Below are 72,089 nucleotides of genomic sequence, written 5' to 3' on the forward strand. Positions count from 1 at the left end.
GAGACCAATAATGCTGCATAATTTTTTGTTGACATTCACAGAATTTGGGAATCAAGGTCTAGCACATTATATTTTACATTTCTCATCAGATTAACAAGCAGTAACGAAGCCTTGCAGAAGACAGAATTCCCTATAATTTGGATGCCTTCCTCTCCCCCCCTTCCCCCCCCCCCCCCAGTTATTTAGGCATAATATCTCCTAGAAATCCCAGTTTAAGACAATATTGTGTTTTCCTTTCGTTAAAGGGTACATATCAACAGCTGTTTAAAGCAGTCTGATTCTCTTCTCACATTAGAAAAAACATTCTGGAAAACTCTGACCCAACAGGGGCCAAATTTTACTCTCAACCCACATTTTAGATCTCATACTATGGGGTGAGCTGGACTGATCCAGCACTGTTGGAAATAATGAAGTTATGCTGATTTATACTAAGAATCTGGATGACTATACTTATTTTATTGCTCTTAGTGCATTTTATAACATATATGTTCTTGAATATCCTTGTATTTTACATTCACAGTTAAAATTGTCTACTTCTAATTACTGCTGACATTTAGAATTATGATTATAATTACAGATTTTGCTGTTTAAATGTAAAAACTATGGAAATCAACCATGCTTCTCCATTTCCAAGACTGGAAGAAAAGACATCAGGAATTTACTTTATAGTATGAAAAAGGCAACCCTAAATTATTAAAAAGAAACTTACAAAACACCTCCAAAAACACCAACCAAATGGAAGAGATTTACAAGGCAACATCAGTGCTGTTTTTTGCAGCAGACTTAATTCTGCCCTAGCTTCAAGTTTATTTAAAACAGGGGGATATTTTATGCTGAATTATTTTAATTAATTTGCATATTTATCACTTTAAAGTTTGTTGGGTTATATATTTTGAAACTATACTCTGCATCCTTTATGTAAGCACTCAGATTTCTATCTATCTCAGCAATGCCAGAGGAAGTTACAAACAAATACAGAGAAAGCAGACAGGTTAAAACCAAACATTCCAGGAAAAGTATATGCCAGCCAAGGCTTCCAGAAAATGAAAGAAATAAAAGCTTCATGCTAAGCACTGAAGAAATCATAATGGTGGGAGAATGAGAGATCCAATTTCAGGAGTTTCGAAGAAGGATTTATCCCCTCTGGGAAGGAAAGATGTATCAAACTATCAGTTTCTGTTCCAAGGGAAGGCTCATTTCTTTGATCTGCTTCTTCAACATACTCACACTATACTAGAGCAGGACTAATCGGAGAGGAGGTGGCTAACAGGGTTTCAGCTATTCTGTGGTCCCTCCTTTCCACACCCCTGCCCTTTAACCACTAGATTACACTTTCTTGACTTCTACACTGCAAAGCCACTCACAAGGAGGAAAGATGTGTTTGCCCAACTGTTGCATGACTAAACGAAGGATGTCACCAAAATAAAAAAAGAGGGACAGAAAGATGGTAAAGGAAAACCTTACCCTCCCAAAAAAACCCAAACCACCAACAACAAACCCCACCAAACCAAATACCCCAAACCAGAACTCCTAAGCACAAAACACTAAATTGCATGTTTTTCTTCCCTCAGAGGAGGAGATGTGTAAGTAGTCACGATAGACATTAAGAATATTTTTAAATGCACTTCAGGGAGACACGGAAATGCTAAAAAGACCCACTCGGCAGAGGAACCTATGCGGATTGGAATACACCCTAAGACATACACAAGCTTGGGTTTCGTTTTCACTCTTATCCTCTACTACAGTGGTGCCGATATTCTCTCCTCTGTGACAACAAACAGCGGCATCCATATTCTCTTGAAGCAGAAGGGACTAACTCAACGGTGTCAGAAGAAAGATTTAAAATAATACATTCGTTAGTTAATTAACCCTCTACATACTTTTGCTAGGTAAACACTGGGTTGGTTTTGTTTTTTTTTTACTTTCATGATTTCATGTCTTCTGTATTTTCTCAGACAAATCCTAAATAACTGCCTTCTCTAGCCCTGAGAATAGGAAAGCAATCAATAGTCTAGCTCTGCAGCAAAAATAAGACTTGTGTTAAGTTGCTCATCTCTTGAAACAGATGTCTTCGTTGGTATCGCACAAAGGACGAAGAGAAGACCAAAGGATTTAATACTCTTCCAGAGTCTAACACATTTTTATCCTACTTTATAGATGGTTTTTTGGCAACAAGGAAGATACCTTTTCTGTGGAAATGATCTTGTAAAACGTTTGACATCACTTGTAATTCAAAAGTGGTGCAAATAGCGCTGGATCAGTTCCAGCATTAGATAAGACACAGGACCCAGCAGCTTAGCTCAGATGTGGATCTGCTTCATTTATTTATCTGGCAAGTTAAATTATATTTCTTGAAACCAAGAAAGTATTTTCTTGTCTTACATTAATGGTTAGATATCAATTAAAGACTGTTCTCCCTGAATAGTGGTTCCATTTAGCATAAGTTATGACAAAAATGTGAAACTATGCTTTGGTCAATACCTATATGACCTGAATGATCCTTCTTTGGATCTTTAGCCTAGTAAGCATTTCTCTGATGTACTAAACTGCTGATTAAGAATTTATTTTCTCATTACATATGCTATTTTTAAATTTGCATCTTTCTTATTTCCCTTATGGAAGGCCAGAACTTGCATACTAGCAATGTTTACCTAGAAACTCATCTAAAGCATATGTAATTGGACTACAAAGTGCTTCTCAAAGGTGTTCCATAATGTAGTGGAAAGCTTGTAGGTAAAGGTAAACAAAAGCACATGTGAAAAAGAACTGACAAAATTTGCTCAGTTATCTGTTGCAGTATTCATACTGTATGGATCATTAAACTAACTAGTAGAAATTTAACTGGAGTTCCAGACCTCTATTTTATTGCATGGCGTTGTGGGTTTTTCCCACTCTTTTCCATAGTAATTGAGCATCTGGAAACCTGAAAAAAGCCTTGAAAAGTTTGAAAGAAACATGTGCTAGTTCTACCTGGGAGAGGTGAAGAATAACTTCACACAGCTCAAGGAGTTGTAGAAGACCTGAACTAGAATAAATTAGACTAAAATTATGATCAAAGTCAGGGTCAACAAGAGTACTGGGCAAAGTCTGACTCAGTTTTTCACATTATATTAGTTAGCTATGCATCTTTATTGGCCACTGAAATATGTTGAGTTAAAGGTGTATTTTGACTAAGTTGAAATCTGTCAAAATGACCCAATTCTTCCACTACTGAAAGCATGGTAGTTTCACTGCTGCCTACAGGAAAAAGCAAGATCTATCCATATCACCGAGACCTCCAGTAGACCTCCAAGTTTCTACAAGTACTTTAGAATACCCATTGGACACTGGGAAGAGTAAACTTCTGATTTATTTCTGTGCCAAAGCTGAGCATAAAATTCTAGGAGCAGAAAAAATCTCAATGATTCTTTCTCTTTTTTTTCTTGCAGGAAGAGAGACCTTTTTACTAACCGCACTACGATGAGAGCATACTGTTGGATGATGTTAAGGATAGCACACCCTTCATCTAGAGACAACCTAGCACAGAGGAGGAACATGCCTCAAGTAGTATTTTGTTAGAAATTGAATATTTATTACACTTATCTTGAAAAAGGGCAAGGCAGCCTTTTGAGAAACACTTGTATAAAGCCAATGGTCTGGAGTACATCCTTGAAAGTTTGAAGTACTCTCTCTTGTGTATACATCTAGTAGGAGCAATCTGAATCACTTGAGACTGATTAGAAAGGCTGCGATCAGTGATTAAGAAAAGTTCTCATATTTAATATGCCCTGAGCAATGCAGAATTCTTAAATAATGACACCTGTATGTACAGCTTTACAAAGGCAGATACTAATACAAATTATTTACTTTGTCCACTTCCTTTATCTATAGAGAATCATAGAGCAAGTGTGCATTGTATTGCCTGTGGAACTAAACTCTTATGTCAGGATTTGGTGGGGAGGGAATGAGGCTGTACACTTTGTATTTGCTAATCTTAATGAAAGTCTGTATTAAAACATTTGGCATCAGAAAGAGGAGGTATATAAATAGCTCTGCAAGACAGCAGGATGTTATCAGATTGCTTTCGTCTAAGAACTCTTACATTCATATTAACATTTGTTGTGATCTAGGAATGCAAAAAGTATAGTATAAAAAAGTTTGCTGCTTTTATTTGGATAGTACTACTATAGTCTTCTGTCTGAAGTGTTATCAAGCGTTTAGAAAGGATAAAAAGGACTTATTGATGTCAGATTTTATATACATGTATAAATATATAGGTAAAAATATTGCCTTAAATGTATAGATTCCAGAATCAATATCTGACATTGACCTATAATCTCCTTATAGCATAGCAACAGCTTAGTCCAAACCAATATTCCAGCCAGTTCGCACGGATGGAAGTGGGAGTGTTTTTCCTCTTATTCATTCAAAATATGGTCTTAGAGTAATAGCTGTTGGCTGGAATGGTAACTTGGTTTTTAAGTACCACGGAGGGCTGAGATCTGAACAGCCCTCTTGAGGATCAGTTCTCATATTCCTGGGCTTTCATCCAAAGAGGGGATGCTTTGAAGGATTCTTCTGTACCATATTTGTCTTGGTAACGAGCAGAACAGAATGCACCTTCATTCTCTATAAACAATATAAACTTGTTTACTCATTTGATAACAGGAGGAGGACCAGAATGAAAATGCTTTTGCAAAGGAAATAGTTGACTGATTGTCTGGCTGGCTAACACTGACGTTGTTGAAAAATAGACCTGTGTGCTAGAACTAAACAATGGAAGAGAAAGCCTGTGGTTACCCTCACAGCCAATGTTTACACGCTGGCTGTGTTGGTACCGGTATTTCTATTGTAACTGTTTAAAAACCTTGAGAGATGTTTCACTCCAACTGCTAAGTCTTGGTTGTTTTTATGTAGTTTAATAGACATAAATCCAATACACGGGTGAGAATAAGTGGTTTTATAAATATGCAAATATAACTTTCAAATTTTCATGTTTGTTCAACATTTTCTTTAGTTACTATCAATTTTATGCAGAACTTCTAATGTTTTACTTGTCACCTTTCATTTTGGCAAGACTGTATAGCTGAAACTAAGTGGTCTCTCAGATTGAACACAGCAATTAGCTGTTTTCTAAGTTATCCTGTATTGCACTACAGCAACTAAAGACATTCATAAAAACTGTCTGAACACTGTACAGTGTTGATCTCTTCTCTTACAAGTATCTTTTCTAGGCCAAAACCATCCTTTTATCCTGAATCAAACAAAACTTAGTAGCAACTAGTTATTTCCTTCAGTTGAGCCTAACTTCAGTACTATCAAGCATTTCCTGAACACAGCCACACAGTGCTAGAACAGCTTCCAGCTGAGGTCTGTGGGATGCTACTGTAAGGTTAATAAATATACAGTTAAAATGCACAAGAAAAATTTAACGTCCAACTCCTAGAAAAAAAATTCTTATGTGACCCCCGTGAGTTGCCAAAGTGGGTCACGTTGGCTTTCGAAGTCATACTTATCTGCTCTAGATGCATCCAGCTTTTGATTTGTAAACAAAAATGCCCATTTACCCTGTAAAAATAAAAAGAGCAGATCATAAAACTAAGGTCTAATTCTGCAAGATTTTTAACACCTCTGTGCTTTGCAGACTTAACGGCTCCCACTTACAGAGGATTTTATTGCTGCAGTAAAAATTCCTGTGTAGCTTTAGAGATTACCTTCTCAGAGTCAACTTTAAACTGTTCTTTCCACACTGATCCTGCCTGGGTTCCCTCTAGATCCTAGAGATTTGATTCTTGTGCCACAAGAAGATTCAGATACAAAAAGTTCAATTACACCTGATCGAGTGTAGGATAGTGCTCCGATAGGAGCGAAGGAAGACTTGGGTGCTTTGGAAAGCTGAACATTTTCACAGAAGAGATTTTCAAGCAATCATAGAGAACAGTATTTATCAAGCAGGTTAAATTCCTTCCAAGAAGGAATGCTACCAAGTGACCAAACTATGTGATCGTCCAAATTGATATCTAATTAAATTATACCATTATCTTGTCAAGTTCATATTTGCTTCTCTGGGGACAGCACCAGATATTTTAGAACAAGGGGGAAGAAATCTTTCCATAAGCAGTTAAATAACCCACTTCCAAAAGAGTTTCCAAGTAATGTCCAAGATTTATGTATACGATCCTGTGCATCTGCTCAAATTATTTGATAATTTGATCTCAGTATTCACAAAAAGCTGTTAGTTTTTAAAATCCAGATTTTCTAGCACTTATGCCTGAAAATACATGATTAGACAGAAGGCAAAGAAATGAAATGAAGGCTCTATATTAAAAAAAAAATTGTGACAACTAACACATCGGTTATGCCTGTTAGCTGTCATATAGGATTAGTCTTCCCTGATTCTTTAAAATTGTGAAAGAGCATTCTGCAAAAAAATTATGTTGCATGAGAAGTATATCTCTTTATATAAGCAGCACAAACTGAAACCTTTTTGATGACTTCTGTTTAATTCATCCTTCTCAAAGACTGTCCTCTTTGAGTCAGGTTTGTCTTCCATTATATCTGTCTGAGGATAGTCCCTTTAAATTCAGCAGAATCATGAGCTTCAAGATTTAGAGTGGCTTTATAATTAATAATTACTAGCTGAATTCTGTTTTGCTAAAAGGTAAGGGGTTTTTTTGTTTGTTTTAACCTTTCTCTTTTTTTTTAAGGAAACATCATACCTATGTAATAGTACTTCCTTTTCCAACTTAAGTAGCTTTAATACTAAAATAATTCTCAGTTTTTACCCTGAAAGATCCGATTTCTTCTTGAAGCAATGGTAGGAAGTCAATAATGGCATTCAGTACTTTTTTGTTTATTGTAGGTGTGCATCAGAGAATTTCCAGGTTCGTTACGATATGTATGTAAAATATAGAAGGTTCCTAGAATTTTAGACATGATATTACAACTGAAATACCTCAGTCTTCCAACTAGCAAAAGGAATAGTACAATATAACCTAAATCATTAACATTATCTTCTAAATAATCCCTACCAATCATCAGATGCCTTGTGAAATCTCCAAGAGCTGAAACTAAACAACCTGTTTTAATGGATATTTGTGAATAACAGCCTTCTTAAGTACAGCATTAGTCTGTAAAGAAAGTCTTGAGGGGGAAGAAGCCTTGTGTTTGTCAGGTGCCTTATTTATAACTAATAGCCTAATGGGCTGTACAGGTGGATGAGAATCTAATAACTCTTTTCCAGTTGGCAATGGAGAGAGTTCATTTCTCTCATATGTTAAAGGAACAGCTGTGTTAAGAAATGGTCAATTTAAATAATTTTGTGGCTCTCAGAATGAGCGCATCTTCCACCACCAATGTCATACATTTGTAGTACAATGCTTATTAAAGGAACACTTGCACATAGAAACATTCTGAAATAGACTATATTTGTACAAAGAAAATATGCTTAGCTCTTGCTTTACTTTGCTCATGAGGCTTTTTCTCATTCATAGTCTCTTGCAGTGATTGTAATTCAAAAGCAATTACATCATAATATGTTGCTATGGAAAGTGTTATGAGCTTATTTCAGTAAAATATGGAGTAGTTGAAAGCTGACTTTTTATAAAGGACGTCATCAAGCTGAAAATCAAAAATTCCTGTTATTTAGTTAAAAGTGTCAGAGAAAATTGCTACACTTAAAAAAAGATGGTAAAGGGAAAGAAAGTACTTTGTAACTGACTTTTTAAAACAGACACATGCTTTTTAACAGTTGCTCTAGCCAAACCCAGAGTTTAGAAATTGGTTCTTTTAAAAATAATAAACTGATAGTATCTCTTTAAAATAGTAGAAAGATCATAAGAGGCAACAAAAGAGCAAGCATTAGTAGAAATGTCCCTGTTTAAAGCAAATGAATTAAGTAAATGGATATATTGGTAATGGACATCAAATTGAACGTACTTTGCTAAAGTGAATTGAATAGAGATATCTAACTTAAGAGTTTTCAAAGTTCCCTGAAAAATTTTCTGTGCAAATTTTCCAAAAACTTCTAAGTTATTAGCTCTGAAAGAGAAAATGTGTCATAGGGAAAGGCGGCACACATTGTCCTGCCTATGTGTCTCGCCCCTCTGCTGTTAGTTTAATCTTTGGCCTGTGGACTGAATTGCCCGAGTAAATTGCAGATTTGTGGCACTCAGTGGTAATTACTATGTAAAGACTTGCCAGCTCGACATGAACTGTGACCAGTAACTCATTCACATCAGATACAGAGCAGCTGTCAAGTAATGATAACGTTCAGCCATGCTGATCTGTAATGAAGCCAGTCATCTGGGGGTTCAGCCTTGCAGATCCCAAATGATATGCTTTTAATGTACTTTTGATTAAAATTCATACTTTTCAAATCTTATATGTTGTTCATTTCACCTTTTACTGAAAAGTAATGACTACTCAATGCTTGAGCTGTGCTGAAATACATAGGATGTGTGATTAAATACGCATTTGAAGATTAATTAACTTGCTTTGAGTAATCAGATTGTGACTTAACAGTCTGCAACATTATCTTTAGTAGAGTGATAAGATTTTTTCAAAGCCGACTTTATTTCAAAGCACGAAGAAAAAGCAGCTAACCCTTCTGTTAATAAAACCTCTTTGACAGAAATCTCCTTTAGAGAAACAAATCTGCCTTTAAAATACGACTATGCATATAAATAACAACAATAACAACAGCAATAATAATGTTAGTAGGGAACTACCACAAATAAAAATTCTGTAAACTAAGCCGAGGATAACAAAATAGAAAGAAGAAATGGGGAAACATGCCTCTTGCTTAAGTTGCTCAGAATGGAGCGTATTGTTCTGTCCAAATAGGGTTTTTTAGGGTTGAGATATAGTATGCGTTTGGATTCTTAAATGTTTTCAATTTTAGTAGTGCTTTACCACGCCAGCAAAGTTGGGTATTGTAGTAGCAAAACACTGTTGGTAAAAATGAAGGTGTATGAAAGACATCACACTGTAACAATGTGGTAAATGGGTTGTGAGCTCTACTGAGAAAAATGCAGTTTTGCTGGTCCAACTTGTCAATTTTAAGGACTCCTGCTAGCGTAATTCAATTGAACAAGGACCACAACGTTTTGCACCCCACAGCAGTCTAAGGCTGCTGTATTAACTTGTCAATAAAGGAGAAGTGTTAAACTAATGTAGGTTGCAGTGATTGGGAAAAGCACCTGTGCCAGCATTTGCTTTTTAATTGTAAAAAAGCAAGGAGAAGAAAGAAGGAAAAAGGACACGAAATGATCCCAAAGTCTCAGTATGCTATGGAAATCACTAGTTTCAGATATTTTTGCTAAAGAAATATGAATAATTCATTCAGAAGCCTTTTCTCCCCATTCCTATTGCTTTTCATATCAGGAATTATTTATCTAACTATTGTACAGTGAGCAATGCTAACTGCAAAAAGCAGAAGAGAGATGGTATACTGCTAAAAGACGTGACCATTTCTTTCTTTTCTGACGACTGCAATTTAAAATCAGATTGTTTTGTTGGTTAGAGATCTATATCTATATAGTGCCATACGTAAATCCAGTCAATGAGACTTAACATATGGTTCATTTGAGCTCCTCTTGCTTGAGCGGACAACCAGCATGCTGTTGGCATACTGCCTTGACCTTCTAGGTAAGAAAGGGTGGAGATATCTAGAGCTTTATAACAGCTCTGAACTTTAGAGGCTAAAAAATTACAACTGATACTGTAGAAAATAAAGGCCTGAAAAAATGATTAAAAAAGAGAGGAGGGAAATATGCAGTGGCAGAATAGAATAAAAGTTCATCTTCGAGACATATTACTAAAATAAAGAGGACAAGCCTCTACTTTGCGCAATAAAAATCTGAAAATAACTGTTGCAAACGAACCCATAATAATTCTGAGTTGTGAATTTCCCTCATATTCTTGAAAAGTAACCCAAAGCTGTTGTCTGAGATGCTTTTTTGGGGTTCCTGTTTTCTGTATTCCTTTGCACAATTAAATTAAAATGTTCATTAAATACTTATTTCTTCAATTTAATTTCAAACAACTTTCAAATAATCAAAAGAAAGAGATGATGTTAACACATAAAAGAATAAAAGGTGAATAATTGGGATTTACTGAGAGCAAGTCACTTATTTCCCTAGTGAACCACAACAAAACAATTATGTCCCCGTGGTAACCACAGAGAAACATGGAAACCAACCATCAGGGAACACAGGGCCCACTGGGGCTTGACCTTTTCTAAATGGATTCTCCAAGAAGTGTTTACAGTTGGCCATTCCCAGGCCAGCATCCCTTTCTGTCCCCATCCACAGAAATACTGTTGTTCTAATAAAATAATGTAAGAACTGCAAACACAGGCTTCTGATATGTTTCTTTCACATTTTTCTACTTTTTCCCCCTCCTCCAGATTGCTTCAGTGAGTGAACATAAAATGTTTGGGAGGCCCCTAATCTCACATGCTGGAAATCTCTAGCAGCCCTAGGTGGTACAAGGGCTGGCCAGGGCTAATCTGGCTCTTCTAGCACTTGCATCTAGAACTCTGTATGTGATTTCCCATGTACTCTGGCTTCTTTCTCTCATTTTGAAAACCTTTAAAATATTTAAGCGGACCTATGGTACAAGCAAAGTGTATCGATTACTTTATTTTATCCTTGTTGTCAAACATTTATGCACATGTGCACTGCTGTATTGTGTTTTGCCAGAACTGAGCAATCCTGTTAGCGCTTCTAAATTCTCTTGCTTGATAACTGCCTGGCAGTTGTCCTTCCTCATCTTCCCTTTTCAGTTCTTCTCTATAACATCGTTCCTCTCAGGCTACAGCCTGACATCTTTTGCTTCCTTTTCATCCCTAATTTTGTTCTTTGTATCACTTAACATCCCTTTGTTGGCCCTGGTTATGCTTACTCGCTCCTTCTACCCTTACACTTTCATCCATGATGTTTATTCTTTCTGTTCTTACTTCCTCTCTTACTCTCATGTCTGGTCTTTCCCATTTCTAACTACTGTCCCTCTTTCTCTTCAGCACTCTTTCTTTTCTTTTTGTTTGGTGTCCTCCTTTCTGCTGCTTCTCACAAATTGTTCCATCTCTCGAACTATTATTCATGATAGTTGAGACTTAAGTATAGCCTCAATCCAGACCATATTCTTAAAATGAAGATGTATCACACAGGCTATCTAAATTCATATTTTAAATATATTGCTATAAAAATTTAACAAGGATAAAACACCAGAAAGTTGGGTTGAGTTGAGGAATTAAACATTATTCAGAAAGATAATTCTAGTGTATAGGAATGCATACGCAAATGGGTGGTATGAGCCAAAGTCAGCATTTTTGCAGGTGTCCCTAGCACAAAGAATTCAAGTCAGTTTTGCGCTTAGTAAAAGTGTATCTTGGTGCACACAGAAGCCTGGAGAGTCAGCCTAAAATGTTACGGATAGGTGTAATATTTTTGTCGTTTGAAATGTGTGTGAAAGAATATAAAACAGTAATAAAGAGCAAGTTTTTAAGGGATAGACAAGTGTTCCAACACGAGTTCTTATCCCACTTTGGGAATTTGTCTCATGAGACCTGCCTTATGAAACAAATCTGTTCTGCATTCATGACAGCTTCATATTCTCAGCTTCCTGGTGACTGCAGCAGAAAGCTAGAAGCTTCTTACTGAACAGAATTTACGGTAACTTAGGTTGGATCTAGAGGCTTAAAAAGACAAGGTAACAAAATAAAATTGCATAATGAATTTAGTTTACAAGAGGAAAGGCAGGAGAATGGTTTGAGAAGAATGTAGGATTTCTGATGACAAGATAGGAACTAGAAAGAAGGATGGTCAAGTTGCCAAAACATTTTTATTTTAATTTGAGAAGAACAAATTATCCATAAACATGCAGCTTTTCCTTATATCTGGCAAAACGCAGCAGTAGTCTGCTAATGTCATTTCCCTTTCCTGAATTTAACGTAAACATACTTTTTTTTAAATTACAGTTTTTAACAACTGAAGAGATTATTTATCACAAATAAAATAATCCTCTGTTATAGATATTTGGTCATATTCCTCTTTCTCTCCAAGAAGGCCTTAGTTTTCAAGACCAGTAAGCTGACGTTTGCAGAATGTTGAAGTATAAATTCAAGTTAAATCACCAATTCACTTAGGACATTCTTGTCAGTCCTTCGGTATGTTTAGATTTATTCGGCACGTTTAGCACTTTATGTCCATATTAAAGGTCTCTGTGGAGCATCTCTTTTTTTGGTTTTGTTCCTCTTCCCCTGTACGGTCCTAATGTGCCTGTTAGGTAACATAATAGAAGCATAGCTTCTGGTAATGTTCTCCTTTTCCATAGTGCATTATCTTAAAGAAATGAGTAATCTGTTAATGAATAGACTGTCATATTTGACATACAGAATTTACAAAAAGTTTTCTCTGAAAATCTGCAATCTCTATCCGTAGACTCAAGCACCACATTTTTGCACAAATGCAGGAAAGCCTTTAATATCTCTTGCAAGTTTACCTTCCCAGTATGCTACACTTCCTGGTGCAATGATTAAATAAACTATTTTCCTGTGTCACAAACAGAGTGAAAATAAGTACCATGTTCTTAAGTCTAGTAAGTAGCACAAGCAGCTCGATTAAACTGCCAATTCTACTAGCAGCATTTGAAGCTAAATCATATACATTTCCTAACTAAAGATTAGTTATAACAATGGTGGGAGATATCTTTTTTTGTTGATGTTTGAAATGGTAGGATGTGTCTAATTAGTCTCTTGACAATAGTCATGTACCGTGTGCCTACATAGTGGAAGAAGAGACTCCAAGGACAGGAATTTAGGAATTACCATGCCAGTTTGGGCTCAATTCCACATCATTCCAGTATGAGATTCTTTACGGAAGGATGCATCAAAGAGGGCAAATAAGGACTTACTTTGAAAGGATTCACCGTTGCTTCCTAAACAGAAAATTCTAAGCTATTTAGAGAGAACAACTTTTAGGACCGAGGATATTCACCCAGTGAAATAACATTTGCAGGCACAGGCTTTGCCACTAGAAATAATCAAGTCAGTAACTTGCTTGAGAAAGAAACTCCTCCAGAAAGGGCCAAATAACCTAGTTAGAAAGTTTTCTCCATTGCTGGCACCTGATTGATACACCACAGGTCCCACTTACAAACCCTCTGCTCCAGAGGTGGAAGAGTTCACAGCACATCATACTGTTCTTTGTACCTCCTACTGCGGCACTATAAATAACATTGGCTGCAAATCATTTTGTGTGACACAATACAGAATTTAAATGGATAGGAATCAGACTTTTAGATCTACACGTAAAATTATAGGCTTGAATTATTTTCCATATTAGTTTTGTAAGGAATTTGTTTTCATTTATTATGTGGGAGCAGCTGCCCTATTATTTCATTAGAAATGTTTTGAGAGACCTGAAAAAAACCCCAACATTTCTACAACTCCAATTTATGAGCTTCTTAAAACTTCATCTTAGCATCTGACTTAATTTTGTCAGAATACCTCATAACAGAAGACCAAAATCTAAGAAATCCCACCTCTTAGCAAGGGAATTTTCTAAAACTCTCAAAACCAACTGAGAAAATCCTACTGTATTTATGATGCAAACACATTAAGAGCAGGAAAAGGAACACTGTTGAACAGATGATTCTTTTTTTTACTGAAATAAAATTTTACTCTAATATTTGTCATACCAGCTTAGGAAGTCTATTTTTTTTTCTAGTGATCCAAGCTACACCCAGATACACTATTTCTGAAACAGGTGCAACCATGTTTTGAGAGAGAAACATATAATGGGCTAGGAGAAAAAGAAGATTATTGGTTCATCACTTATCTAGCGTAATGGAGACATGCTTACTTTGCCAGTTACATTCCTGATGATATGAACCCAGCCAAGGTTTGTGAGGGCTTGGTTTTTGGTTTTTTGTTTGTTTGTTTTAAAAATTTAATTGCATAAGCATATAAGCATTTCTATTTATTATGCATGGATTCAAATAAATGCCTCAAAACCTCAGCTCCCTGTGTTTGTACTTGAAGTTATCCTTAAGCTTTGAGTTTCAAACTATAATTATTGCAGCAGTTGTACTTACTGCAAGTCTCACTTTAACAACATGGAGCCTTCCCAGAAATAACTGTCATTTTGTAGCTAGTAATGAATCACTCTGTAGATCAACAAATGAACGTTGTTTGGATGTTAATTTGCCTGAGCACAATGTGTAACAGAATCCCAGTTAGTGAGCTGAATTCAAACCTCCACAAACAGCAGGGCTTAAACTCAAAGAAACTTCAGAATTTTGCTTGCTCGATGGAGAACTCACATTTTCATGTAATCACACCATATATAATAATGCTGATTTACTGACTGAATAGAGAAGGAACTCTGTTAGAGTTCAGACAAGTTATTCTTTTCACAAGGAATAACATTATTACCCTTTGCTTTTCTGATGATACCATGTTTTGTGCCTATAAACTTATTCCAGCTCCAATGTATGGTGTATTTAGGGCAGAATACATACTTTTGTCAGCAAAATGCAGTAAAATTTCTTGTCTAGGAATGGAATTGATAATATACATAGCATCAGGACAAAGAAACCTTATTACTGTAATTATAATTCAAAATTTAAGAGGCCAATAAAGGTAAGTTGGTAGTTTCTAAGTTCAGGTGACAAATCCTTCCTGAGAATTTGTAATTATTAAGACAAGTTTGATTGTTTGCTGGACAAACAACACCTGATGGGGTACCTCTCCTTAATTTCTGCTTTTTACTGGCGATCTCTTTTCCCTGCCTCCAACCTCTACCAATGTGGCTCATCAGGCTCCTGACATGTAACCCCATCCCTTCTGTCTAGTGCCCTGGGAGATGTAAACTTCAAATTAGGTGGCTTGATAGGCATGGGAACCTGCTGGGCCAGTTTTTCCTACATATTTCTCAGGAAAATCAGAGACCTCAGCCTTTTTGAAGCTCAGTGCCTTGGTTGGCAGCAGCAAAGATGACTAGCTATATCTGTTAAAGTAGGGAGAATTTTAGCGTTCATTCAAAGGCAGGTTTCTCACCTCCTCTTGGTAAACTGTCAATAAAAAGATAAAAGAAAGAGGGGTCCCCTCACCACACACTCAGAAATTCCTCTGTAGAAAGGAATAAAAGATTTGACCTACAAATTACAACTTCCATTGCAGATCTGTGTCTGTCCCTTCATCTTTTGCTCTGACTGCAGGGACAGTGAACATCTGACAAGTCTGCAAACTCTCCTTGCACTCCTGGTTGCTTTTTTAGCCTGAAGAATCTGTCCGGTTGTGGCTTTTTGTTCTGCATGTACCATGCTATAAAATCTGAAGCTTACTTTTTCTTTCTAGACAACACAGTATCACATGTAACAAACTAGAATAATGCATTTTTTGAGAAAGGCTTAGTTTTAATTATGAACAGCAATTTTTATCTGAATTAATTTTGCTGGGCAAAATATCCTCATTTGTTCTTAACTATAGGGGCCAGAGTCTACAAAAATTCTGACCACACTGTGTTAAAAAAAAACAACCCGGGGCGGGGTGGGGGGGGAGAAATCAGTGCTAAAAGCTGTTCCAAATACTATGTAAAAATAATATTGAACTACAAAGCATACTGAGCTTCTGATTTCCAACACCTGTTTGTTTTCTGTTTGACTGTTTGTTTTCTGTTTAGCAGTTTCTACTTGTTTGATGTTTGTCAGGTTGTTGTTCGCATTTCAAAATTTGTACTTAAGTAATGTTTTAGCTCCAGCATGTTAGAAAAAAATACATATGTTGACTGTAGATTTTGCTGGTAGATACACACTGGATGCTGAAAGAAAGAATCTACCTGAAAATTCACTTTTAATTACTGTCTTAGAAATTCCTGGAATATATTTCTGAAATAAATGGCTAAATAAAGTGCAGTTCGGAGAGACCGAGTCATTGTGGCTTACGCTACGGTAGAATGCTTAAAGCTTGTGCAGCTGGAAGACCTTAGAGTGTATTCATCAAAGGACTATGCAGTGATGATGTCAGTGAATTAATTTTTAAATTCAAAGCCACAGACAGTAATAATATCTAGCTATATAAATAACTTTGGCAAAGCAAGCCTTCTATACAGTTTAAGCCACAGCAATCAAACATTGTTTTATGTGACGTTAGAAAAGCATGTGACATGCCAGGAATTTCTTCTTTGTGTTGCGTTTAAGTAATACTCCCCCCTGACATTCCATCTTAATGAAAAAGCTGTACAATGTATTTTGGAATTATTCATCCCTTCAAAATAAACATTTTAAAAGTACAAAATTGCATAAAGGCAATAAAATACTTGGCTTTCTGTGTCACTTTTGTCTTGCTAGCCCACAAGTGAGGTATCTGGTCTGGTATTTTGATGGTAGGTCAGAGTATACAAGTTGAAGCAGCACAACAGCTCCAAATTATACTGAATGGTCACTTTTCTTCTCAGACCAGACATTACCACTCATGTTTTACTTACCTGGTTATGAGTTTTCACAACAAACAGAAAGCATCCTGCAACACTTTTCTACACAGAACCTGACCAGCCCTGCAATGGATGGATGTAAAAGTTACCTTGCACAGTTTCACTGATGAACTGGTAAAGTTACCAGTTCATAAATTAACATCTGATTCTCCCAGCCTTAAATCTAGTTGAAATCTGATAAGAGTTACAAATAAAATCATCGACAAAATAGCTATTTGACCGTTTGCTTGGAAGACCGCTCTCACTTTTAGCTAGTCACCAAAGACTGAAGATATATAAAGAGCCTGTGAGTAAAAAACAATGTTTTACGTCTTTCATGAAAACAATCACGTTGCCGCTAACTTCAGTGAGTACAGGATCTTGGTGGCTAGTCTGTGGTTGCAGTATAGATCCCATGATAAAGGTATAGCTGGCTGAAGTCTGAAGTCATTACTTACAACTCAGGTTACTGAGTTTTAAGACTGATTACTTATCACTGATTACCTAAGACTCAGATTACTGACTTAGATTACTGAGTGTTTAATCATGACTTAAAGCAAACAGCTTCTTCCCATTTGAATATAGCATATTTTTATTTTATCTGGCAGAGACTGAACTATGGAAAAGAACTTAGTGTTTAAAAAAAAAATTATTTTGGTAACTCTGTATGTATCAACTCTGATGTCACCTCTTGAGTGTAATAAAAATAGAAATGAAAAGTTATAGAAAATAATTTGTTTTACTGTTTCTCAAATCATGTCTAATTTTAAGGATTTAAAGCAGTAATATAATTACTTTGTATATATCTAACATTATTCATCTTTGAGGTAGATTTGCATTACTGTAAAATATTAGAGTTCTATTGTGAGTTCTATTGACCTCAGAGGAGTTGTAACAGTTTACTTTAGGGGGGTGGTGGGTGGTAAATTTACAAAGATTATATTAGATCATGAATCAGACTAAGTAGTGCACAAAGAGCATGCTTTATTTTTTTTCTTTTATATTGCAGATGATGTTTTATTTACTTTCTATTGGTAGTTTTGGCAACAGCAACAACAACAAAATTACTGAATATTCCTCAGTGTGCCCTTGTTATCATGTTTAGGAACACGATGCTCAGCCACCAGCTGAAAGAGGATTCTTTTAAAAGTATATTCAACATCAGTAAGTTCATTTCCCTTTTCTTTTGCTTGGAATTTTACCACTTATTTGCTAATGCTTTTGAATATAATGTTATGCTGTTTTGTGTGCATCCACTCTGAAATACTGGAGTACCAACCTTCTTTTTGTCTTAATACTCTGTCATTTGTGACTATACCATTCCCTATTGCTAACACTGAGTTCAATCAGTACCATGTGAACCATTTATAACTGATATGAACCAATTCCAGGTGAAATGTTTTCACTTGGGTAACATCATCCATGTTGTCATGAAGCACTATAGATAAGTCCAGGTTTTATACTTCAAGAGAGAGTGGACTTTTGAGACAGTTGTTCAGATTTAGTGTTTTGATTTTAAAAATTACATGGAAGAGGGATCAGCTAAGAAGTTTGATTCTAAATCCAGAAGATGGGCTTGTCCCTGATTTGCAAAAAGGCAGGAGAAGTTTGAATCCATCTATGCAATTTTATACATCTTTTTCAAGTCTCATAGCACAGCTATTCTGTATCACAGCAGACAATTCAAGCATTCCTTTAAGAGGAAATAAGTGAGAAACATACTGTAGTTCCCTTTGTAATAATAATTAGATAAATTACTCAAAGCAAATAATAGTAGGGATAACAATCTCTATTCCTTTACCATAAAGGCACAAATATTTGCATATTTTGCAATAAAAGAATTTTTAATGTGAGAAACATCTGAAAAGTACAGAGCAATAAACAACTTTTTAATTTTGAATGCCTATACAAGGAAGTCTACGGCACTCGAAAAAGAGAACTTCAGGTACTGTGTAAATAAGAAAATAAGGTATTGCCTCAAGTAAAATAAAAACCTAAGGGAGCGTCACCTAAAAGAGATCTTTTTGAAATCTTTGAAAGACAGTGAAGGAAAGAAGTTTCTGAAACATAGCCTTATGCCACTTCATTTTATATCCCTTCCATTAATTGATTTAAATTATGAGAGTAGAGGAAAAGTCACCTCTTCTCAAAAAGACTGTATCCCCAACTGCCTTGGCCTCTGAACCTGCAACAGTTTAAATTTCCCCAGAAAACTTCTTTTCCCTGAATCATATGAGAAGGCATATTTCACACACTTTCCCACTTGTCAGGACTTGCATTCTGAGATTTCAGCTTTAAAATGCTGTTTCCTCAACAGATTATTTTGCAGTGCTTTCCTATTAAATCTTTAGTTAGAAGCTCAACAAACAACACTGTACTTTACAAGCCCTATTTGCACCTAATTTAAACAAAACTCCCACACTTTTCCAGTGCATTTTTTGTTGTCTTAAACTCTCCTACATTTTCTTAAATGATCTTAAATCAAATTCCATGCCCAGAAACAAAGACAAACAAAAAGATTAGCTCATGATATAACTGAAGTTACGGTAAAGATGAATGGAGGTGAAAATCAGACATACGGATGTTTAAAGCAGACTCTTGACAAGAATGCAGTTGTTCTTCTGGTAATCGCTCATGTTCTGCTGAAGTGAATATTTTTCACTGTAAGAGCACTTGTAATTTACACATACTTGAAAATTCACGTTTTGTATGGAACTAAATAATTTGAAAGTTATTGAATTGGAAAACCCTGCAGAGGAATACATCTGGGAATCTATTACTTGAAAAAGTTTAAAAACAAGAGCCAGCAGCTTAACATATACTCTTCTTGAGACGATGTTTTTGAATGAGAAAGGACATGTCAAAGCTTAGTAGTTAGACACCCTTCTACTGCTGACATCTTGATTTTTAGCTCCTATTTTACTCGGGAATGCATTTTCTTTCAATCATTTGTTCTTCAAGGGATGTCTAAGTCAGCTAAAGGAAACAGAATATTTAGATTGACAGGCAATTTACACCTGAAATTTCAGCCTTCTTAGCACGTTTACTGGCTTAGCATAAGAACTAACATTTAAATGATATAAATATTGGAGTTGTCAATTGCCTAAGATAATAGTGAGATTTGGACAATAGCATTGTCCAAAATGCAGTCCGGGTTCCTTCATCCTAGTTATGCTCCTATTATCTACCCCGGTTTGCTTAGAAATAAAGCAACAGTGTGCAATGGGACTGCCTATATCCAAATCCCATTTTAACACTCAGTGAGAGAGGGTGTGAGCCGGTATACAGGATGTGAGACTTCAACTTGCACTAGATTTGCTAAAAAGTCAGGTACAGTATAACAAATCTAGCTGTCACCAAAAAAAAAAAAATGTTTCCACTTTAATAATTGATATTACTCTTGTGAGTAAAATTAATATTTCACCATTAACACTTCTGTGATCATTTCTCTGTGCATATAGACATGCCTCTTCATTACTACAGCATCCTCAAGCACATGATAGTCTCATGTAATCCTCTACTTTTAAATGATAAACACTGCCCATGTATGTCTATGTGAATTCAAATGCTGTTCAACAAGATAATTCTATTATTCACTTTTAGAGATAACGATGTGACAATTGAGAACCAATTGGCCCCTGACTGAATCTCTTGTTCCAGTGCTGGGACAGGGAGAGAGGGAATACCAGAGGTTTGTACAGCAGCTCTGGCAGAAGAGGGGTGTAATTTTCACAAGTGATGGTATTTTGTGGAGAATGCTCAAAGCAAATCTGCTGAGAGGACACGACATATAATGCTAGCAATGTAATTTGTATCTTATGACTCGTTCCAAAATCTGATGATTTCATAGATTTGTATTCCAATATTGATAGTATTTTCACCTACCTTTCTCTTTTCCATCTAGTAAACTGAAAAGATTGAACATGAGTTAATACTACTTACAATATCAAGGTTTATTGATGCCTTCTGAATACTGTCCATATATTAACTTCTTTTACAATAAAAATGCCTTTCCCCCCTCTTCTTAGCTAACTTCAGGGGGAGAACAATAACCTTTGCAAAGAAAAACCCAGTACCTCTGTGTTTTCAATTAATAACCAGCAGAGTTATAGCTTTTAACGTAGAGCATCTTCAGCACCTATTTGCCTCAGAAAAAAACCATACTGCAACCATAGATCCTTTCTTTAGTATTTGAGTACTTCTTTAGAAAATAAAATTTATAAGAGTACAATTAACCACAGGAGTCTCTGCTCCTGTTGTTTCTTACTGTCGAGCATTTATCTGAGCAGGAAAACTCAAGTAGAATTGACCTGGCTGCCAATATTTATTGGTCACTCCTCAGAAGAGGTAGACAAGAGTCAAGAGATAAATTGGTTTTTCCTTTTGAAGTGTTGATTATAAAATAGACGTAGTAACTAGTATTTGTAACTATACCATCTTTTCTCTACATGATTATTTCCTATTATTTCTTTGGATTTAAGAATCAAGAAAATCTATTACAGTAAGGGAAAAAAAAATCAATATTGAAGATTATTTCACTTCAGGTTTTACATAGAACAGTGAGTACAAGAAAGAAAACAAAATAGTTGGAAACTAGAAAACTTACTCTGAGACATTAAATCACAAAACATTACTAATATCAGGAATTTAATATCCAAATGCAAAAGAAAATTTAAGTTTTAATCTGCAAGAGCTTTTAGTTACTTTGCCTTTTTTTTTTTCTTTGAGTAGACAGTAGATACTATAACATGGCTATTACATTACATTGTATTGCTACTTATATAGTGATGACATAGTAAAATAAAATCTACTTTTCTAAGACTTTCAGTCTCCTAAAAAGCACTATTTTATTTGGCATCAATTACTGAACAGATAAAAATTATGTGGCTTTTTAAGCGGCTATTTTATCATCAGAAGTTTTGTCAGTCTCCCAGCCCTCTGAAAATCAAGACGATTTCAAAGCAGAAACGCTTGTTTAAAAAGAAGTTTTATCTAAACAGAAATATTATTCTGGAACTGATCTGAATTATTTCATCTTAAATGTAACAGAACAGCACTGTTATATGTAAAAAAACGAAACCAAAACTACTTAAAACTGAAGCTGTGCTACTTCAGTTCATTAAGCATATACTGCCTGGCAAGTTGAACCACGGCGAGCATGTACTTTGGTTTGGTGCATGCAGAAGACGATGAAATTGCGTACAGAGCAATCAAAGACAAGTTTGATCATTAGGAATCTAACTTGTATCACCTTTTCAGTGAGACGGCTTCTGAACTTGCTTGCCCAAATTAAGATGCAACATATTTTGAAGTGTATTTAAGCAGATTTTCATCAGAATTCCCACCTGCAAAATAGCTTTAGGAACTGAGAGGGAGGAAAGAGCTGATTTTTAAAGGTATTTAAGCACTTGCTCATCTCTATGCAGGTTCTTCTAAGATTTTCTGAAGTACCAGAGCATGTTAGACCCTTCTGCTGATTTCAGCACCTACTGTCTTCTCACACCTATAAACAGGAATTTAATTGTTTAAATCCTTTTAGATACTTCAGATGTATCTACATCTACAATTCATAAAATTCTGTCCCAAATACAGATGGATTTTTAGGTTTTTTTAGGATCATTACTGAATAGCAAACTCCTTAGAAATTCAAATGTCATATCTGTTGCGAGTCTCTCAGTTTATACTACCAGCACCTTCATTACAGTTAATTAACAATGTACAATACTAATTACACTCATCAGATGAAGATTAGTTTGCAGGTGCACCTCTTTTCTAAAGAAAAAGTGTGAACTGTGTTCTCTTTCACATTAGCTTTCATCTGCTTCTGTTTCTTAGTTAACCAATAGCAGTGATTGATAGCATTTATTTTTCTATTTCTTTCAAATAAGCTCTGTCTAAAAAATTAGGAGGTTTGGGGTTTTTTTGCTTTCCTTTTTTTTTTTTTCTTCTTATGTTTCCTAGCAGGAAAATCAGTCAAAATCTTCAGATAGATACACTCTCAGTTCTGTCCGGGCAGTATGGATAAACATCTTACCAAGTCCACAGTGTGGGCTGAACGCTCCTAGACTCCAAGGCCAGTCAATGGCAATTAACTTTTCTTGATAGCAACAGGCTTTTCTTTTCCCCACTATGGCTTGTCAAGAAGATTTACCTAAAGTACATCGCCTTATGCTGCCCGGTCTTCATACTCTCAGAGCTATTCCTGTGTGTTCTGCTACTTGACTATTTTGCACTGCTGAGAACAATCTAACCCTATTTTTGTGGCAATTTAAGGAAATGAAAGATCCCTTTCTGGCCTCCTTGAGCCTAGCTCGCTTGTCATCGCAGGATGAGAATCTACAGTCCTGCCTCTCTCTAGATGAACATTGTAGTCTGCTTTTTGTCTATAGTCATTGTGATTATCTTAACAGGTCTGAATCAATGTTGGCATCTGCAGGATTTTTCTCTGTTACAGACAACGGCAGAGTTAACTGATGGACATTTCGCCTTCATTGGGCAAAATATCATTATTCAGAGCAGAAATTTTTGAAAGAAAACATAGTACCAAGTAACAGCAAGGGTCTCTGTGCGTTGTGCCTCAGGCACTCACCCAACTCCACTTGGGAACCCCCGTAAAATGAGAATATTTCAGACCCTTACGCAGTGCTGCAATGGTGCCACATGAGCTCTTGGACTGAGCGTGACTTGAATGTGATGAAGTTATCACTTTATACAATTGCACGCCCTTAGCCTACCAGTGACAAACCTTCCAAAGGCTGATTATCAGTGCTGACACAGGAAAGAGACCATACATGAACATAAATGGTTAGACGTATTTTCTTCAGAAAAAACATCCATGAAGCATGAGTACCAGTCAGCGGTGGTAGTTCTACATACCGAAAATAATAAATACATATTATTTATAAAACTACAATACGGGAATATTCCACTCATCTACCGCCTCTGTTACGCCTTGCTGTAATAATAATATTTGAATCTTCTGTGCTACATTAACATTGTTTCTCCTGTCACCATGACACTTTCCAAGTTGTAGGAGTATTTTGGAGTAAGTTAAACATAAAAATTTTCTTAGCTCAATAAATTGGGTTTTTTTGACATATAATGAAAACAACTATCTATATTTGCATTGATGTTTAGGCAGCTTAGCAGCTTAGGCACATCTTGGTAGCACATGGATTTCCTCCTACTTCTTCCTTCATTTTGATTCTTTGCTGTAAGGAGATATTCTGTTATGAAAAATAAAATCCGAAAATGACACATATGTAATTAAAATTGGGAATTTCTTTATAGGCCAGAATAGCATTTGTTCATCACACACACAACCTCACAATATCAAATGTTTTTAATTCTGCTTAATCATGGATTCTTTAATAATGATATCCTCAGATTTTTTCTCTTTTGTTAAACTTTCTTAGCATCAGTAAATGTAATCTCATTTTAATTTTTATAAATGGATAACTAATGCAGTAAGGCACAAGGCCTATATTTCACTAATGCAGCAATCAGATCAGAAATAAAATTAATGCTTAGAATGCATGCAACAAATATCTGATAAGACATGAAAGCAGTTATAAACCAGTTATTATTGCATATGATGCTATTTGTGGTGCTGGCAGTTTATATAGAAGAAATTTCAGTTTGTAGAACTTTGATCATTAAAATGGACAACCAAGATCTGCACATTCTGTTTATCACTTGCTTTATAGTTCTCTTAATTTGCAATAAACACTTCTACATCAGTTATCCTAAAAGGTTATTTTTGACATTGATCTAATCACAGCCAGAGCAAGATGATACTGTCCTGGCCAAAAATTGTTATTCTTTAACTCTGTTTCTATGTTAAAGCAAGTAGGAATCTGATCAAAACTAGTCTTCGGGTTGTTTACTTAGGATATGATTTTAAACAATCTTTGGGAATAAAGATACTAAACTTCAACTCACTTTCTAAAGACTAATTTAACTCCCTTTTGGCCTTTGAAAATACATACCTATTACAAAATTTAGTAATATTAAAAAAAGCCACTATGTTCTTCAGCAAATACAGAAGTCATAATTTTTATATGGAAATCACTTCAGTAAAATCACTTCTGCTTTTCTCAATCATCTCTCATCAATGTTTTCTGGTTTATTGCCTTCTGGAGTTTTGCCTTTTCACTTATACTCTTCCTCGTGTTTGCCATCACAATTAACACAAACCAGGGTCACAAATTTGGACAGAAGTTGCAGAAAAAAATACAATTACCCTTAATCAAAAGTGCTCCCCACCTGTACTAAGAGATCACATGTGAATTCCATGGAGAAATTTCTTTGCTGTGCAGTAAGAAGCAGGACAGAAGCCACAGAAGATGCAATTTAAACAACAGTGTAACCTTTAATAGGCAAAGTACAGTTTGAATTATACACACCTGTTAGAAAGCGCCTCTGGTTGTGTGAGGTTCTGTGTTACAATGAGTATTTCAGAGTTTTTAGTAAAATTATGAATTTTAATTTAATGTTCTTGATCAATGTAAACAGATTTTAAATGATTAAGTTCTAGTTTAAGCATTGCATGTCAGTACCACCCATGACATTTACGTTGTTTGGGAACATTCCAATAATGCGAGTTGTTAAAAAATTACACTGAAAAGGTGCTTATATACTTAATCTAGCCATGAAATTTATATGACCATCTTAATTAAATGACTATTAAGTGTTCGATAATGTAGTAGAATAGCTGAAGTCTGCAACTATTAGTCTTTGAGTGATTATGGCTGGGAATAAAAAGTTTCTGTCACAAAATACATCCTTCTGGAAATCAGTTGGCTTAAAGGCTTGAGCCAGAGGTTCCATTCAGATCAGCTGTAGTGACTGACAGTCAAAATGGTGTTATCTTTCATTAATTGCTTCAGAACCTATTTATAACACTAATGTATACTACATCTTCTGAGAATAAGTTTCAAAATGCAGATTATGCTTTCTTTGAAAAAGTCACTTTCTTTTGTCTTTCAAACCTCATCTCTAATAACTTTGTTGTATGTTCATTCGTTCTTGCATCATAACCCGCTACACAAACCCAACACACCCATAGTGACTAATTATTCCTTATTCATGTGCTTCATATTATTAATGTATTGGCATGTTATTTTCACATTTTGGTTCTATAATTCTGGCTGAGGAATCCTGTTTTACATTTAAGTAAAGGAATTATTCTGTACAAGGGAAGATTATGTTGTTCCTTTATGATTTGTAAAAATCCATTATACATGTATTTTGGAGATCAGCGAACTGAAATTGTACACTGCCACAGTGATATTCCTTTATTTGCTGTTTCAAACATGCTAGCATTTTTTCAACTACTGCTAATCACCAAGTTGGCATTTTCAGACAGCTACTTGCAACAATTCCCAGATCTTTCCTAATTACAGGCATCTAATTTAGAGTGTATCCCTATATGTCTAAACACACACATATTGATATTTACACCTTTAGGGTCACTGTATTTTGCAGACACACACAACTCAGTCACTTGGAACTGTGACATTCTTTGCAATGCTTTGATGGCAGCCCTAAAATTTGATATTCTGAATAATTTTCCATCAGCAAGTTGTCATTGATCTAAAAGCTAATGCTTCTAGCAACAGATACAAAGACATAACAAATTAATGTAAGACAGAGGGGAATAGTTTTGCTGAAGTGCCTTCTTCCTTTTAAATTTTCAGAAGCAATTTCATGGTGTAGCAGCTCTTTATGCATTCTAGCTACACAGAAATCCATTTGCTGGAGTCCAACCATGCTGGTTTGGTTCTCTATCACAGAAGAGACGTAAGAGGTCTCCAAATCCTGGTCAGGGCATATTTCATGGAGGCCCAGTGAACAGATATTTTCTTGTGTTCTCAGCTCCAGTTATCACACTGACATTTTATGAAGACTTAAAACTGAAAGAGACCACCAAACTTTACACATCACATCCTTAAACAGCCCTAATCATGAACAGCAGATAATATTTAATATGCAATGTCTAAGGTATAGCCGATAAAGAACAAATCATATGCAAAACTGTGTTTACAGCAGCCAAGATTTTGAATTTCTAGTAAACTCAAGATGTTATCTGTAAAGGTAAGGAAATTATGCTAAATAGGACAAGCAGCCAATAAATTGCCAAGCCTAGCAGGGCATAGTAAATTTACAGATGCTTGCAAAGTGTTTATCTTCAGGTAAAAATTAAAGCTAAATCATCTCACCGAAGGAAAACAAAAAGAAAAAAAGTTTTAGGAAACAGCAGTTCTGTCACAACAATCAGATAAAAAGTAGCAAGGACATACTCTTCTTAATGTGCTTGGCTGAGGTGCTATTCACCACTCCCAGAATTTCCTTAGGTGACCTTTTCACAGCAAAGCACATTAATGTAGCTGATTTTTTGCCCATAAGTACACAAAAACCCTCACAATCCTATTCACTGGTTTCACTGTGAAGTGTCTGTTAGTAGCAAGCAGTCAGGTATTAGCAGCATCTTAAATCAACATGACCCACATAATGAGAAACATGAGTGAAATCCTGATTCAATGGCAGAAGTCTATTAATTGGATCAGTCCATCTTGATGGTACCACTATTTCCCTCAAACAAAGGAGAGGCAGGGGATGTGGCAAGACTGGCAACTGCCAAATAAAAGTAATTTAAAACAAAAGGTGTGATCTGCTAAAGAATAGCATGGCTTGATATCACCAAAAACATAAGATTGTACATGCATGAAAACATGTACATAGTTCAGCTTATCCTCCTTTTTGTGAAATTCACTATTGCTTCATTGAATGGATTGTTGCTCACTAAGTTAAGAAAAAGAATATACCAGGCACTAAACTATAATAAGTGTAATCAGTGCAGAAGAAAAAAAGGCAAGCATTTTACTTCAATGTCCGCAAAGACAGAAGAGTGCAAGAAGAAAGTTTTGTGGTGACTAGCCTCTCGAAAGCCAAGAAAATACAATGTATGTTGCTAGAGTCACAAGTTGCAAGTCCTTAATTTACTTTTTAAAAATATCTTGTTGTTCGTATTACTAACATCACATAATATGAAATGCTGCCAACCTCTAAAAATTTTCGAATGAGCACATTTTTTAATCACATACAGCTTTAGTTAGCTAGAAATAGTAGCTTTTGTATGGATTTATGAACTAAATTTCAGCTACTTCACTTAAAAATGCTAGACACAAACATCCGAAGCAGAATTTGAAGATGAGGTTATGCATGCTCCCTGCAAGTATATCTGGAGGACCCACGACAAGCCAACAGTCTAAACTATTTCCTTTGAACTCAATGAGCACAGTATGCTTCAAGGAACACAAGCCATGATATGGTTTTATACAACAAGTTCCAACTTTTCAGTTGCACACAAAATCAATTGGAAAATGAACTGCAGAGTCAAGGCATTGCTTGATATGAAATATTACTATTCAGTTAAGAACCAGATCAGCCCTTCTCCTAAGAGAATGTGTAAATACAGGTGGGGAGCAGCTATCATTCTGCAACTCCTGAACAAGCGCTCCTTTCCCCAGCCTCCATCCGCAAACAACAAAAAGGAAAAATGACTCCTCAGTTAGAGGCTGTAATTTTTTCTCTCATCCATGAACGGTAACAACAAACAATGCCCTTTGATGCTTGCCTATGGGCTCAGTGAGAGTAGCTCAGAGTATTGGGACACTGTTATTTCCCTCACTGCAACAAACCAAAGGGCACAGAAACATTACTGCCACCAGTTCTCCCATTTCATTAACCAGTGAGGCGAAGACCCACTCCCTCCCCACCCCTTCCCTGCTTTGGCCCTGGGAACTCTGTGCTTTGTCTCCCAGTTCTACACGAAATGTTTTTAGAGGATCCACAGCATGAAAAATGCCAGGACATGGGAAATAACTAATGTATCTCTAAGTGTAATTTATTTCATTACTAGTGTATTGGTTTCTATACAAATACCAAAACCTATGATCATTAGGAGTTACACAAAGTGAAAACGCACGGTGGTATCAGACTGCCTGAATCACTGATACTAGCAGGACTCATGCAGGTCCCGTTTCCTTTGAGTTATCTCCTCTGTCATGTTAGACTCTCAAACAGGCCCTTTGGTGCAGTAAGAGGCACAAGAACTGTTCAGTGTTTACTTTAAAGAGAAAATATATTTTAGATTTTAGAAAATGTTTTGTAATAAGCATGAAAAATGTAAGAACCATCACTTCAGCTGTATCTACTAAAATACAACACTGTAGTCACTATCTATAAGCATTATATATAGCTAAAGGAACGTGGAATCCATCAGTCATTCAGTAATTATGGAATACAGCATTAAACTTCAGTCTTCTATTTGAAAGCAAGGTCAAAATTAAAAAAAAAAAAAGACACTAATTGCTAGCATGCATCATCTTGGCTGTCATTTTATTTTCATGCCAGATGCAGTAAAGCTCAAGGATCAGGTCAGACTGTTGAACTACCATTTAATCAACCTTGAATATTGGTTGAAAAATAAAATTATGATATAGATAAAATATAAGAATGTATATAGGGATAAAAAAATGCCAGTTTTCACTGTTTACATTTGAAGACATAGGAATTAATGTATTTAAATTATTTTTCCAGATAACCATTTTTACTAAGAGTATGAAGGAATAAAAATCTGGAAAAAGGGCAGTGAGTCTCAGAAAATTAATTGATAATGGACATAGGGAAAGGAATAAACAGGTAAGGGAAATCTAAAAAAGGTGACACTGAGTTGTCTGGTTCCCAACAATGCACAAAAATCTTACTTGGAAACTCCGTCTATCTAAATTTTAAAGACTAGTTTGCCTGTAAGTATTACCAGAGAAAAATTCTTAAAGCAAGCTCAAATATATTCTTAGAAGTTATGAAACAGGCACAAACAAATATTTGAAAGTATAATTTTCTCCAAGAAAGGTGATTCTTCCACCTTGGGCCTACCTTTGTTTTTTCCTTAAGTTATATATACAAAAAAAATTAACACACACACACGTATACACCCCCCACGCCCCTCCCCCCCAAAATTAGAAATATTCTTGGTCAGTTCTTACACTGATATAAAAACATGCTGATATAAACAGAGCCATGATAATTCATATTAGCTGTAGAATTTTCTCTTATTAAACTCAGTTGCTGCCAGACTATTTTGTATAAATAGCTCTATAAACAGATATCTGTTAATCCAGCATTTTAACATGAAAGAAGTACCAGTGTTACTTCACACTTGAGGCTTCAAGAACAAGAAAAATCTCAGAAATGAGTGGAATATTTATCCGATATATTCCAAGTGAACATTATAAGAAAATATTTTGGAATAAATACATATTTAAACCATAAATCCTGATGAATTACCACAAGGGATTTTTCACAGAAAAGAGCTGCAAGAGGTGTTGGGTTTTTTTGCTGTTGGCAAGACAAATCCAATAGGATAGCTGCTAAGAAAGCATTTAATAAAGGTCATACTTGAGCCTTCACAAACAAGAATTTTAATTAACACCCTAGCAGTCAGCAATTAAGTTTGCACATCTGATAGCTTTACAATATAGACTGGAGAACTGCATCAAACTACATACATTTACATGGCAATTACCACAGTCAGGAGCTCAGTTTTTTGGTTTGTTTCAGAAAGCAGGAAATGTAAAGATGTACAGAAACCAGGAAATGTAAAGGTGCTCCTGCCATGGAAGATTCAACTGTTCCCTGTAATCATATCCAGTAGATGGATGCTAGGCCCATACCAGACATTAACTTAAGAGCATCCCCCAAGAGAGAGAGCAGAAACTTAAGATAATATTAAAAAAGACTCTTCAGTTAAAGCAAACTGAAGCATATGGTAACAGTTTAAACCTAAAACCTAAACCTAAATGCATCTCAGCTGCCAAGGTATAAGCCAGCTTCATTTTTCTCCACAACCAGCACGAGACAAAGCCAGTCCTCTAATAAAGGATACATGTAGCAGATGCAGCCTCATCATCTGTTTTCAGATTTATCTTAAACCACAACAAATAACAAACGCAGCGAGCAAAACAGAATCCGAACTGAGGTAAGTAAAACCAGGTACTGCCAGGACAAATTTTTCTACTACTTGCTAACCTGTCATAACATTTCCACTACAGCACTAGTAGCCAGCTTGTCCTGTCACTATAAGCTATGGACTAAAAATCTGAAAAACCCAAGACACATTCACTCAGGATACTCACAGCACCAAACAAAACAGAGCTTCAGGGTACTGCAGTAGTAGACAAGGCCTATGGCACTTCACTGTAGTGCAGGATGAGAAACAGCTGGCCAAGGTTAGGGATAAACTAGGTCCCACAGTGACTGGGCTTGAGCAATCCTGCCTGTTCATTCCTCACACAGCTGGGGATGCAGATTGCCAAGGCGAGTTGGTGCAGGCCTACCAGCAATTGCACGACAGCCCCTCTGCATTGACTCTTCAGTGAGTACTGTGGCTTGCCCAGCTGTGGAAGCTGACTAGGAGATACCATACTCTGTTTCTGCTCTGCGATATACCTAACCTCCTAACATCTTCACACAGCTTCATTTGCTCCCCTGTTCCTTTTTCCTCCCAGAGCTTTGCTCTGCTAGAAAAGGCGTCTTTGGTTTTCTGATGCTTAGCTCAGTTTTTAATCATGCCATGCATTCTTGTCTCTCTTGATTCTCTGACCTTTGTTTCTGCTTGCTCCTGTTCTCCCTTGAAGGTGCTCTAGGGATCTCTGGGGCCTGAGTGACCTGTTGTGCAATATGGGTCTTACACGCTCCCTAAAAGCTAGTTCTACCCTGGAAGCAGTAGTGTGAACAGACTAGTTCACTGTCCAAGCCCATGCAGACATGGTTCTCCTCCCTGAGAGTTCTGGTTCAACATTTTCCAACCATTTTTCCAGACTGAGACATTAGTAATTCACTTAACATAAAGTAGTGAAGAGTATACCTCATTGAATAGTGTAGACTGTACTTGCAGACTTTAACGAAATGTGGAAGGTGACCTACAGGTAGTAGTAAACTAAACAGACGATCCTTCCTGAGCAATTGCATTGGTACATCAAAGTGGACTGGTGCTGTAATCACACTATCTTTATAAATATTGTGTTGCATTGTAATTATTTTAGCAAAATAGTGAGTTATGACTAGTATTTTTGTCAGTAACTGTGTGGAAATAAGAGATAATCTGCCACTATTCAGCAATGACATTATAAACTAAAGTGCACAGCACCCTTGTTCCTTCAGTCTTACTTAAACAGATCACAGTCAGTGTTACACAACTGCAAACAGTGACATAGGAATAAGAACTAATACTGACCGGGAAAGAGCTGACATATTAAAGCATATCTGTAAAGTAGAGGAGCCTGAGAACACCGTATTTTGGTTTTACCAATTCTCTGTTTATCAGCAATTTTCTGGCATGGGGTATATTCCAGGAATATGGAAGTTCTTATGATCTTTAAGAAGAAGGGAAACAGATCCAGGGAAATTGTAAATGTCCAATTTAATTCAAGTTATTTCAAAAACATGTGAACAAATTATTCTTCCTTATCTGAGTCAACAGAGTAATGGCTAGGTAAGTAACAGTCAAGGATCTGTCAAGAAGAAATTGTGTCTGACCTGGATATTGGAAAGAAAACTGACCAGTTTTCTTTCCAATATCAGGTATTAGGGTGGTACACATCATGTATCTTGACTTGAACAACTGTATCAGATGTTACATAAAAGCTGGGAAGAATGCAGTCTAAATAAAACCACTGTAAGACAGAAGGAAATTGTACTCGAAAGAGTAACCAATTGTTCCCCGTCAGAGTGAAAAGAAGTATTACATTAGATTCCAAAAAGTAAGTAAAGGCCAGTATCATGCAGCATTTTCATAATTATTTACAATAATTAGAGAGTATGTTTATTAAATTTGCAGATGACACCTGGCTGGAAAATGCTGCCAACTTGTTGGAGGACAGGGTTAATATACAGAGCAAAATTAGAGAAATGCCTTAAGGGGGAAAAAACCTGTCAGACACCAAGTCCTGACACTTGGGTAGGAATAAACAATATAGGATGGGACAAAGAGGGCTAAATAACAGTTCTAAGATCAAATCCGATAAAAAGTAGACAAAGAAGAGTGGGAGAAACGAGAAATTATGATTGCAATCTGAACACAGTAACAATATCAAGCCGTGACAGCAAAAAGTGTCATACTATGATGTGTAACCATGAACTGAGCTTGCAAATTGGATGGGGAAAAAAAAAAAAATCTTACTGCTGCTCTTCTTGTTTTTTGTAAGACTGTAGTCTGACTGCCATGTCCAGTTTTCCTAGACAGATCTAGTCCACTTAGTGAGAGTTCAGGAAAGAGCAAGAAAAACGATGAGCACATTACAAACAAGGGAAGACTGCAGGAGCCGGGTTTGTCCAATATACTGAAGAAAAGGCTAAGGGGAGGTTCAGACAACATGCTTTGCATATGTAAAGGTTAGCTGCCATGAGTAAGAAAATAAACAGTTCTCCGTGTTAGTGGTGGTCATGGAACAGTGGACATAACATTCCTCATAGGGAGTTTCCTTTGGATATTAGGGCTTTCCAGCAGGACAGGTAGTTAGAAGCTGGTTAGTTTGCCTAAAAATGTTGTGAAATCTACTTCTTTTATTTTTTTTTAAAGAAACAAGTTAGACAACAACTGTCAGAAGCGATTTACATATAGATGATCTTGCTTTGGGTAGAACAATGATTGGGTAATTTTAGCATGATGTTTCAATGTAATAAATATTGCCATACATAATTTTTAAGATTTGAATATGCTACATAGAAAAGTAAGTATTCAGAAAATGCCCAAAGTTATTTGGAAACAAACTTTGAACCACATACTTAGCTCATATTGCAACACAGAAATGTAAAGTTTACTTGCAACCAAAACAAAAAAAAAACCCAAACCTCCCCAACTATTCCTATCCTGGTTCTGATTTCTACATAATGTTCTTGCAACTAAACAAACAGTTTAGTAGCAAACACAAGTAATTTATTTTACAGCACCTTTTTTTTCTATATTTCCTTCAAAATTCTGAAGTGATTGGAAGATAACGTTTTTATGTAAATTGATGACTTTAAAGAATAATGCTTCTAAATAAAAAAAAATGCTTCACATCTTCATGTGTATCAGTTCCATAAAAAATATTCCAAGACATATTTTATATTCAAGTCAGTAAGAACGTTATAATAAAACAAGTCAGCTTGCACATACATATGGTATTACAGACTAAGAATTAAAATCCCTTTATCCACCATCACAACAGTGAACTGCAATTTATGATGACATGAAGTTTAGTACCCGAACAGGAAAAAAAAATTAGTAACTATAAAATCATTTAGCTTTATTTAATAAAATCCTTTGATAATTCTTACTGTTCTGTACTGCAGAAACAAACATTTCCAGATTTTCCTTCATGCCAAATGGGAACATTTAGCAAAGGGTTTTTTTTCCACTTGCCTGAAGCAAGTTAGGGTAAATGTTGGACATATATTTTGAAAATTATAATGTATTGCGATATACCAATATTGTCTTTTTGATTATATTAAACAGTAGCACCATCTACTGGTCCAGAAGATCCTTTCAAACTTTAGAAAAAGCTGTGGAGAGTGATCCAGCCAAAATGATGCAAAACGCTACTGAGAGTAACACGTAGTTTTTCAGTCCCTGGACAGGCAAAGGGAGAGAAAAAGAAAAATGTCATGTTGTCATAACAGATACCACTTCACAAAAAAAAGTAAAATAAAGAACTAGGGTTTCATTTTATGACAAAATTAATAAATCCATTACATGAAATGGTAAATTTTATACCATTTTATTTCATATAATGTTTGTAACGTATTTGCTGTTCAAAAGTTTAATACAAGTAATGTATGATGCCACACACTTAGTAAAATATACACAAAATTAATTCAGCAATTTTAAAAAGTATTTTTAAAGGCCTTTGTCTATTTTCAGATTATTTTTAAGCAGTAAGCACTTACACAGACTATTCTAAAATGTATGAAAAGGATGAAAGATTTGGTGAGTCACAAAGATTTGGATAATGAACATGATGGTCTTCTAGTGTGGTGCAACATTAATCTGCAGTGGGAGAGAGACAGAACTTCTAGTTCCTGATCCAAGGACGCCTAACACATTTTACACAGTCACCAAAAATATTGGGAAACATGATCTCTAATGGCAAATTAGGTACCTATGGATCCTGGACACATTAGCTAAGGGAACCTGAGGATTACACTGTTAGTGTTCAATGCTTCAAATTCCACTAGAAAAATAATTTCTGCCGTATATGTTAACACCTAGTAGAGTATATTAGCCTGTTCTAGGCAATTGCTGCCATATCAGTTTAGGATCTCTACATCACACTGTAATTAGCAAGGCCAACTAACCTCAGTCTCATTTTTTGGTCCTTTGGTGAACCTGACCCTTGAAGTCTAATCTACTTGTCTATGTGATTATTAGGACAACTGCTCATTCCCCTGCCCTCACTGAAAGAACTGGCTCAAATAAAGACTGTTTTCAGGCTGTGCTTGGCATCCTGCCTCCTGGCCCTGCTACAGTCTTCACTTACTCCCACTGCTGCTCATACAGTTATGGAATTCAAATCTTCATTCCTGTAAAAATTGTTCACAGTTCTTCATCTTTCTTGGAAAACTTAGTATTGCATGATATGACTTTCAGCTTCATAACGCAATACTTTTAAGGAAAAGAAATCTAAGAGATACAGCTGTATACCAAGTCATGCTGTTCCTAAAGCTAGAGACAAGCAAGAGAGACTATGTAAGAGACCTAATAAGATTACCTTGATTTCTTTAAATACAAGGACTCCCCACATTGCAGCAACAAGGCCAGGACCCTAAAGAATAAGATTCATTTGTACATTACAACATTTCATTAAAATCTACTGCCATCTCATTATTGTTCTCAGGGTGGTTGAATTTTGTCTGGTAACAAATTTAGGCCTTTCCATTCCATATAATTACAGCACTAATGGCAAAAGCATAAACATCACTGAAATCTTTATGAAGTAAGACACAATAAAAACTTCAAGAAGGGCTAAAGAGGCAAGAGACTTTTTTTCAGAGAAGGGACAATTTCTTTCTGAATTACACTGTGGAGTCTGCACTGGCTGTTATACGTTCTTTTAGTAGGCTCCAAATAATATGCCTCACATTAGTCCAAACTACAGTTCACAATGTTACCACATTTCAGAGGACTATTCAGGTTTATTGGTAGCTACCATGGATATTCCTAACATTTCCTTTATTAGCACGACTAACTAGTTGGACAAAGTTTGATTTTATCGCTCAGTATGATATCAACAGACTGGAACATAAATGTATTTCCTGTATAGCAGGCATCTGGACAAAGCACAAAGCCAGCCAGATAGACAGGTCAGGAAAACTACTGATTATCTGTGATGTTGTACAGATTTCCTAACTAACAGCAAACAGTGATATGCAACGATAATTTCCAGGCACTCCTGGTAATACAGTTTTTCCCCTGTGGGAGCAATGATCTGAATTTTCATGACTGATGAGAAAATATTATCTGAATATGAAGCGAAAATTGGCTCTGTTAATGCTTCCCATTAGAGCTGCTCTCAGAAACACTTGACAGATGTTTGGACAGTGATCTTCCTCTCTCCATCTTCAGTACAGCTGATAGGACACAGATTTAGGCCAGCAGGAAACAGTGTCTCATGATGATTGTATTTGTGGGTGCTGTTTCCTAGTGAAACTGCCAACTATTATTTGAATAATAGCTAAGGTGTTATTTCACTTTCTAGATAATGTACACTGCAAGAGGAATGCATTTTAAAAATGAAACAAATTGTTAAAGGGATGTGATGAACAGCTGTCTGAAATTCTCTCCAGGATGAAGTAAAGCAGCAGTTCTGAACCTGTGGTCCAGACAGGCAGTTTCTCATCAGTGCTGTCCTTAAATTTTTCATTTCGTGATTTTATATCCTTGCCCTTTAGGCATACTGATAACTAAGTTACTAAAGCTGCTTTCCATTAATCCTTCGATTTCTAATTAGAATAATCCCAAGTCTTTTTTTTCATTGCATACTGCAGAGTTTATTCTGATTTACTGCATCTTGAGGCAAAGCTTAATCTCTATTAACGTTGTTTCATTAGTTTGCTTCCAAAATACAGTTGTTCAGCAAAACTTTGGGTTTGATATTTATGAACTCTCATTTGCCAGAAGTTATCCACCTTTGCATCACCATCTAGTAGACTGGCAAGAGAGTAAAGGCAAAGTTTATTTTTACCTAGTGACGGAATTTATGCAGCTTCTGGAAATTAACGGTGCTTTAAAGGTACAGTATCATAAATAGGAATAAAACAGACAAAACGGGCCAACTATTTCTCCCTCATTTGCATAAGAACATTATTTTCAGCAACACATAATCTGTTCTGTTTGTTCAAGAACTGTAAAAAGAAAAAATACCTGACTTAATTAAGCAAAATGACTGCTAGAGGATAAAAATCACAAATGAAAACATCCAGAAAAAAAGTGTACTTGCTGGGATGAAAGCATAAAACATTTCTTCTTTTAATCACTTCAGTTTACTATTTAATATCGATATATTTCTGGTTACAGAGCTTTGGCTTTTACATAACCTAAAGACTCACACTTTCAATTCTTCTGTTTTTGTATACTTGGCATTGACCAAGATGGTGCTTGTCACAGTCATGTATGTTCCTAAAAAACCAAAGGCTAGCACAGACAAGCAGAAGAGACAATGTATACTCTTGACTAAAATGCTCTAGACACGTCATAATTTCAACTGAATTCCACAAATGGGAGGGAAAAAAACCCTTTACTTTTAATTCTAGTTACAGATTTTATTTTTTATATACTTACTGCAGTAATTATTGGAAAGCTGACCACAGCACTGAGATAGTGATTGGCTATGAACCAGCAGCAATTGGCTATTGCCCAAAGCACACCAGAAACAAACCCTAGAAAAATAAATCCCAATCAAAAATGTGCACAGCAAAGTATAGACAGTAATTTGTGGAACATTTATATTTATAGCACAATACAGAAACTGTATGTATGTATTTCAGTAAATTAACTACTTTAACAAGCTGGCTCTGATAATCTAAACCAAAGCTCAAGGGATAAAATCAGCTACTCAACTGAAGTAGCAAATTAATTAAAGTTCACAATTTTCTGGGCAATGTGCTCTCCACTCTGGCAGAGTCAGTTTTTGAAAATCCGCTGTATGCAACATCATTTTGTTCTAGTTTCAGACTAGAACATAATTTATCATTATTTCCTAATCTTAGTTAATTAACCTAATAGAAGTGATCTTTCAAAAGAGACAAAAAGTCAAATGAAGAGACCTGAAAGGTGAACTACAATTCCAACACATAGTTTGAACTAATCACTGCAAAACGGTCAGAAGTAACTGAAATTAACTGCTAATTTAAAAAACAGTCATACCTGGCAATATGGCTTGGGGATAAACATTAGGTTTATTTTTCCTGACTGCACAGTAGATCAAAAAGTAGATGGTACTTGTAAGAAATATTCCACTGAAGTGTGCAAAAACATAATCTAAATCTGAAAGAGAAATTACAAAATTGTGTTAGTCTAAAACATCAGTTATTAATTTTAACTAAATTTATTTCACTGATAGCATTCACATAGACAAAAACATATCAGGTGCTACTGCTAACAACTCAAATTCAAATGTGATTGTGACAAACACAGCTGCCAGTCTGACTGTAGATGGATTTGGTCAATCACACATATATTAAACATGAATTAGCTGCTGTGTTGACCCTAGCATTTATTACAGGCTTTTATGCATTTCTGCAAGTTATTTTCAGAACTCTATTAGTCAAACTACTGAACTATTTTATTAAAACCTTAAGAAAATCCTCAGGTGAGGCTACAAAACTGGGGATTTTACATAATTACATCCCCTCCTGACCATCTACATTTGTATTCCTGTATATAGCCTTGTTTCTTTTCTGTACCTTTAACGGCAAGACAACTGCACATACTGTGTAAGCTAAACACGGCATAGTTTTATCCTTTTTTTATCTTGAAGAATGTATCACAATTTTGATCCCTATAATCATTAACAATAATAAATCCTTTATGGACTTCGTATGTGCTAAAGAGAGTATTTGCAACATGGTAAAACAGAAGCATGTAGCAAGGTGATCTCTATCTCCTTGAAGTTGTAAATTCTCAACAGGAAAGGCAGCTATAGTAATGATAACATCTGTTTTGTCTAGCTAGGGAATATATAAGTTGCAGTATTCAAGAGAAATTGTATGTGACGTAACAAACAACTTCTTAATGGCAACATTATGCAGTCTCAGCAATACGTTGCTCTTAAGCTGCTGCTGGTATTACCTGATAGACTATACACTAAATCTTAAGGAAAATGTTTCTCGGGAAATGTTGTTTGAAATTGGTGATTAGTCTTATGTTAAAAGGTTCCCATTTCAAAAACTACAAGGTTTTAATTACTTATGTTGTTATATATCTCTTCTGCTCATCAGTTACGATCAACCTTCTCCTCTTTCTTTACTGGTATACTAATTTGGCAATTGGTACAGCTTGTGCCCTTGTTTACCTCATGTTCCAGGCATACGAACTTTGTGTTTGAGAGTGCTACTATTTAATGCCTTCTGAAACATAGCTATGAGTTAAGTATGGTATCCTCTGGGCTGTTTCTCACTGTTCTTTTAATGGTGTAATTCACCTCTGAGAAAAAGGGAGTGCTAGTACTATGATTACGACAACATATAACATAGTGCAGAACTGATAAGCTGTCATGGTATATTTTCAGGCATATCAAGAATTTCACTCTATGCCTTTACAGAAGCAGGAAAACACAATATACTGATGAAATAAAGTAGAAGTGATCTATTAGCTGTTACCAAATTGACTTGCTCCTGTGTATATAGTTTCATTTCTTCTTCCATGATCCTTGATGTACAGTACTGGAACAAAACTGGAACCGTAGAGTATTCCAGCTACTACAGCCAGGCTACATCCTCTTTAAAAAGAGCAAAAATCAGAGAAAATAGCCTAGCATTAATTAGGGAAGTACACAATACACTTAAGACAAGTCCAGTATTGCAGTTAAAGACTGTGTATCATATGAAAATTGCTAGCAACACTATAAAAATAATATATTTTAGCACATTTTTATTTTCTAGCGTAGAAATGGTTCAACACAGTAACTTAGTTTTCCTATACTTCATGGCCAAGTAACAGACAATTCCTGCCCCAAGAGCCTGCAGTCTAGATTAATGACAAGATAAATTAACTAGGATTTCCTAAAAGTAGAGCTAGGAGAAAACAAGCAACAATATAATTAAAATGCTCCCACCCTCAGCTTCACTGTTTCAGTCTATATATTCTTAGTCTTAGTCTTCTTCTCTGCCTCCAGATCATTGTGTTGTTGGCTGTCTCCACTCCCCACACTGGCCCCTTCCTAGCTGCTGCTTTCACCTTGGAGCATTTCTGCTGTCTCCTTACCATACTGCCATGCCTTCTGCAGATGTATTCACTTGGAAACCACACCTGGAAGCATGTTATTAGCATAGGCTCCTTCTATGCTGGAGTGCTAATCAACCAGGTGATAAAAACCAGCTCTGTAATTACTTAGCTGCTATTACTATTTACTTTGCCAAATGTTGTTCTTTTGTAGTAGTAACTAATACTTAATTGGTAAGGTAAAGCACACTCAACAGTGCAAAGGAAATAACCTAATTAGTTGTAGCTATTCATATATAGATAGGCACAGTATACTAGTACTTTAAAAACTGTTATTTATTAGTGCATGACTGCACTAGAAAAACCACAGGACACAAATTCTGCTCTTACACTGTGTTCAACTACTTCCTCTGGCTACTTGGCCTGCACCAGTAAAAGAACTGTTAATAACTTACATGAGTCTCTTTTTTGCTGGAGAAAGTCTGTTCACCCATGAGTCATCAGAATTATCTTCAGAAACATTAATAGACTGCAAAAAACCAAGAGTTTTCACGCAAGTTTAGTTTAGTCTGATTTTTTTAAAAAAAATCTCAAACATTGTATTAAACAGAACAGTTTTGGTCTAAGAAAATAAAATGAAAATGGAAGGAGAAACAAAAGGAATTTACAGAAATACTCTGAAGAAAGTAGATTTTTTTTTTTTTTTTTAAATAAAACAAACTAATAATTGGATCTACCTACCTTGAAGTTTATAAGTACAAGTTTGGATATGGACTTTGGGTTTACTACACAATAGAGCACTCATTAGCATTTTTTTAAATCTGCATGCAGGTAGATCTGACTTTCAGAACTTTTCCTTCCTTAAATTTGATAAATTATTTAATCTATAGATTTTATGATGTGGTTTTGCCCTTTTTTTCTTTGATAGCTCTGGTGTTACTATCAGAATATTAGGACTATTTGCAACCAGGGAAATTAACACCCCTGTCTGCAACATAAAGAAATTGCAACGTCCCTTTGTTCCAATCCTGCAATCAGATTGTCTTCTGTGATTTGGTCTGGTAGACTGGAACCTCTAGTGAGCATTGAGCACAGCTAGAAAACTCTGAGGGCCTCTCTGTTCAAGTAGCAACTGAGCACTGTCCTACAAGAGTAAGGCACAATGGTAGTAGAAGCCTATTGTTCTCCAGCTTTTGTTGCATACTTTGGGCTCCGGAAGGAGCAACAGCCAATCCGGCACCCCTCGTTGGCCTCCAAACTGTGCCATAGCTGATGCTGAGAATCAGCAACTCTTGACAGTCTCCTGGCTCTGTAATGCGGCAAAAATCTGGTGGATAAGAGTTATACACCGTTGCCTTTCATCTAAGCACCCTCCTAGTTTTATAGTTAAGTTTTAACTAAAATTGCTTCCTTTTCTCAGATATGAAAGTAAACACTCTTTTTTATATAATCTGTGTCATACTGAAAAAGGACTTCTAAGCCATTTAAAGCTGACAACAGAGAAAGAACACTTGGGAAAACCTTTTCTGTTGCTCGCATTTGACTGGATATACAAGATCCACAAATTAAATACAATCAATGCATATTTATGTACTTTTATGTAGTCTACCATAAATCCTAGCAAATCTGGTTAACATTAAGCAATTTTTTTGGTTTCAAATGGCTATGTACTTTCACTGCTGTAAAATAACAACTGTAGAGTACTTACACTTTCTCTCAGTAAAGGCGTGCTTTCTAACGAAGCTGAAGAACTCTGGACTTCAGTTTTTACAAAAAGAAATATGACAGCACTCAGAAGAGAAAAATACAACAATAAATACCATGTCAGCTCATAAGGACATAACATTTAGTGTCCAGAGACAAAAGTTATATTTGGAGGCATATTACTTTATTTTCATTATTGCCCTAGAGCCACTTCAATATATTTGAAAAATGCAATTGCTTTTAACAGTCTTAACAAAGAACTTAAGTGAAAGTAACTAAATAAATTAGTCTTTGTATCACTTTATAGATCTCTCTTCTATGTAATGGGATTGAAATGTCTCCTTTTTACGGCACGTAGTTACAACCACATGTTAACAACAGTTGCTTTAGTTAACAGTGCCCTTTCGTACTAAACCACACATACAATGGAACATCTGCATGAAAATTCTATATGGAACAGCTTAAACCTGCACAGAATTGGCTCTGTGCTCAAGGAAAAAAGTTAGTTTTTATGTTGTCACTCTATCATATGTGAGTGAGGAAATACTGCTCCTACAGGGCTTCATGCATATGTGGAAGGAGAATGGGTATTGCTCAGTGGTGCTCCAGTACACCAAGTGAATAAAATGAAGAAAGGCTAACATTACTACTTGCACTCCCAGCTCCAGGAAATCAGGTAAATACGTGTAATCAGAATTGGCAGGATCTGTTTTTTTATTTTTATGAAAGATATTTTAATTATTTAGGAATTCCTTCTCATAACTGTGAACAGAATGTCTCCATTTGAAGAATGATTCAGCTCCTGCTGAAGGAATAAGGACAGACAGAAATGGATGTCAGCATCCTCCAGAGCAACTAGACAAACATATACAGGTTCCACACAGGAGGCTAAAATGAAATACACGCTTCTGAGCTCTGCAGAGCAACATTCACAGGCTTTGTGCAGCTTGCCAGGAAAACATGTTTGGTCACGATCTTTTTCCCTGTTGATCACTTCTCCATGGTATTTCAGAAACAGGCAGGAAGCAGGTGGTGAGCTGAATGAATTCATCAGGCAGGAATAGCAGTACTGCTACTATTTTGTGAGTACCTCACAAAATCACGTGCTACATGTAACAGTAATGGGTAAAAAGCTGTGGACTCTTAGGAGAGAGGAAGAGTGGAAGCAATATTCATGAATCTACAGCAGCAGCTCTCTCTGAGCAATCAAGAATGACTCCATCGTCTCCATGTTCTTAACACCCTTCTTTTCCTAAAGGCATTACATGCATCTGCTGCTTAGCATGCTTACGGCAAGCCTACTGCCCCTGGGATTTAGAGCCACCATTATGTTCCTAGAAAGGCCTTCCTGGCCACCCATTTGGAAAACAAGAACACTGCTACGTAACGAAGACCCTCTTTCCTTTGTGTTTGGACCAAAGTGTGCACTCATACAAATAATAAACAAAAAATAAGAGTAGAAGTCCTTCTGAAGATCCCCAAGGACGCCACTGTTTGTGAGTTGCTGTAAGTGTGACTTAAGAGTGACAAGACAGGGAGCTATTAAGGACAAGAGATAATGCAAAGCCTCTGGCTTTTCATGGACCCTGAAGGATCTGGGAAGGGGTCCTGTGGCATATTCTACAGTTAAGAGGAAGGATTTGTACCCCTGACTGAGTGAAGGCAGATCAGAAATCTCACAGAGGTTCTCTCACCAAGATTCTTCTAGTCAGTTTTTCCTCTCTCACAAATTTTGGGGGAAGTGAACCATTTGAATAACCTCACTAGGGAGACAACCACTGCATCACTGCTTTGCCTTGAACATGCCTACCAGCATAAAAATATATTTCTGTGTTTATGAATAACCATTTTACCACTGTACTGGATATCATGTATGTTTCTGTTCTGAAATACAACGCTGACCAGCTAGGTATGGATAACTTATGAATTCTGCAGTAAATCAATTTGCAAAAAATACCTCAGTACATTTGCCCTCTAGTTAAATTGTCCCTGCGGTTATCAAATATATATTTTACATTACAGAAATTTACTATAAGAATAAATTTTTACCTTAATAGCGAAAGTCCAGCTCCAATATAATTTAAGATTGGTCTTGATACCTCTTCTGGGTCAATTCCAAACCAACCAAACCTGGAATATTTAACCAGTTTCACTTAGCTGTACTGACTGCATACAAATAGTTAAATTATAACCCAGTCTCAAAAATCTTTACTCATGTCAATAATTCTGCTTAAGTTTGTATTTGCAATATTGGATTAGTGCTTCAGTTGGCTTGCAAAATGCTACGTCTACTTTACAAAAATAATCTTTAAACTAATTTAATTTACATTAACAAATACATTATTTATTCATTCAATTATGTTAATGAACATCACTGGGCATTCTTCTTCCTACTGAGACAGAGAAAACACAAAAAGATAAAATAATTAACCTGAGTACTTTCCACTGAGAGGGAAAAAGATCTTATATATGATAAATCCTCTTTATTGGTCATAGTGTTTTCACTGCAGTTATTAATGAAGACTTGGCAACATTAATTATGTATGACTTAAGACTTAAACATACTCACCTTGAACTTGCCCAACCTGTCAGCAAATTAAAAGAAGCCCATATCAAAAGACCAAGAGCTAAGCCAATAGTTTTAACAATAGGGACAACTGTAACATTGCCTGAAATACAAAAAACAAAATTAAAATCAGTTAAAAACTACACTGTGATCATGTATATTTTTGCTTTAGATTCTGTGACTGTTCAGAAGGCAAAGAAATTTAGGCAACTACAAGGTGGTAGGAAATAGTGTTTTTTAAAAATAAATACATTAAAACCAGACTTTTCCTCAATGCTTTTTTTTAAAGTTATTTTTGGTGTAAATTTGCTGCTTATAAAATAAGCATAATAAAATATTTGCTATAAGGGTACAGCTCCATTAATACCGAGACTTTAAAAAGCCAAATAACTACCAAATAACTACTACCTTATATATGGAAAAGTTTTTATCACTGTTTTTTTATTAAGAGTTAGGATTACTTTGTGTTTCAAGAAATAGAATCTCTTTATCCTTACCTGTAGCCCACACGAAACCCCCAACCATAGCCAGAGGCCAAAACCGGGGGCAATTCTGGATTAAATTGACCACCAAAGAAACTATCCATATGGAGGCACAGAGAATCCATTGAAAGAACATGCCTATGGCAAAATCAAATGCACACAATAGAGAACTTGTAGAATACTGCCTGTGTGAATCTCTTAACATACTATGTTTTAGATAAAATAGTACAGAAAAAATTGAAAGGTGGCCACCTCCACTCTGAATTTCCAGGAACCATGTTACGATATATTCAAAAGATGTATTTTAGGGCGGGGTGTTATTATTCTGTCAACCTTTTCCTTACCATGCATTCTTCATACACAGATGCAAAAGACACTTTGCTGGACAAAGTTTACACAACACATGAAAATTTTGACAGGCTTCTGACAAAGAGGATATTCAGTTACTGCAAACTTCTCCCACCACCCTAGTAGCAGCTAACACAAATGACTGCACAGGACAAAACTCCTTCAAAGGCTCATGGCTCAGGCTGTTCCCCTAATCCAGGACACTGAGGATGATAAAAACTTTAGACAGATCTCTTCTACCTCTGTAGATTCTCCAAGGGTCAGCTAGGCAGACCAGTTAACCTTATGCCAGCTGAGCTAAGACTTTTGCTTTAAAGTCTAGCCTTGTTAGGACCATATTTGGCACAAAGAAGAGAGAGAGGTTATATTCAGCCTGTAATGCAGATACTATTATTGCAGCAACATAATGGCAGATTTATTCATCTAGGGATCTGGTAATTGACTATGCTTCATATAAACATGCAAATACAACATGAACCTAGTACAGTAAAGTGATAAAATTCCAAGCAGGAAATAGAAGCGATTGTTTCCTCTTACCGAGTCACCAGATAAAAGTATTAAAATTTCAATTTTTTATTGTTTTTCTGTCAGGCCCACAATTGAAAGGCAATACTCCAAAGTCCAACAACTTTTACAGTATAAATAACACTGTATGTATTTGAGAATCCCCACGAGGGTAGAAGAAAGGACATTTCACTTTCCATTGTGAAATGCTCATGAAATGCACATCATCACTGTTAAAGTGCACAAAACCATATAAAAAGGCTCTTCTAAAGATTTGCCACATCCTGAACCAATACACTATTGCTTTATACCCTAACAATAGCAAAGAAAATTATAACATGCTCTATGGATTAAGGCTGTGATGATATTTATAACTCTAGCTATAGAAACTCTCATATTTGCTGGTAAAATATTATTCCTATTAGCAAAAATACCAAAACCAACAAAAGAATATAAATAAGTTTACCGTCACCAGTATCAAATTTCTTAACAGGCACAAAGTTTGTCCCAAATAGAAGGACAGCTACTGTGGAAGAGGTAAAGCCAATAGCTAGATCTGTTCCATTGCTGATGTTAAAGGTACTGTAAGCTTCCCCGATGTTCATCTTTGTTCTGAAGGTGCCTCTTTTTGTGGAGTTGTTTTGCTGTGGGTCCTGAGAGATTCTGAAATCAGAGAGTGGAATTAAACATGTGGAATATTACATAATACCAACCTAGTTCAGAAGTCTGAAACTTAAAGGACCCTACTTATCAATCTCTCAAAAGCTGGAAAGAACTGCAAAGCATACTGTAGAATCCCATGAAAAGCTGCCATAAAATGTGAATGAAGTAACTTAAGAACAGATGAACAAAAAAAAAATCACTATTGTGTGTTTCATAATCAGCTTCAGAAAAAGCATGTCTGAAAACATACAACAACGTGAACGTAGAGATGCACTCAAAGGTTATGAGGACTTGAATCTGTGAGGCCTATGGGAAGCCCTGACACTTTAGGGAGATGCTGTAGGAGACCAACTGAAAAAAACAAACTTGTGGCCCCCTGGACCAAAGAGCTAGTTGTTCCGAAGGATAACGGCAGGAGACAAAACTTGATAAGGGTGCAGGAGAGGATGTTAGATCCCCTGAGCCTGTCAGAAGAATGTCTTAAACACTCGCAATTTATGATCCTTGAAGAGGAGCTAAAGACTGACAAGAGGGAGTAGCCTGTCAAAGGCTGGATGAATCGCCCAAGAAGCTGTGAGGCCAGCAGTAATTGCCCAAGAGGTGGCGAAGCCAGCAGTAACTCGGGGAGAGGTAAATGTGGCAGGGGGAGATTGCGACCACCGACTCAATTTGAGACCAAAAAGTCTTGCCCCCCCATGCCTGCAAGAAGCATGCGTGCTAATTTACATCGCAAGCGAGGCTAATTAAAATAAGAGGCAGTCCACACTGAAGGATAAGAATATAAGGAGAAGGCAAGTGCCAAAAAAGGAGGAACTAAGAGGAAAAGAAGATGCCCACAGACCAGAGACACCCGCCCCCCCCGTTGGCTGGACCAACGTCAACGCTGGAACCCGGACCGGTGCGCGCTCTCTCTCTCTCTCCCCCCCGCCCTTCTTGAAATATATTGTAAGCCTAACCAAGAAATCCAGTCAGAGTTTTGCCAAGTGCCTTATTCGGTCCGAAAGTTTTAAAGTTTGGAAGTAAAATTACTTTGATTAAACCTCCTGAGAACTTTGTTGTTTCTCCTGCGCACCGCCCAGAGCATACCAAACTACCTTTCCCTAAACCCACCGAGCGGGACGGGACAGATGCTGTCTCACAATATTCCTTATTCCTGTAGCCAAAGGGGAGTCACACTGGGGTGTGTAAAAAAGCAAGGGTTAGACAAAATCTTAATTGGCAGAAGAAGCTATAGCAATTTGCAGGCCCGCTGCCTAGAACTCAGGAACAGGTGCAGAGATTCTTTAGATGCCACAGTGGGATCAATATAGGATCATAAAGTAACCACAGGGATTGCTCTAGCTGATACAAAACGTGAATAAAGGTTCACTTTTTCTGTGGGGAACAAAGGAAGAAGCTGCCTCTACAGTTTCTTTGTTCATGCCCCATGACTATAATAAGAAAGGCAAAGATTTTTTTTAATCCCATAATACCTCCCTTTTTTTTTTTTTTTTTTTAAGTGGAAGATTCATCTTGAGGTTACACTCAACGGAAGTACCACATATATACTTTTGATATGGATTACGACTTTGACAGAAAAGGTGGCTCTGAGGACAACTGTAATAACATGATCTTTGCATACCTAATCTTAACACCACACTTAAAAGACTACAAGAAAAGTGTTTTGAAATTTAACTTCAAATGGCAACAGGATACTTAATATGCTGAGAGTATAAAGAGGCATATTTATAGAGATACACATGGAATCCTGTTGTCAAAGTAATGCTATTCATACTGAATCAAATGACATCCTAATGCAGTTTGACATTCCCCAGTGTAGGTGGACTAGCTACTGCCTGGAGGAAAAAAGCTGAAATAGGATTGTGGAAATTTTGCCAAGTCTTGTAAGTGGTGCTGTGACTACACTCTCTGCACAAAAGGAAGAGCTGAGCTGCTCCACATTCTTTCATCTTATTTTACCCTCCAGTCTTACCTTCTCTGGAGTCCTTAGGACATTGAGAACTGCATCTGCTGAGGTTGTGCTTTTATCTACAGCTTCAGCAAGGCCGTCAGTGTCAGCTGAAATTAATTATTTGCACTACTGGGTGAAAAGTTCAATCCCAAAACTAATATAACCATTTAGTTTCTATAATTTTTCCCCTCAAAAGATGTCAGTATATTTTTGAGTACTTAAGAAAAACACAGATGAAATTTAGAAGACACATCATGAAGGTACAACGGCACAGGTATTTCCATTTATCTTATTATCTTTTCCTCCTTCACTCTTCATCTTTCTTGCCTACCTAGAGGATAAGCTTCTCCAGGAAGTTTTCACTGTATTTAAGACTCTTCTATAAAGTATGTTTTACCTGGGACCTGTAAACACTGAGCAGTGCAAATAATGATGCTGGGATTTCTTCAAAGACTGACTTCACATGCTAAGAAACACTGTGACACCACAAGAATGGATTAAGATGGATAATGGCTTACATCAGCTATCTTCATTCCATCAGCCTTGACTCACTGAGCGAATACATTTAATTCATTTAGTGGACAAGTAAGGCACCAGAGCTGGGTTTTGCACAGGAAGAACTTCATGCTGTTAAGGACATAGAAATAAAGCTGATTACATTGCACCTCTATGAATGCAGGACTCAGTACTTTAGCCTTTAAATAAGTAAGTCATTATGCAGGTAAAATACTAAGAACCTTTCAAACTTAAAGTGGTTTATCAGCCTTTTTTTGTTAATGTATAGAGAAATGCTACTTTAAAAATACTTCAGTTTTGTATCTACTAAGAGAAAATCTGTGTGCTGCGGGGCAATATAATTTTCTGCTTGCTTTTTATCTTCCAAAAATCTCTATATTGTGCACACTGAAGACTGTTGCACAACTGGAGAAACAGAATCATGACACCAAAAATGGAAAAGAAACACAACTTCCAATTAACCGAGTATGCTTCATTCAGACTGCTTAAAACTGTAACTTTCCAAAGTTTGGGGCACTTAGCTCCAAATTTGGCTAAATTTCAGACCCAACTTTCAATTCCATTTTAAAGCCTTCAAGAGAAATCTCAACCAGACAAGGCCTGGAGCAACCTGCTCTAACTTCAACGATAGCACTGCTTTAAGCAGGGAGTTGAACTAGATGACCTCCAGAGGTTCCTTCCAAGCTAAATTATCCTACAACTGTATGATGCAATGTCAAGAGCAAATAATGAACTGGTACACAGCATTAAGTTGACTATACTTTTTTGCACATGCTTGCACATACTTTGCACATCAGAGAGCTTCAGAGAGTTCACTAAAAGCCTCTTCTCTACAATTCTATGTTATTGCCAGATGGACTTGCACCATACATGCCTCCAAAGGTTTATAGCTACCAAATGCCAAACCAGAAGCACTTGCTGAAGCTTCTATTAGAACACAGTGGTTGTATCTGAAATGCAGACAGAGACAACTGGAATTGTGGCTGTTACTGAAGGTTTTTTTTTTCCACTAAGCAGCCCTTACTGAAGGGCACTTTGGGGTTCCCAAGCTGCAGAGAAATAAAATGGAATTTTGTTGGCACACATTGCCCTTATCCTACTAACTTCACTGGTTTACCTCACTGGAAGGTTGTGCTCTGTATTTTCACTGTTTCCTCAGAAATATGCCACCATTTTCTTCCTTCGCACAGAGACACAACAAATTATGATGCTCACTTAATGCAACAGCAACACATTGCTATGGACTCCACAGACAGGCATGAAATCAAGAAGCCTGCCCTTGAGAGTTTTCACCTCAAGGCAGATTCAAGCTGTTGTCAAGATCTGAAAGAAACTGTTTCCACTAATTGAATGGGTACTTTTAGAGGTTGCACATCACATTGACTGTTTATTTGCATCTTTCACCCTTATTTTAGGAAACTCCTATCAGTCCCAAGGCGGCTTAGAGCGACGTCCTCAGGTGACGCCGCAACCCCTGACTAACTGCTCAAGAAACGTTTTTTCGCTTCCCTAAGATGAACGCTTTTGGAAGACGTTCTTTGGGCAGTATTTTCAGCAAGCGCTATCCCACAACAAGGAAAAACACGCAGCTGAGCTCTCGACACAGGCGGGTGTTGCTTCTATTGACGCCAACACGCCCGGGCTTCCGCAGGGCAGGCCCACGCTGCAAGCAGGACACGGCCTGCAGACGGGGCAGGCCCAGCCCTCGGCCAAGGCCGCCGCTGAAGGAAGCGCCAGCCGGCTGGGCAGGCCAACTGCTCGGCAACGCACCCTGAGAAGAAACTTAAGACCCCCCCCTCCCCGGCTCCAGCCGGACACCTTCCTTTCCCCAGCGCCCTGTCCCCGGCTGACCGCCGCGGCGTGTTTTACGGCGCTCCGCTCCCGCAGCCGGCGGGGCGGTAAGGCGGCCGGGGACGGGCCCGCACCGGCTGATCCCTCGCCTGGTCCCTCCGTGCGGCCTCGGCCCTCGCCGCGCCGCCGCTGCCCGCGCCCCGCCGCGCCAGGCCCCGCCGCGCTACCGCCCCGCTGGCACACAAGCCTCCCCCGCCGCTCCAGCGTCCCGCCTGGGCCTGCGCCTCCCGCCGCACCGCCCCTCGCCTCGGCCCGCCTCCTCCCCATCCGCTTCCCCGGCCAGGAGGGGGACGGAGGCGAGCAGGCGGACGGCGAGGCAGGCCTCCGCACCCTTCTCGCCCACCTTTCTCCCGCGGAGGCCGCACGCTGGGCGGGCTGCCCGTCCGGCGGGGGAGAAACGCTAAGAGGAATCTTAAATTTAGGCACTTACGGCAGGACAAAAGCGCCTTTGCCCCTCCCCGGCAGCTGATGAGACAGTTCTTTATTTTTTAGTGGAAGTGCACCTGTGTGCTTCACAGGCTGTTGCTGCTTCCACACTACCCGTGGAAGAAAAGGCACCCTGGTTTTGGCAGCGTGTGCCCAGGAACACAGACATGGTTTGAAGACAGGACCGCTGCCAGAGGGGAAAGGGTGGCCTTCTTGCGGCTCCTCTCTCGCTCCCGAGGCCTCCCTGCCTGCTGGGCGCTGCCACGGGGCTGGGGGGGCCGCAGGCACCTGCTGAGGGCGGCGGGCATCTCGGGGAAGGCAGGAACATTTCGAGGCCGTGCAGCGGCTGCTGACCCTGTAGTGTGCAGCAAGGCAGGGAAAGCTCCCTGCAAGGTCAGGGCACCCAGGCTGGGCAGCTGGCACACAGCAGGTTTTTTTTCCTAAGCACAAAAATTACCACCTTTTGCTCTGGGAAGCCCCCACGTTGTTCAACAACCAAAACCGAGTAGGGGAAAAATCTTTTGCACGATGTTGAGACGAGATTTTTGCAGATTTCCCTGTAAGGATTTGACCCAGACCAGTTAAAGCTCAGACTATTAGTCAGCATGTTTAGTCATGAAGCAAGCATTTCCCTCTGTCCTCTTGGAGTACGGTTTCCAGATGGCAGCCCAAATTGATCTCCTTACAAACACAGCGCAAGCCTTCTAAAGTAATGCTTCATATTTGGAAATCAAGTCTGCATTATCCATAATAAGGATGTACGGTTTTTCTCTGGAGGGTGAGTTTTCAGTCCCATGGACTCGGTAAAGCTAGGAGTGCACCATTTATCAATCATTTTCACATAAATGTCTGTCTGTGTGACATTTAGAGAGATGAACTGCAGAACGTCTCTATGGAAACAGTTTAGCTGTATGCATCCAAGAGGAGCAACGTCCCATATGATAATCACAAATGTAGCCTGGAAAGAAAGAAGTGCTGTTTATTCTAAAGGCAATGCGAGTCTACGTGTTACATTATTTTATTCAGAAAAAAAGAAAATGTTAAGAAAAATGTTAATCTTTTACATTGAACTGCCTGCACGTAGAAAGCAAGAGCACGCACAATAAGGAGCCTAGCGTGAAACTACATCCTTTCAAGCATCCAGGGATAAAGAGGGGTGTTGAGTTTTGGCTTCAGAAGAATCTTGATATTGAACAAAATGTTTTCCAAAAATCCTGCCCCTGGTTTCATTTGGAAGAATGGATCTCAGAGGAGTCATCAGCAATCATTTCTAATTACTGTCTCTATCCCACTTGAACTGATACTCACGTATTCCTCACTGTTTCATCTACTCCTCACTATTTCTTCAAACCATGCTGGTTCTGGAGCATTGTTTTTCTCATTAACACAACAGTTGAAATGGCACTGATGGTACGAATGAAACACCTCAAATGTGGACAGATTCTGATTCATTTGTGCTGTTTGGTTTTATTGAAATCATAGGTTGTTGGAGATTAAAAGTGTATGGGAAAGGCAGTCCATAAATGCAGTGTTTACTAAAATGGAAAATGGCAACATTCATATTTCAAATTCCAGAGCCTTCTATGAATATAACAAATGTCCACTTAAAGAGCACCTTTTGTTGCAAAATGGTCTACAAACCAGCACAGACAATATTTTGTTCTTTGCTGACTCACAGCAATTTCTGCAGTCATAACTACAGTGGGAAGAACCAAACTGAGACATCTTGGAAAACTAAAAAAAATAAGCATCTTTAAATCCCATATCTCTTAAAGCTGAAATGACTGAGTGGAGCAAGAAGGAAGGGTTAGATGAAGAAATAGGAGATGTATTGCCTTAAAATACAAAACCGATACTTGTAAAAATTGACACCCAACCTGGCATTTTGGAGAGAAACATACTAGCTGCTAGGTAGCTTTTTGTATTAATAATAATATTGTATCACTGTGTTGTTACAAAGGGTTTTCTCTGTGTTTTTCTTTAGTTCTCAAGGTGTAGTATTCACTATCCCAAAAGGCTGTACTTAGTCTAGATTAAAGGAAGAAGATCACCTACAAAAGAAGTTGTAAAAAAGGAGTATGAATAATAATTCAGATGAGAAGGAAGAAGCTGTACTTGGTAGGATTAAAAAGGAGGCAAAGGTGAAAGGCTACAGGAGATTGCATAGGGGAGGATGATTTAGGCGGTTTCAAGAACTTTCTGGTGAATTAGTGAATTTTTGTTATTTCCTAAAAAATGGGTTACTGTCATCTTCCCGTCTTCAGAGATTTGAAAACGGAGCAGAGCATTTAAGTAACTGGATGGTGCTCTTCGAGGTTGCCAGCACATGAATCAAGACGCAGGAGCTTGTGACTGGTGGTCATTGGCTCAGTCCATCCGTCTCCTGCAGGCTGGCCAGAGACTGCCTACCAGGAAGGCTGGCGGCAGTGCTGGCCACCAGCTGCTTCAGAGTCTGTAGCTTGTCCAGCACCATCAGCAGCACCCTGCGTGACAGTCCTTCCCACGAATACAAGATGATCTGGTTTCTTCTACAAATGCAGATGCAGGTGGAGATGGATTTCAGAAGTTAAACAAAAAAAAAGAAGAAGAAAATAATTGCAAATCTGCAATTCAGCTATTTGTTTACTTTTTCAAACTATACCTAGGAATGTCAAGGACTAGAAAATACTTCTTAAATTCTCCTCTTCCATTCATTGCTATTCTCCAATACTAATTTTGATATTCCTGTGTTCCTAAACTTAGGAAGGGATAACACTGGCCATGAAATATGGGTATATAAAGAAATGACATGAGAAGTTGAGTTTAATGGATGCAGATGGCAACAGTACAGATATAGTTTAGAGCAAGGAATAAATACCGAATCTAACTGACATTACAGGCTAAATATAGGTAGGCAAAGTGCAATAACCTAGGCCAGAATTTGGTCAGACAACTAGCATTGTTCAGTCTATTCTTTCAAAAAATTGGTCTTGAATATTTTATGACCACAGAGGAAGTACGCTTTCAGCTCAGTAATGCCCTTTAGTGCTCTGCTGTGGCTATGGGTTAGTAATGATTTCAGAAAAAAGACTACTACCCACCTGAACAATAAACATTTTCTTTGTCTTTCCTGAAACACAAAGAAATGTTTGTTTTCCAAACAAGTCCATAGCCATTCCAGCCTTAATTATTTTGTGAAATCTAGTAGGGCACTGGAGTTGTACACCACAAGAGCTGAAAAAAAGAATGTCTCTTAATATGTTATCTTTTAAAGATCTAAAATTAGAGGCAAATATCCGCTAAATTAACAGGATATTGAATCCTATTTAGTTGAATTCCTACCACCATCCATTCCAAAGAATGTAACGGTGCAACATTTAAAGAATGAGTTCTCCCTTCTGAACATGAAAAATACAGGAAATATTATTGCTATGATCACATTTAGAAAGCCTCAAAAACCCCTCAGCAGTCAGCATTGTACATCAGTGGGTACACCACCTTTTGATTTCAAGGCTACAAATGAAATTAGGAGTGAAGAACAATTCTCCATATCCTTTTGTAATTTCCTCCAGATAATCTTTAAAGAGTTGCAGTGGGAAGATTATATACGTTCCAAAATTTTAATTTGAGAGAAATGTCATAGCAAAGGAAAGCTGTTAGTAACTGGAATAAACTGTGGTTTGGCACTGCTTGATTGTAATGGACAGGTCACCGTGCTGTCTACATGCAAGAACTGGGCATTTGAAAACAACTGTTGCAGTGTGATACATTTCCAATTCAAGCAACTCTGTGCCAGTAGCAATATAAAGTAAAATCCCCCAAAATAATTCAAAGACACTTGGAAGAAACATAGTGGAGTAAAAGCTTTATACTGAATTATTTGCTGTCAAAATCAGCGGTAAGGCAAAACTGAATCCAGGATGTGTAATTTATTTATTTATTTATTTATTTATTATTATTTATCCTTAAAGGGGGGAGCCTATCTTAGACATTTCAAAAAATTTCTTCATGTGTATGTGTAAATGCGCTATGGGTGAAGTTCTGCTCTCAGACTGCAATACCCAGTTACCCTTATTATTTACCCTGGTTTTAGCCATATAACTTTGCTGATATTTTGCACTCACTTTGCACTGGTGTGAAATAGGATATAGGAGGCCATTCTCACTGTGAGCCATGCACAGTGTCTCTTGGTCGAACGGCCTACAAAGCTGGTACCTCTCGCTAAGGACCCTTCATCTTTCAGAGGGACCCTCAAGCATCTAAGGCTGATTGATAGAATAATGTCCATCTCTGGCAACTTCTTTAAAGTATAAAAATGTTAAGCAGCAGTAGCCACATCTTTACTGACTTTATTGATACAGCTGTCTGGAGTTTTTTGAATTAATCTTCTTTGTTTGGGATATGTCCCTTCAGTCAAATTTGAACTGAAAAAAAGAGAGAACTGAAATGGCCAGAGAGATTTCTTATAATCTCTATTCCTCCAAGAACTCAGATTTGGAAAAAGCACGTGATATGAAGGCTCTTTTCCTGGTAATGGGCACAGATGCTGAAATCTTAACTCGCTAGAACACATTTAGACAAAAAGTAAAGAAAAGTGATGGCCAGAGAAAAAATCCATTTACAAAGTTTTATAAATTCAAATTGGACCCATCCGAAATATAAACCAATTCCTTAACTGTCTATTTGCCGTAGTATTAATTATGGAGAAGAGAATATCTCCATTAGCTGGAATTACAGTGAGCATATACCTTTTATTATTTTGTACTTAGACTAGGCAAGGAGTCAGAAGTCAGAGCTTTGCCAGTGTCTCACTGCTTAACTCTGCACAAGCCCTTAACTTCTCTCTGCCTCGGCTTTTCCATCTGTATAGTGACTATGCTATGCCTCATTTTGGAAAGCACAAATAGGAAACACTCCTGAGCTGTTTAATAGCATATTAATAGCATTTTAAAAGTCACTATCTGTTTTTCATTTCTCATCACAAGAACATATGATTCCCAAAAGTTCTAAAATTCAGGGGGCGAGGGGTTATTTTAAATTTAAAAAACCCCCAAACATGGAAAATGGGAATTTCTTCAGTACATTTGCTGTACATTTCTTCAGCACATGCAGTGCACTAGAGGGCCCTCAGGAGTTAGAAATGGATGGAATGCACTTTTGGAAGGCACATACTTCACAGCACTTTTCATTACAGAATTTAAAATAGAAGTTGCTGGTTTTGGTTTCTGGTTTATTGTTTTGTTTTTTTTTTTTTAATAACATGAGGTTCATGTAAGTTTATAGCAGTTCATATGCAAACCACTTCTCAGTACGGTTAGCTTCCAAACAGTATTTAGCTTGCAATGAAATACCTAAAAGTGAACCATACTTAAAACTGAAATATGTGCTAGAATACTTTGAGAACGTCAGCTTTTACTAAGTTACTTTTATTAACCTAAGGAGTTTACCAGAATGAAGGATGTGTCAAGCTGAATAGGTAAGAGATTTTATATTTTTATAGCAATATATATACACTATATGCACTTATTCTATCTTTGTTTCTTTGAAAGGATATATAAACCACTGTCATTTTATTTGAAAAACTATAGCTAGATCCTATTTATGGCTTCACAAGAGTGAAGAGAATTAACCATCTTTAGTGTGTGTTTATGAATTATGTGAACTATATTCATATTCAGCTAGAGAAATTCGGCACTGCTAATATGTTTTCATGTTAGTGAATATGTGCATATTTAACTACTACAGTTACTGGTGGTTAATATTGTATAATTTACAGCATTTCCATAACATGAGGTTTAGTGAAGACTTTGTCTCATAAGAAAAAAATGATAATGATCTGACTTTGACAAGCTTTTCTTCTAATGCTGGAATACAGCTAGCTTAGATTGCAAAATGAGCCTGTATTTCATGATTTTGATGTTTAATTTATACTGTAATGAGAAAGTGAAATATGTATCCTGACAAATTTCTAGATGCATACAGTCTCATCTAGAACTTCTATCTCTTAAAAATATAGAACCACAGATGCCATATGTGAGTAAATTAAATACTACTAATTTCTTTTTGCAGTTTGCAAAGGAGATACTTCAGATCTTTTAGACTGCAAGTCAGTAAACTTTGCTTACGCAGCTGGCTCCATTCATTCTCTGAAGCCAATCACTTCCCCTGTGGTGGTTGATAAGAATTTAACAGCTTGAGAAGGTGGCGTGTCAGTATCCTTAGCGCTAAACACGTTCCCAGGCATATCAGTAGCCTCTGTCCATCACCCATGCTGGAAGCTATTTGGAAAAGGAGAAACAGAAATCGGGGAAGGGAAATCATGCATCATCATCCTGGCTGGAACGTACGGAAGACTTTATGCTGTTTTCATCATGTGGATTCACTAGAGAAATGACCACCTTTGATCAGCCTAGTAAAATAAAAAACTTGTTTATTTGCTGCCTGTGCCCCCCACGGGTGCTGAGGCTCTGGACTTGCAGGCGCCCAAGGACAAGGAGGAATCTGCTAGTGGGCACCGCGTGTGTGATCTACCTGGGATTCCTCATCAGTCAAGTGGGTCATGTTTTACCCCAGCACAGAGGAGGACACCAAAAGATCAGTTCCAGAAGTCTCCAAGATGCAGCCCAAACTCCTTTTCTGGGCATCCCACTGGATGGCACCCTGTCACCACCCGATTTCCAGGAACCCCATCTTGTTAGCAATGGGACCTTGCTGCCACCCAATGTAGTTTATATCACCCTGCGGTCCAAGCGCAGCAAGCCTGCCAATATCAGAGGCACGGTGAAGCCAAAGCGCAGGAAGAAACATGCAACCCTTTTGTCCTACGGGCAGCGCTTTCCAAAAGCCACTTTTATGGGCCGGGAAGAGGCCTTTGCCCAACAGCCAGCAAGGACCACACGTGCCGCGGGCACAATGGGAGCAGCAATATCTCTGGAGGCAAGAAAGCACCAGCTGGATAAACACAGGCATAAAGGAATGGCAATCAGGGAGAGGGGTTACCAGAGACCCGGGGGGATTTCTGGAGTTATAAAGGCACAGCCCCAGCCTGAGGAAAGTAATATCAGGATTTACAGCGAGAGCTCTCCCTCTTGGCTGAGCAAAGACGACATCCTAAACATGCGCATGCTGGCAGATTCTCCAATAGAGAGCATCCAAGAAGTACCTTCTCACAAAGCAGTTCTGGTATTATTCGCAAGAGGTCCTAGCACCACAGGAACTGCTTGTAATCAGGGACACTGTGGCATCGTCAAAAGACCCCTCGACATGAGCGAGGTGTTTGCCTTTCATTTGGATAGGATCTTGGGGCTAAACAGGAGCTTACCTTCTGTAAGCAGGAGATCGGAGTTCTTCCAAGGTAACACATTCCTATGGTTTTCAGCTTGCAGGTGGGGTGGTGAGGTTTCCTTCCCCCTCCCGCATTAACAATGGGGCAGCAGCTGCCACCTTTAACTCCTGCGAGCCTGAGAACTAACCCCATCATTACAGGGAAATAAAGCTGGTATCTGTGTGTAACTTCTGCATTGCAATTATCCTGTCCAAAGGACACAATACCCCAAAGCTTAGATCAAATACCATTGAGCTGCTGAGGGCAGTAACAGTTTCCCTTCCATGAGAGTCTGGAATGAGAAAAAAGAGAGAGAGTCATCCATAGATTGCATGACGTTGTACAGACTGCCTGAAGTGAAACCAGTGAAAGAAATTCCAGAATACCCTGTGATTCAATGGGTATTTTTGGGTTTTTTTTTTCTCATCTTTTAGAACTGACTTTAATAAAATATTGTTGAAAGTGAGCACAAGAATTCATCTCTCAAACAGGTGGTAGGAAAGGGGTTTTCTATTTCGTCAGATAACCTACTCAGAGAGGTGGGGGACCTTCCTGCAGAAGCATGATGCTACTTTCATGGTACTAATACCTCTGGGAACTGAACAATTTTTTAAAAGTGCATCCCTCTCTCCTGGTAATTAAAAAAAAATATTACATTTCAGTGAATCCTGCTGTACATTTTGAGGTTCACTACCCACATCTATGTATTATGCAGACAAAGAAATATACACAGTAAATATCTCAATATGCCTGTTATATGATTGGTATAAAGTTTTCAATTAAAAATTTCATTTTTAACCTTTAGTGAAATTAAAGGTAGATTTCAGACATGTAATGTAAGTTAGAAGTCGACTTCTAACGTCGCTATCTTGTTAAATATGTCTTCAGCCTAACTGCTATTTTTGTACAGTCACAAATCACAATCCAAAAGGACTACGTTGCATTTTAATGAATCATTGCTAAAGTGGCTAGCTATGTTTTTGCTGTTCATTTCTTGCTGCTGAAATTAGCTTATACCAAATACTTTTATATCAGTCTGCATTTCTTAAAAAAAAAAAAAAGTAACGCAAGAATGACTTTCTAAAGTTTGACGGCAGGAAGACAACCCAGTGATCTTCAATTTCTTCCTGCTTTGTAAACCTTCCTTTGGCAGGCTGTACAACAATGTGAATGAATCTCTAGGAACAACAGTTTGGAAGCTTCTGAATATTATTCATACTTGCAGAGCATGGAAGATACATTATGCCTAGTTTATTATTAGGAACAAGATTTATTGCTATAGAGCTGACATAAGGCATTAAGGTAGTTCGGTTGGAGGAACTCTGCACAGTATGGCTGCGGAGATGACAGACTGCAAGCCTCTGAAAACTGCTATTAGGCTAATTGTGCATTGTGTTGCTCAGTGTCTGTCACCTTACAGTATGTTTTGGACTGTCTGGGACAGAGAGTGTCATTCTGCCCCTCTTTAATTTTCTTTTCCTCATAACTGGCTACGTTCCTATAGCAAGAAGAGTGTTGCTAGGTGATGAGAAGAGAAATAACATTATTTTGGTCTCACTTCATTTTTTCCAGCGAAAGGGTGAACAGAGCATTTGGAACAGTTACTATACCTTGTCTCTCTCCATTTCTTTAGCCTGGAAATATGCTGGAGCTCAAATGCCTAATATCTACTTGAGTTTATTACTATTTACATGCTTGTGTTTGGCATAATCCGAAAAACATCTGTGTTGAGAAAATGAGCAAAAATATATTCTTAAAAATAATATGAACAATTAGTTTGCTCATTTCTATAACCCATGTGCATTTAAGATAAGATTACGTGGGCACTGTAAAGTTTTTTCAGGGCGGCTTGTGTGAATCATGGTTATTCATATGGGAAAGCAAGCAATGCAGGATTAGAGACTGTGCATGTGTGTATGAATGTACACAATTTCTGGGCTGACATATCTCTCTCCACGACACATCCCTTTAGCTTGCCTCAGTAGTGATGTGATCTAACAAGACATGTTTGATGTAGCATTAAAATCTTAAAAAATGGGCTTTTCAAAACTGTCATTCATTTTGTCAAAAGCAGTTTCAAAGAACCGCTTAGTAAATCCCTGTACAGGTTCTGTTTTCCCTATTCCCACAAATCCCCCACTGATTTTTTTTTTTTTTTAAGTCTAGCAAAATACTGTATGCAAGTCCTCTGTCTGGTGCCCTTGCCTTCCCTAGTTAATTGTAAACCCTTTTAAGTGTTAACTGAATTTTTTAATGATTTATCTTATTTTTCCGTCATGGATGGAAAAATCAGGTATGATAACTCTTTCTCTCGTATTTTTGCAAAGAATTGGCCAAGTGTAAAAAGCCTGGGGAGTACAGGTGGGCAAAGCCCTTTTTAGTTCAGTATTACAGTCTAAAAGAGCATGATTCTGGGCATACGCAGTCAGTCATTCATTACTCCCATTGCTACCTACAAGGTGTGAAAAATGTCAAGAGCACCAAAACACCTATAAACAAAGAAGGATAAGCCTGTAAAACCACAAGAAATAATCATAAAACTGTGTCTATTGTGGAGAAAATGGAGACTGACCCTTGTGTGTCTGAGTTTTGGGATGGTCACATTAATACTGCAGGACTGAGAATCTTCGTTATTTGATCACCTTAACCTGAGGAACAGAAGAGACATAAGTGACCTTGCTTGGTGTCACAGGCCTACCTTTAATTAATTTGCACAGAAGCTGAGTAAAATATTGCACGTATTGCCTCTAGCTCAGCAACAGCATTCACAGGGTAGGACGATGCCAGTGTTTGTTAGGGCTTGAGCTACAACTGGAGTAACAGGGGCTGGAGCAGGCTTGCTTCTGTGTTGCAGCTGACAGCTGTAGGTATGGGACTCTGGCTCCTTGGATCATAGCAGCAAGGCTGAGCTCTTTATTCAGCTTTTGGTACAAAATACACAGCTATTGCTATGCAGTTTTGTTGCGCCACTTGCTGAGGGCCTGAACTACTGCATGCTGACAACCACCCCTCTTCCCTCCTGGTTTTCTGATATCATAAGTTTGGCTAAATAAATTTATCCTATACTGAGAGGAATAAGCACAGGTGTACTCAATTCAGTTGGGCTTTTTTTAGCTAAAGATTGAACCCACTATTTGCCCAGAACCACATTTTTTTCCTAAAACATGCAAGAATCTCTTCCTTTGAGTAACACCTTTCGTGGTTGGTTTAGTGCAAATAGATGAATGACATGTGATAGATAGCTCCACTGGTTGTACTTGTCATTTTGCTTTACTGGCCTCTACATGGAGCCATAGGTTTTTCCGTGTTATACCCTGCACTATCAGCCTGCCCTTGCCATCCCACCAAAAGTTATGCAAAAGCAGGCAAAGATATTATGAATCACTAATGTCAGGGCACAGAATAAGAAAAACCTAATGCTGCCTTATGCATTCAGAATGCTCTAATAATGCTTCAATTTATCTGTTCTGTTTTCTGTCTAAAAACCCAAACAACTTACACCATAGTGTTGTACCTCTCAGAGGGGTACCAGAGGGCATATTTCCAATATTCTGTTGGGTAGAGAAGTTCATGTGTAAGCAATAATGCAGTCCATAGTCTAGAGAGCAACTAATGCACATTTCATGCAGTCCTTAATTCTGACATCTGTGTGAGCACAGGACAGAAACATTGCAAATAAGGTGCAGAGGGAAGAAAGAAAAATAAATGGCCTAACTTCTCTCTACTTTCTGCTTCTGTCCCTTATATTTTCCCTCAGAACTTAAACTCTAAAATTCAAGTAATGGTCTGTATGTCAGTCCCTCTCATCTTTCCACACTAAATTACTCTCTACTGCTAATACATGGGCAACTGAACCGTTTCTTTGAAATGTGGCCGTGGCAAGCTGTACTGCTTTACAGTAAACAATGAGAAGTTTGAGAAAGGGCTTTAACTACATCAGGAAAGATTTGCTCTTTGTAGTGATGATCTCACAGGCATGTTTGAAAATATTTTCTTTTGAGGAAGTTAGAAAAAATGCTGTAGATACAAGTTAGAGCACAAGATGGAAGAATAACATTTGCAAGAGCATCTTTGTGGTTAAGAAGCATACAGACAATTTTCAAAGTGATATGGGGTGTGGATATCTAAGATGATGCCTATGTTGAAGAAGCCATGCAGTAATACATTACCTAACTGCACGTGAAGCAGTTTGAGAACCTTGAGGTAGTCTGGTCTCAGCAGCCTGAGTTTTCATCTATGTTAGTTTATTCAATTTAGGATATCCTGAGCCAGTAGCTCCTAAGGGCCTAAGAAATTTTTATAAATATTGTGATACTTAAAAATTTATATGAATTACTAGGAAGCTCGTTCCAACATGAGTTTTGAAAAATCTTTCCCATACAATTTTGCAGATCATCTTTAGATAGTTAAGTAGATACATAGATCTAAAATGGCAGATGAAAATAAAATGAAGTCAATCAATCAGCTTTGGGCAAGATTCAGTGCAATGCAGCTGCAGCAACAGAAAAGCGGTAGCCCTTTGTGTTAATATATAAAGCTGATTAGGAAAGAAGCACATGCAGAAGACACTGGACTTATTCTGAAGTGTGCTCAACCTCCTCAGTTTTAGCTGTATTAAACTGGAAGCTCCGATTCTTAGCCAGGCCTCACTTTTCACCGTTCAGTTAACTTCAGCCCCATCCTCATGAGGTTTGAATCAGAAGAGATCCACTGATTTCAGTGGGGTCATGCCAATTCATGCAGCTATGAATCAGACCCCTTATCTGCTTTAATTCAGCATCTTCATGTTTTTCCTGCAAGCGTCAAAAATTTGAGCCACTGCTCTTTACTGAAGCTGCTGTTTCATATTCCTGTAATTCAATTTATATTACAGAGTTGAAAGATTTTATTTTGGCTCATCTTTTCTGCTCCTATTTCCTCTGAAATGCAAACATTTCCTGTATTTAGCCTTGGCCTTTTAAAAAATGTTTTTGTATCTTAATGGAAACTGGCAAGATATTATTCATATTTTTCAAGTATTTATATTACTATTGTTTATCATGTCCCTTTTGGGTAGACGGGAGATTTTTTTTTTTTTGTTAGAAGACCATTTATGTATTTGGTTTGTGGAAGAATTCATGAATAGTTACATAAGCTGTTATTGGAGATATAAAAATAATAGATCAGACTTGGTCCTGAAGAAGGCTGTCCTTTTTTATGACAATTCCCAGTGCTTATACAGACTTCCTCCAACTGGCTTGGAAAAGAGGCTTAACCAATAGTTGACTTGACTAAAGTCATCTACAATGTAGGTGATGGAGCCAGAGCAAGAGAGATGGGGAAATGGCTAGGATTTCCCAAATTAATTTCCTAAATACTTATTCAGGGACCTCAGTAGAAGCAGCCTGATTTTCAGGAGCGCTCAGCACTTTTTTTTCAGCAGAGGAAAGAGTGTGGAGCATGGTGCTGATAAAGGTAGTACTGATCCTAGTGAGAGAGATTGATGTTCCTAATGGAAAGACACTTTCTGTGTTCCTAAGGAAACATTGGGCAACTGGGAGGGAAGTTAAAGAGGTGGTGGAACTGTGTGTTGGGTTGGCTTGAGAAGGACTATCTTGTATGTTCAAGCCATGGCAGAGAAAAGATCGAGTACATTCTGGTTTTGGAGAGGACTTTGTTTTTCTCTTGGGCTTGATTACATGCGGGGCCTATCATACTCTGTTGGCAAATATGAGATGATTCACTGCGAAGTATGGGTAAAGATAATTTCTTACCTGTTGTTTTAGATCAGTCAGCATTCTTTGAGCAAGTTGCTTTTTGATTCAGCTGTATGGAGATCTGTTTTTAACAGTTCTTGCTGCTTACAGATGGAGCATTCACGTTAGCAGCTTTTACCTTGCCATTGGCACTGATACCTGTTTTCTATGTGCTATTCTCTGTCTGGTTTGCCTCTGGAGAAGGTGCCATGGATCTCGTTGCCTTCATGCAAGTTTCTGAAAGCTTCTTTTCAGATGTGTCTCCGGCTCCATGGGCATGTGGAAGACAGAGACAGTTTAGGCTGCATTTAACTGTGATAAATTGTGCAATAGTGTGGGCTTTAGGTTCATTGATAGTCAAGATGAATATAAATAAATTTTAAAGCTTTATACTTGTTCCAACACTTGCTATTTAGTAAATAGCAACTTTGCAGTTAAATGGTTCCTCCTCTCTATACCAAGACATCATATTTTGATGTTCTGTCTACACCCAAAAACATAAAGGATTTCTTTGTTCTAATGTGTGTACAAGCCACAGTCAGTCCTGGGTCCTTGACCGTTTAAGGCAGCAGCAGCAGCATTGCATCAGCAATGAAAAGGAGAGTTCCACTTTCCTAAGAAGATAGATATGCCTGTTACCTGATATTGGGTGAAATATATTTATCAGTTCTTATACTAGGAAAACTCATTTTAAATTCTTTGCCAAGGTTTCTTCCCACTAAGAACTCTGAACACTTGAATTCACCAAAGCTAAAGCCCTTGACTTAGTTTCAGGGAAGAGCAGAATATTCTTTACACAAAAGAATTAAAGAATGTGGCCAAAATAGCTGCTATACAAAACAGATCTCATGTTATACCTGGGTAAAAAAAAAATACTTGTCAAGGTGTTTATTCATGCTAAGCTCACACTCTAGTATTCTCATATATCATTTCAGAACTGTGAAATCATACATTATAGGCCTAAAATACTAAAGATAACAAAATAAATCCACTCCAAGTATAGCATTTGTAGTGTTTCTATGCCCATTATGGAGAAAAAATACTTTAACATAAGTTTTCAGCTCTTGTAAATCATCATCAGTTCGCTGGAATCAGAGGGAAATTACATCATTGATTCAGTGGCATTGTAGGCTCTTAATCTACCTATAAACTTTTTAATAGTCTGGTTTAGTATATGATTTTGTACATTAATCTCTTGCTTCAAACAGAGAAAACCTTCTGCACACTGAAGGCGTTCATAATACTGTGCTTCTTCCATTCCTGCGGTGGGTGTTTTTATATGTGGAATAAGACCGCATTAACCAAAGGACATCGAGTTATTAGTCCCTGGCCATTTTTCCTGCCACATCTGTAAAATGGTATGATTATTGATGCTTAGGCAATGTCTAAAGAATGATCAAGTAAGTCTGACAGTATTGCACTATACCAATGATCTGTTTTTCCTTTTTCAGACGGTCAAGCCTGTCCTGTTATTCTCTGGGATTCCTCACTGAGTCCAACAGATAATAATACCCATTCTTCAGTGAGATTAACCTGGGGGCGATATCAGCAGCTATTGAAGCAGAAATGCTGGCAGAATGGTAAAGTTCCCAAAGCTGAGTGGGGCTGTACCGAAATCCATCATCATGAGTGGTCCAAGATGGCACTCTTTGATTTTCTTCTGCAGGTAAAACATTTACTGAATGCAACTATCTGCCTCAAAAGTCATGTGAGCACACATAGGACTCCTAGAAAAGTCATTTTAGTTTATTTCCTTTTTTAAATGGGGAAGAGATGTATTTGCACAGTTTGAACTGGTTTCTGCTTGTTTCTTACAATTACAATATCCAAAAGGCAACTTATAATCAGGGAAAGAGATCAGGAACTTAAGTGACTCATTTTCTAAAAGAGGAAGTAAAGGCTTTTGTCTTGAGACATCTTGTTTTACCTCACTTTGAGGCAGGTATACTGTTTCTCCTTGACTCCTTGTTTCTCCAAACATAGTTCTTGACCATGTTCACAACTGTAAAACACTGTTTTTTACTGTGTGGTCCTTCCTGCACGTCCCCCGCTCCCAGGGTTGATTGAAGTGGTTTTGGTCAGCTGAAATCTGGATCAAGATAACAGTTGTAGTGGCTAATGTTCCTTCTTTTTGTAAACCTAGTCAGCGACTTAGTAAGGAAAGAGTAGAGCAGCAACTGATGAATGATATGGCTGCTGTTCCTCAATTAGGTATTGCACATAATCATTAGCTCTCCAAATAACACCAAACTGGGGCTCTGCCCAGTGATATTCTTAATGCATGTCTACAGTTACAGCAATTATGTAGTAGAATATTAATACACTCCCTGTATTAATAAGGACTGAACTGAACCACCTGGCTGGAAGCTAATTTTATGGCTTCCTGAGATATGGCACTACTTCCAATTGTCCTTGCCTGCCAGACAGGTCCAGCTGACTGAGCCTCCTGTAGCACTTCGGGGTTTATTTAAAACTGCAGCAAGCACTAGTTTTATGCACTGTGTTTGGTTGTTCATATAATTCAGCTTTTTATAGAGTTACATTTCTCAAAATATAAAAATCATGACTTGGCTTATGCATAGCCTATCCCTGTCCTTCTCAGTCCTGTTCTAGGATGAATAGATGTTTCCAATTTTCTTTTGAGTTACATTTTTGCAGACTTGTTATGTTAAACGGAGCATTCAATTCTTCTCTAAAATAGATTGTCACTTGTCTAATGACTCCATCTTTAGTCCCACTTTGAGCAGGTAATTCTTAGAGGCTGGTATAAAGTCATATGTGGATTATTCTGATGCTAAACATAGTAATACTCCTATAGGAATAGTACAGATGTGTCAGAGTTAATGTTTTCATGCCATTGTATTCTTGTTGAACCGTTTAAAAATTCTCATGAATTCTGTGTTGATTTCTAATTTTAAGGTCTTCTAAGACAAGTTTTTAATCTTCATAATAGAACTTCTATTATCCAGAAGGAACAGTCAGTTAAAATAAGATACAACAGGATTGAACTGTACCAACAGGATTGAACTTTACATGACAAAGAAACAAATTACTTTTATAATAGTAACTGGTAACAGTGATTTATACCTCCAGTTGCCTACCAGACAAGAACGTGCATATCAAAGTGAGTGAAAGTGGGTCTTACGGTTCTTAAAGATTAAAATTTTATCTGGGTGCTCTCAAACTTAACTTTAAAGTTTATCAGCAGTAGAACATGAAGACTCTAAAACAGAAAATGCCAAGAAGGGGTTCTGAGTTAAAAAAAAAATAATCTATGCTTCATGAGTCATTCAGAAATAAAGAATAATGGTGAAAAGTATTCTCTATTAAACATATTTCCCTCAGAAGAATGGGTTTGGTGCCCATAATAGATGTTCCTAATCTCTGGTTTCAAATGCTATAAAACATAGGAGCAGGCTGAAAAATACTTATATCTGACCTTCACTTGCTTGCTGCAAGAACTCAAGTAAAATGAGGACATTAAAAGTAAAATGGCTTCTTTAATTTGGGGGGTTTGGACCTCTCATATACATAAATATATGACAAAAACCAATGCTAAACTATTAAGGTTGCAGCATCAATTCCGGAGTGTCCCATCATTCTGTCTTAACACTAGAATGATGCAAGGTATTATGAAGAGGCTGTCTGTAAGAACATGATCTCCTCATCTATTTAATGCATGTAATGAAGTGTGGTGTAGATGAATTAGGGCTATACATCAAAGGACTCTGCTTCACTTTTTGTCAAAGCCTTTGGATGAGTTGAATGAGAGATCCCATGAGCTAGAACACTGCAAGCAAGAGAGGCTCTAGTGCCTGCAGATGCTGAACGCTGCTCATGAAAGAAGAGAAATCTGTTCCTTTCCTCAGGATTTTCACATTTGAAAACAAACACTGCCACCAAGACTGGTGGCAACAGTACTACATACTTAAGAAAAAACAAAACAACTCTCAGATTTTCATTTGATGAACAAAATTAGGAGGCCTTTTCAACATGCAACATAGTTCTACATCAGAAGAGTCCTAACAGTTCATTTCGCTGGGGTGTCACAAAAATAAAACTGTAATTTTGGAAGGCTTATGTGAACATTAATGCTTTTATGCTTAGAGCAGTTTGAAGAGGTAGCAGTATACAACAAACAAGGACAGAAGAAATGATTTAGCTTTGATAAGCTACTCATTAAGCCTTAGATGCACCAGACCAGACTTCCCCTCTGTAAGCACCTGTCAGCAGGAGCAGGGCTGCTCCCTGGTGAGATGAGCTGGAGCCAAGGGCAGCCCCATGGCAGGCAGGACAGGCAGGGCCAGCAGCAGGAGAGGCAGCACAGCAGGAAGGATGGTGAAAGCCATGGGTCCCATTGATAGCCCAGTGAGCATCAGGCACAGACAAGGCAGCAAGCCAGCTCCAAGGCCAACCAGCAGGAACCCCAAGCAGCAATCCAGGAGCACCAGGTAGCAGGACAAGCAGCAGATACACCCCCCACCACCACCACCCCAGAAGGGCTCAGAGGAGAGCTGAGGTGCCAGGCCTGAACTTAAATGGGCGCTCCTGGGCCCATGGGCAGAGGCGGGGTGTGGTGGTCCCAGGTGAGGCTGCTTAGGGCAATTGAGGCCTATTTGTGCACTCAGAGCCCTGGCAATATTGTGTATTTACTCTCATCAAGTCAACAGGGGCAGAAGCACTTTGAAGGAGTGATTTATCCTTCCTGTATTAGATGGTTATCCTAAAATGGCATCCTTTGCTCTGGGGATGCCTCATTCTTGTCATTGTTTGTGAAAGGGAACATAAATGACTAAGTCAGAAGAGATGCTTAACATTTACACTGTTAAAGTTATACCAGATGTATTCCTTCCAGCTAAGTGCTGTGCGATGAATAAGCGAGGGTTTACGTGGGAAAAAATAGCCTAGGCCATCATGTCATTAAAGTATATACCACAGTGCAACTCAGGGAGGCTGCTCTGTGATTATAAATGCACTCTTCTTGCGTTTTGTAGCTTCTGATGGTTTGCTGTGCCCCTTACTAATCTTCTCAATTATTTTGCATACTATTAGTCTAATAGGTCCCACAAAATGGAGACCCTCTGTGTGTGTCAGGCTGTGCGATTTCTATTGTTCCCCAGCAGAGAAAATGTGAAAAAAACTACAGCCTTCTGAAAAAAATAGAATTGAATTCACCATCTTGTTATTGCAGTTACACAGTGGTATTGTTCCATTACTTTCAAAGAATTTCTACTGACATAACAAATCATGGCTATAAAATGGATAAAATACGCAGTCTGAGAAATTGCTTCTAACAGTACGTGAAGTATGGGGACCAGGTCTTCAATGCCATTTCACTGCTGACTTCAGTTATACTTGTCCTGAGCTTGCTTTCCTGTCAGCTATGTTAGTGAGGGATGTCTTACAGTGACACTTTGCCCCAAATACTTTGATATTGTTTTCACTTGGCACTCTGCTGTACTTTGTTTTAGATCTATAATCGACTAGACAGAAACTGCTGTGGATTCAAACCTCTCAAGGAGGATTCCTGCATGCAGCAAGGACTGAAGCTGAAATGTAGTGATCAGGATGCTGTTGACCTGACACACATAGTTCAGAGAAGGCATGACCGAAGGCACTTGGCCTTTATAGACAATAAGGGTTTCTTTGACAGAAACGAGGACAATCTTGACTTCAAAATACTACAAGGAATCAATGAGTAAGTTTTAAGTTATTAATTTTGTAAAAAGATTGATAATTTCTTCCCAGTTTGAGTATGAGACACTAAGTTACTGAATAGATATCATTGGCCAAGACATTTACAGGATGTGTCTAAAAATGTATGAGTAATCCCAGTGCTGTAAAAGATGATACAATTAACATGCATATGATTAGGCATGCATGGAATTCCTTTGCTGAGTCGCTGTCTGTATTCATAGAATTGATTGCTAAACCACAACATAAATATTGCAATTCCGAGTGATGGCAAAGCTGATGAATTTCTTTGTGCTTTTCCAGATTCCCTGAATCTGCAGTTTCAGTGCTGAGGAGCCAGCATTTACGTGAGAAGTTGCTCCAGTCTTTGTTCCTTGACAAAATATACTGGGAGAGCCAAGGAGGCAGAAAAGGAATTGAAAAGCTTATTGATGTAATAGAAAGGAGGTCCAAAATTCTTCTCACTTATATAAATGCACATGGAGCCAAAGTGTTGCCCATGAATGAATGAAGCAGTCTTGTCTCTATCTGAGAGATAGTCTTTAAAAAAACTTGTATGAGGCAAAAACTGACAGTAAAATTGATTTAATTCATAGGTTTATTTAATTTTTATTTTTTCCAAACTTTCAAGTTTATTTTTAAATAAGAAATCTTACATGGCTTAAAAGCAATATTTAAATGTCAGCTGCAGCTCAACACAGTGCAGTCTCTTCTATGTCAGTGAAATGAAATGAAAAATAACCAAATGGTACAATAAATAATGTAGTAATATGTAGGTACCATGAACACTCCTTCTGTTAAACTGTTTGAAAATTAGCAACAGGATTTTCAGTACATTAGGCTGGATTACTCTTACTTCCCTCACTCAAGTCAGTAAAAGTTTTATTGCAAATTTAAATGGAAACAGAGATTTGTAAGCACTTAATACATTGATAAAAACTGTCATTGCATCTACCTGCTGAAACATACGTAGTACAGGAATTTGTCTTTTGGATTATGAATACTAAAATGCCAACATTTCCAAAGGCTTATTTTGTTTTATTTTATATTGATCTTTTGAAATCTGAGGACTAAATTCAGCTCTTTTAAATGCAGGAGTGTTTGCACTGGACAGAAGGGAAATTTAAAAACAGAGTGAGGAGAACATGGCTTTAACAATAATAATTAATTTGACAAATACAGCTTTTACCTGTCCAGCACGGAGTACAATTCATCATGAGTCACTTGTTACAACGTACTATTTTCACTACAGGTTGTTTTGATGTGTGGGTGGATGATCTGATATTTTCTGTCTATTGATTAACTGGGTGTTACTCACAGAATCATCCTTTATTACCACTATTTTTAAAAAACAAATTCAGCTGTAGCTTTGTGTGAATATGCTGCTAAATAAGTGTACTTGTTTTAGTTTTGCAACATTCTTGACAATATTTTTTTAGAATATTATCAAAAAGCAGACCTACTAAGGACATGAGTGTTGTTAAACTCAGCACAGAAAATGCTTGTGCTGTGTGCTCAGCTCTAGCCAGCAATTCAGGCTCTGGTTTTCCATTAAGACTGACCACTGCGGGGTGATGATTCTAGCTGATGACTCATCCCAAGTATTCTCACAGGTAAGGTTGTTAGAGAAGGTTGGATAAGCACTTTGGATTCTTAACCTTCATCTGCACCAGAAATAAAATATCAACTGGTGTAGTCTATCATAACATATACCCTCTGCCTATCTGTTTAGAAAGACTCTTACCGTCTTTCTAGAGAAATATCTATTATCTTCTTGCCATGAGATAATGGCAGAAGTTGAATACTTTCATAGCTATGCTTGTCTTTATGTATAGTAAAAAAATATAGGGTGTATAAGATTTTAAAATATTTTTGAAAGTGCTAGTGTAATGATATTAATGAGAAACTAAAATGTTTCGTGTCGACATTAATGTGGATGGGTGAATTTAATGTTTTAAATAACTACAGTTCTGCTGCAGCTAAAACAGATTTTCTTTCTTAGTATCAGAACAGCTATTAACAATAATTGCATTACTAGAAGAAATAGATCTCATTACAGGCAGAGTTGAAGATACTTAGTAAAATTTTAGAGCTTGGCCATCTAAATAATCTTTTATTTTATTCTGTCAGCAAAGGGCAGATAAATTTGTAAAAACTTCCTAGAACTTAACTATTGCCTTGAGAGGACACGTTTTAGAGTGCCTTGGACTTTTTAATAGCACCAAAGTAGAATTTTATAGGATTTTCATATTATCCCTTTCTTAAAATGTTGTAACTTATTAGCCAGGTAATTTCTATCACAGAAACAAAAATATTACTGTAGTTTGCACTGTGAACAGAGCCTAGAGAAAGAAATAATCCTCTGGATCCATTTCACATGGAATTCCTGTTGCAGTAAATTCCACTC

General features: G+C 37.5%; 2 protein-coding genes across 8 annotated transcripts in view; one reads left to right on the top strand and one right to left on the bottom strand.

Moving 5' to 3' along the window:
- Positions 1 to 32,237: 32,237 nt before the first annotated feature.
- Positions 32,238 to 50,528, bottom strand: TMEM144 (transmembrane protein 144). 6 transcript variants are annotated; one of them, XM_050896486.1, is made up of 13 exons: positions 50,492 to 50,528; positions 48,676 to 48,784; positions 46,010 to 46,206; positions 44,707 to 44,829; positions 44,213 to 44,312; positions 43,693 to 43,773; positions 41,648 to 41,729; positions 40,395 to 40,468; positions 39,378 to 39,496; positions 37,924 to 38,043; positions 37,339 to 37,436; positions 35,270 to 35,323; positions 32,238 to 34,131 (listed from the first exon to the last, which is right to left on the bottom strand). In XM_050896486.1, exons 3-13 carry the CDS (start codon positions 46,146 to 46,148, stop codon positions 34,048 to 34,050), a joined length of 1,074 nt encoding a protein of 357 aa, XP_050752443.1. In that variant the 5' UTR covers positions 46,149 to 46,206; positions 48,676 to 48,784; positions 50,492 to 50,528; the 3' UTR covers positions 32,238 to 34,047. The 6 variants fall into 6 exon arrangements, with proteins under 6 accessions (XP_050752443.1, XP_050752440.1, XP_050752441.1 ...); XM_050896483.1 differs by lacking the exon at positions 50,492 to 50,528 and adding an exon at positions 49,791 to 49,880; XM_050896484.1 differs by lacking the exon at positions 50,492 to 50,528 and adding an exon at positions 48,179 to 48,264 and having other exon boundaries at positions 48,676 to 49,611.
- Positions 50,529 to 57,025: 6,497 nt separating this feature from the next.
- The window catches only part of GASK1B (golgi associated kinase 1B), a 17,729-nt gene continuing 2,665 nt past the window's right edge, over positions 57,026 to 72,089 (top strand). Inside the window, exons 1-4 of one of the 2 annotated variants that reach the window (XM_050896331.1) lie at positions 57,026 to 58,283; positions 65,440 to 65,654; positions 69,460 to 69,686; positions 69,986 to 70,115. In XM_050896331.1, coding sequence (XP_050752288.1) covers positions 57,287 to 58,283; positions 65,440 to 65,654; positions 69,460 to 69,686; positions 69,986 to 70,115 — 1,569 coding nt within the window. In that variant the 5' untranslated portion in view covers positions 57,026 to 57,286. Of the gene's footprint in view, positions 58,284 to 65,439; positions 65,655 to 69,459; positions 69,687 to 69,985 lie in introns of both variants that reach the window. The other variant, XM_050896332.1, reaches the window with a different exon arrangement.

The sequence above is a fragment of the Gymnogyps californianus genome, chromosome 4 (assembly GCF_018139145.2).
Source record: "Gymnogyps californianus isolate 813 chromosome 4, ASM1813914v2, whole genome shotgun sequence".
Classification (NCBI taxonomy): Eukaryota; Metazoa; Chordata; class Aves; order Accipitriformes; family Cathartidae; genus Gymnogyps; species Gymnogyps californianus.

Coding starts and splice junctions, on each gene's coding strand:
- TMEM144 (XM_050896486.1), bottom strand. CDS start 46,148: ATGAACATCGGGGAAGCTTACAGTACCTTTAACATCAGCAATGGAACA. Junction 40,469..41,647: donor CGCCTTTACTGAGAGAAAGT/GTAAGTACTCTA, acceptor GGTTTTTTGCAG/TCTATTAATGTTTCTGAAGA. Junction 34,132..35,269: donor TTGTATTTAAAGAAATCAAG/GTAATCTTATTA, acceptor TTGCCTGTCCAG/GGACTGAAAAACTACGTGTT.